Below are 72,089 nucleotides of genomic sequence, written 5' to 3'. Positions count from 1 at the left end.
CCTTACAGCTCAGTACGGTGAGAAAATGATGAATGTTTTCTATTTCAACAACAATCTTACTTTTCTGGCAAAAAACCCAGAAAACATTTATTCAACTGGGGGGTATTTCATAAACGTCGCTAAAGGAAAATCCAGGCTTATTTTTGATAAGTCTCCCGTTTCGTGAGACTTAAGCAAGAAAATAAGCCTAGATTTTCCTTTAGCGACGTTGATGTGATACCCCCCTTCCCGTTAAAGGCTCCAGGCGTACCTGTGCAGGTGTGTCCGTCTCCTTGATTGGCTGTCCGTCGAACCTGAACCGGATCCGTGTCATGGTCAATCCCTGCGGACACAGACAGACACGCGATTGGCTGTTTGAAACGGTTCGAAATGGTCCAGATAGCATGGATGGTACTGGTATCAGCTAGCTACCTTATCTGTACGTACATAGCTCATAACTGTACATAGCTCATAACTGTACATAGCTCATAGCTCTACTCTACTCTACCCTACTCTACTCTACTCATTGTTTACATTTTTCAATCAGATCGAAGAGATCAACAGCAGGATGTGTGTGTGTGTGGGGGGGGCGGGGGGGGGAAGCTCAACACTCGTTCACTCTGCCAATAAAACAATGTAGAGAACAAACCAGGCTTTGACAGGGGTGGAGCTTTGACAGGGGTGGGGGCTTTGACAGGGGTGGGGGGGGGGGCTTTGACAGGGGTGGGGGGGGGGCTTTGTCAGGGCAGCTGTGTCTCAGGAGGTAGAGCCGGAGTCTAATGATCTCAAGATCGGCAGTTCGAGCCCCGGCTGGCCACATGTCGAGGTGTCGTTGGGCAAGACACTGAACCCCAAATTGCTCCCAGTGAGCGGGCCGGCGCCTTGCATGGCAGCTTGCCGCCATTGGTGTGTGAATGTGTGTGTGAATGTGTGTGTGATTGGGTGAATGAGAGGCCGTTGTAAAGTGCTTTGGAATAAGGAGCTATAAGTCAGTCTATATTAGTCAGTCTGTTTAGGGGCGGGGCCAAGCTCAGATAACAGACCCTTTGTGCTGCAGAACACTAACCTGCTGTGTAAACCAGTTCTAACTGAGTCAGGCCAGGCTAGACCACACCCACCACATAACATAACATCACACCCTCACATCACCTGTCTGTCTCTTACAGTAACTCACCTGTCTGTCTCTCACAGTAACTCACCTGTCTGTCTCTCACAGTAACTCACCTGTCTGTCTCTCACAGTAACTCACCTGTCTGTCTCTTACAGTAACTCACCTGTCTGTCTCTCACAGTAACTCACCTGTCTGTCTCTCACAGTAACTCACCTGTCTGTCTCTCACAGTAACTCACCTGTCTGTCTCTCACAGTAACTCACCTGTCTGTCTCTCACAGTAACTCACCTGTCTGTCTCTCACAGTAACTCACCTGTCTGTCTCTCACAGTAATTCACCTGTCTGTCTCTCACAGTAACTCACCTGTCTGTCTCTCACAGTAACTCACCTGTCTGTCTCTCACAGTAACTCACCTGTCTCTAATAGTAGACTGGGTTCAGACTCATCTGTCTTTCACAGTAACAGACTCACCTGTCTTTCACAGTAACAGACTCATCTGTCTTTCACAGTAACAGACTCACCTGTCTTTCACAGTAACAGTCTCACCTGTCTTTCACAGTAACAGACTCATCTGTCTTTCACAGTAGACTAGGTTCAGACTCATCTGTCTTTCACAGTAACAGACTCATCAGTCTTTCACAGTAGACTAGGTTCAGACTCATCTGTCTTTCACAGTAACAGACTCATCAGTCTTTCACAGTAACAGACTCACCTGTCTTTCACGGTAGACTGGGTTCAGACTCACCTGTCTTTCACAGTAACAGACTCACCTGTCTTTCACAGTAACAGACTCACCTGTCTTTCACAGTAGGCCTTCATCAGCTTGCTGAGCGGCGTGTGTCTCTTGATCTTGAAACGGACCACAGACCCGTCCTGTCCCGCCACCTTCAGGTTGATGTGGTCGTTGTTCTTCATCTTCACTCCCTCCTGGGGAACACAGACGTGGGGGGGGGGGGGGGGGGGGTAGGGTTACCAAGTCTGTCAGAGACACCCGCTTTTCCCCTTTACTGTGTCCCCTATGACCTCTACTGCCCCCCTTGTACTGTCTCTCTGTTCTCCAGTGTCTATATCAGGGTTTCCGTTCGAAAAAATTGGTGCCGGTCAAAGTGTCCGGAAAGATTTCAATGTGTCGGACAAACGGGAGAAATTACGGTCATCATATTCAAATATAATATAGGTGTTTGTCGCGGTGATTAGCTGTTGTGTAGCCTATATATGCCATTTAATGTCTATTTCTCATCCGATATGATTAGATGCAAACTATATAATAATATAGGCTTTCATGATTCGCATGCGCTACTGTCACCTAGCTCCTCTGTAATTTTTGCAGCTGTAATGTGTGAGAGCAGATCACCAAAAATCAGATAAAAATTGTATAAGTCTTGCTTGGCAATTGCAGCAACAGACTGCAACTGTTAGCAAAGAGACCATAGGGAATTATGATCAGGGGTGCCCAACGTTTTTACACTTCAGATCTACTTTTACATGTTTCAACATCACAAGATCTACCAGTCCCAAGTCCCAGTCTCTGTCCCATGATAAGTTGCATAAAGCTACTGTTCTACGGAATTTAAAATAAATAAATAAAATGTGAGGGGCGGCTGTGGCTCAGGAGGTAGAGCGGGTCGTCCAATGACCGCAGGGTCGGTGGTTCGAATCCCGGCTCCTCCTGTCCACATGTTGAAGTGTCCTTGGGCAAGACACTGAACCCCAAATTGCTCCCAGTGAGCAGGCTAGCACCTTGCATGGCAGTTGCTGCCATTGGTGTGTGAATGTGTGTGTGAATGAGAGGCCATAGTAAAGCGCTTTGGATATAAGCGCTCTATAAGTGCAGTCCATTTAGCACCCCACCGACCGTACCCCACGATCGACTGGTTGGGCACCACTGCTCTACATAGCCTATACTCTAAAGATATGCACAAATGATAGATGTCAAAATAATCCAAGAGATTTACTTTCCCCTGCAGTGAATCTTTGAGCGACTGGGCCTGCTTCTCCAGCATCCTCTTTCCTGAGAACACACACACACACACACACACACACACACACACACACACACACACACACAGTTTTACTTGTGTTGGTTACTGGGGAAGTATTTGTTATTATTCAGGAGTACCTGAAGCCCAGGTATCAGTATCGGTAGTGAGATAAATCATTCAGAGCATGAGCATTTCCACAGGAATGTTATTATGTTTAATCGACCCCCCCCTGGTCGATTAAACATCCGTCTATCGAAAACTTGTGTGTGTGTGTGGGGGGGGGGGGGGGCACATTAGAAATCTTGCTTCGATTTTAGATTGTTTTCCTCAAAAGTCCTAGGACCGGCCCTGGTTAGGAGCCCTTTTAGCATCTAAACAGATATTAAGCCAAACATGAGTCAGTCAGGGGTGACAAGGAGTAACAGAGGTTTGGGTTACCATACCATGCAGCTTTTTTAGTTCAGTCACTAAACTGCTCAAACTTGGGTTCGACGTTGCCATCTGCAAAAGACCAGTTAACCCTGTAACTAGTCAATACAGTATTACTCCATTTAGTTTATCCTAGCCTGCAGCTACAACATAATATTTTTGTACAAATACAAACCTACCTACCTCCTGAAGTTCTTATGATATCCTCGATGTTGAAAGATGAACCTGTAAACAATGTTTCAAATAAATGTGAAAGACCCAAACTCTCACACAATAAACTGTAACCTGCAAACGTGCTAGCGAGTTAATGTTTGCTAACTAGAGTTAGGTTTGTTAACTACAGTTAGATAGATTCAGCTGGCTAGTTACTTTGTCAAATGTCAAACTCAATCATGACTAACCAAGAGATAGGCTAATGTTTCAGTTTCGACCACGAAGGTAAAGTAAAGAATAGGTCGTTGTCGTTGGTGGTTTGTGGCGGTTTGAGAGAGAGGAGCGCCTGGGCGAGCTTCAGCTACTGACTAAACGGCCGTTCACAGCGCGCGCCTCACTACGAAGCAGAAGCGAGCAGCACCGACCTCGGGACTAGGCAACCATGGCACAGCTATGGCAAGCCGTTTTAACATTTATTAGCTACAATCAGGGCTGGACTGGCCATCTGGCATACCGGGCATTTGCCGGGCATTACCGGTGGGCCGCGGTAGTTTTGGGCCGAGCCGGCCGGCATTTTTTTTCACAACAAGGTTTAAATGACGCTAGCAAAGGAAAAACGCACCTTATTCTGCTTCTTTTCGATGAACAACTCACCTACACGACGTCTAGTTGGAACACAGAAACGTTTTTGATTCAATTACAATTAACTCATTGACTGCCAAAGACGCCATTTGGCGTCTTATAAAATAGTAAAGTTGACTGCCAAAGACGCCATTTTTTTTTTCCGGGGATGGCTTTATTGACATCTTATACACCTGGTGTGTGAATTTCAGACTTGGGTGTAATGTATTTCTGTCCCAGATGGGGGCAGCAGTTCGATTTAGCTCAGCTATAAAACGCTGGACACGGAACTGGCTTTTTGTGGGTTGTAGTAATGGCGAAACGGGTAGCGAAGACAGCGAGAGGTTCAGGAGACAAGCATTATAAGCAGTTGACACTGGCACAGAGCTTGTCTGGCAGTGGATCTGCAAGGAGTGTGGTGCCGATCAGGTCAACTGCAAGCAGATCTGGTGTAGGAGATGCGCCAAACGTGGCGCGGAGCAACGCGCGGCCATCGGAGCCAAACAGTTCTTCAAACAGTTCAGAATCGGAGGACGACGTAGAACCAGACCCCGACTCGTCGGACGAGTGGTTGCCATCCGGATCGGCTAGCAGCAGGGGATCCTCTCCAGATCAGCGCAGATCCACGATCCAAGACAAAAGTGTGAAAAGCAAAGGTAAAAATGTGTTGAATGAATGAATTAATGAATGAATGAATGAATGGTCTTTATTGTCATTGCTACAGTACAGGTATACTGTTGCATGTGTTGCTGTGTGTGTGAGGTGTGTGTTGTCCGTGTTGTATGCAGATGTGTGTGCTTTGGACTGCTCATGTGCTTTATGTAAAGCACTATGGGTCTACATTTATGTGCTACACAAATACATTTGCCTTGCCTCAGGTCAGAGAGGCTATGTTTCACCTGTGCTGACTTGTGTTTACTAGGAGTCGCGTGTGTGTGCGTGTGTGTGTGCGTGCGCGTGTGTGTGCGTGCGATGTCTACCTGTGTTGATGTCTACCTCTGTGTTGATGTCTACCTGTGTGTTTGAAGTCTACCTCTGTGTGTTGATGTGTGTGTTGATGACCTGTGTGTGACCTGTGTGTGTTGATGTCTACCTGTGTGTTTGAAGTCTACCTCTGTGTGTTGATGTCTACCTGTGTGTTTGAAGTCTACCTCTCTGTGTTGATGTCTACCTGTGTGTGTTGTGCTGAAACTATAACCATCACTAGAGCAGTATAACACCCAGGACTTGTTATTGAATCCTAATAGACAGTCAGTACCCCACCCTGCTCTGCTGATGTCTTTATATGAGACTGCTGTATCAACCCCCCCCCACTCCACTCAACTTCCCAGTAACAGCGTCCAGACAGACCCTCTTTACACCGGATGTAAATGTATATATAATACACATATATATTTCTATATATTTCATATATAGAAATATCATTACACTACACTACACTATTACACTACACTATTACTATTACACTATTACACTACATCATTACAAAGCAATAAAACATGCCTTTTGTATATATATTTTGTATAAAATGGTATATATTTCAATATTTTACAGTCCCTGAATCGAGCAGAGGACGTGCCTCAACCAGAGGGTGTGCTGCAAGGAGACGGCTGTCTTCAGAGAAAGCTGCTGGTTGGGGTGACGGTGACTGGCAACCCACAAAGGTTCCATTCACGGCAACCCCTGGACCCCAGAATGCTACTGCAGAGCTGGAATCTGACCTGCCGGTTGATTTCCTGGAGCTGCTTATTCCTGATGAGCTGCTGCAGCACATTGCAGATCAAACCAACCTGTATGCCCAGCAGTTTTTACAGGCACATCCCGACACATCCCGACACTCCAGAGGGAGGTCATGGAAACCGGTGACAGTCCCAGAACTGAAACGATTCTTTGGACTCACTTTCATCACCGGTTACATAAAAAAGCCAAAACTAGAAATGTATTGGAGTGTGGATCAACAGGACGCCACTCCATACTTCAATAAAACCATGTCCAGGAACAGGTTCCAGCTCATCTGGAAGTTCCTCCACTACAACAATAATGCATCACAGGACGCCACAGATAAAATGTATAAAGTGCGTCCTGTTTTAGATCATGTTGTAGCCAAATTCAAAGAGCTGTATCAGCCCTTTGAAAGTATCTGCATTGATGAAGGAATGATGCAGTGGCGTGGCCGCCTATCATTCAAAGTGTATAACCCTCAGAAGCCGTTGAAGTATGGAATTAAATCCTACATACTGTGTGACTCTTATCCTGGGTATTGTTTTAACACGAAGCCTTATGTTGGCCAGCATAACACACTCCCAGACACAGTGTTCTCCCTCCTTGACCGTCTCACAGGACACGGATACACACTGTACATGGACAACTTCTACAACTCTGTTCAACTGTGTGAGCAGTTGATCAAAGCCAACACCAACGTCTGCGGAACACTGCGAAAAAACAGGGGGGAACCGCAGATCATAAGGGAGCCGACAAAGGCCGACTTGGGTGTGGAGGGGAGGCTGGTGCGGCACAATGGCAGGGTGCTGGTTATGGCATGGCAGGACAAGCGTCTGGTGAGGATGGTGACAACCTGCCACCATGACAGCATGCAGAGGGTGGAGGTGTGGCAGAAGGGGAAGAAGGAGAAGGTGGGTCAGCTCAAACCGCAGTGTGTTGTGGCATACAATGCCTGCATGAATGGGGTGGACAAACTTGACCAGAACATTGCATACTACCCATTCATACGGAAAACACTCAACTGGTCAAAGAAGTTTGTGGCATACTTATTTCAGCTTTGTGTGTTCAATGCATATGTGCTGTACAAGGCCAGGAACCCGGGGAAGTGCAAAACACACTTGGAGTTCATGAGGAGGGTGGCGAGGTCGTGGACTGAAAAAACCTATGTAGCGGAGGAGGAGGAGGAGGAGGAGGAGGAGGAGGAGAGAGGAGGAGGAGGGGGAGGAAGAGGAGGAGAGAGGAGGAGGGGGAGGAGGGGGAGAGAGGAGGGGGGGGGGGGAGGAGGAGGAGGAGGAGGAGGAGGAGGAAGAGGAGGTCCGACAAACCAGGGCAGCAAGACAGAGAGACCCAGACAGCAGGCTGGATGGCCGGATGGCCAGGCATGAGTTGGAACGCTTAAGGCCCACCAGCAATAACACACAGCCAGCAAGAAAATGTAGGGTCTGCATTCGAAGGGGTAAAAGGAGAGAGACCAGAATGTGGTGCAGGTCCTGCCATGTACCCCTGCACTCAGGAGAGTGCTTCAAAGCCTACCACACAGAAAAAAAATATTATTGAGTGATGATGATTCTAAATGTTCTAAATCTGTGAATAAATGTAGTTATTTTGTCATCAAAAACCTTTTTTCCTGTGTTGTTTTTATTGTTTCATAGAAGTAAACAACTTTTCAGATGTTTGAGGTGTCACTAAAACTAAAATATGTGGACGTCAGTCACCGTTTTGCTTGAATTTGCTTCTCTGCAGAAAAAGCTAGTTTTCTCTGTTTATTGGTCAAAATCAGGTGTTTTTGCTGAAACCACCCTATGTTCTACGGCCGATTTCTAAACACTGTTGGGAATTTGTATTAAAATAACTAGAAGTGATAAATCATGTACTATGTGCTCATTTAAATAATATGTGAATGCGGTCAGTTGAGAACAATAGGAAGGTCACGCAAAGCCAAAAGAGAGGTTCTGTTTTTGAGCGACAAGAAGAAATACAAGCTCCTGACTAAAAGAACGTTTTATGATTCAAATTGCCTGTAAATTACTTATTTTTACCTATGTGCTAACAACCATTTTACACCTGCTGTTATAATATTCGATTTTTCTGTACTTTCATAACTAATGATTAATGATAAGTCTATTCTTCTAACTTGTAAATCAAATCCTAATATTACTGTGTAACTTCAATAGTTGTGTTTTCACAAGACATTCTGATAACAAGACATTCTGATAAGGACACTGACACAATGCTCTGCTCATACAAGTACGGATATCACCATGACAACGGGAGGCCAGCAGGACACACTGCTGATAACACACAGTACACTCTCGCGCACCCACACAGAGAGAAGTTGAAGGCCATGCTAACGAGCAGCTGCAACGGATTTTGTACGGACAATTGGAAAACTACTAGATAGGGGGGGGGGAGGCACCACCCAGCCCCAAATGTTAAATCAAATGTATAAAGGACTATGTACGGAGGGCAGAGGGACTCTGGTTTGGTGGAGCTCCTGCAGTTAACTTGTTGACGGCTAGCTGAGACGGGCCTGCAGAGGTGAAACTAGATGAGACCACTTTTCCATGGAAATGAACTATTATTGCTTGCTGATGTGCTTGAATAAATATTATCTTAATGAACAGTTCAGTAGTGGGGCCTAATATTTGATTGGATCATATCATCTTAAGAAGTGATATCAAGGACGTCTCGTTGAGATTAAACGAACTCGCTTGTAAGTGACGACTCAATTAAATCGATTCTGGAGAAGTTGATCGCCTTACAAAATTGGTGACCCCGACGTGATCTTCAACGGGATGCAAGGAGGAGTGGGCGAGGCTGGGTTCGGACTGAGCACTTCCACGGTACCAAGACAAAAGAGGTGAGCAGAGCCATTTAATGAAATCTGCTTAGGTAGACAATAGTATTCTAGGTGGAAGTGCTGGGCCTGAATCGTGTGTCAAACCCATTCTGATCTGTGTCTGTGAAGATCCGTCAAAAGTAAGGATAATCATTAATTAAATTGACATTCTATACATTATTGAACACCACTGTCTGATATTTAAGCACATCTTGTATTAACGTGTAATAGACCCGCCGAGGTCTAAAGAAGGGACAGTAGCTAAGTCCTGGAAATAAAAAGGGGTAACCAGCCCCCAGGATAGACCCGCCGAGGTCTAAGGTAAGGAAAGACACGACAGTCCTGGATATTAAGAGGTAACCAGCCCCCAGGATAGACCCGCCGAGGTCTAAAGAAAGGACGGTGTCCCGAAGGTTGAAATACCTTGCAAACCAAGTGAGAAGTGAGGTCATTGCGAGTAGGGTAGCGTCTACGGCAGGACTGCAGTCCGGTAGAGGTCCTATATTAGCGTGCCTCCTCTCACAGCGGGCGCTAAAACAATTGTGACGTTAGGATTATAAGGTTCTATCATCATTTTAGTCAAAATTGAGTTTTTTGCATAATCTGATCCATTAAGTGGTTTATTAATGTGTGGTGGTATTTTTAAAATGTTGACATTTTGAGTGGGTAATTCATAAAATACAAAGGTTCCATCTCACAAAACATAATGGAATGTAAAAACGTTGACGCTCAGTGTCTCTGAACTACCCTAAACGGAGATAGAACCTTATAATTCTAAACTCATGCAAAGGTGTTACGTAATATTGTATGTAAATCATAGTTGGAATTGTTATTATTATTGTAATTATTACTATTAAAAGGGATAGTTGAGGGAGGCGCCCTGGAGCAACTGGGGGGTGTTCCATCGGCGTCACTGGGGGAGAGTCCGGGTTTGGTCTGACGGGTCTCGCGAGAGTTCCTAAAAATATCCAGGCATATTCTGGGTCTCGCGGGAGTTGTCGGAGGTGGGCCGGGTTTTTTCCTTTGGCGGCGTTGATGGGGTGCTCCCCTGGTGCTGAGTGCTCCCTGGCTTGATATCGCTCAAATATCACTTGCAAACGTTGTAAAATAATGTTATGCCTCGATTGAGGAGAAAAAGAAAAAGAAAAAAAGTGTTGTGGAGCGAGTGTGTCACACCATTTGAGCGCGGACAAGAGAAGGAGAAGTGGCTCCGCTAGAAGGAGTGTCTCTATTGACGCACGGTGATCGCCGTATGTAATAGTAGTATTTTGGGGGCAATAATAAGATTGGTGGACCCCTTATGGTTTGGAGATGGTTAAGAATTTCATCTCAGACTGTGATGTGTGTAACAAACACAACCCGTTAAAACAGTACTTAAATGTACACATATCCGATGCCTCCCTGTCCATTCCAAGTGATTATTGACTTCACGGACATGGGAGTGATTGATAGATTTTCAAGGTGGCCTGAAGCATATCCGTGTAAACGGGAGGATGCTGCAGTCTGTAATAAAGTGCCTCTTAAAGGAATTCATAACACGGTTTAGTTTCCCTAATCTATTAAAAGAAAGCTTGCCGACATGATACAGAGACAGAGGGAGGTGGCTTCGACCTCCTCTCCATGAAAATGAATATGTCAAAACTCTAACTAATCTCAATCGAGTTTTCTCTTCACAGGAACTGAATGCTGCGGAGAGAGCAGACAACGGCGCAAAACAGACTCCTATTTTAGACCCAGGCGACGTGGTGGACAAGACCGTGGGAGGTATATTGACCACCTCACACGCTGTCACAGTCGAAGGTAAACCGGGTACAGAATGGCCTCTCCTGTCACACTGTACCAAAGCAGACCCACCACATGTATAACATTTTCAAATTCCTGGCGACTCTGTCAGCATGCACTTAGCCTCAAATAATGTGGAAAGTAACACAACAAGTGTATTAATCCATGATATTAGCGATCACCTGCCTGTCTTTTCATTTTATGAATGTAATTATAGAAAGAAGAGGGAGGAAATAACATACAAGAGAATAAGAATTGAGGAATCCATATCTGCTTTTAGAAATGAGTTATTAAAATGGAATTAGAAGAGTATATATGAAGAATCAGATGTGGACAAAGCGTATGGGTTATTCCTAGAAACATTTAAAGTTCTATATGAAGAAGAAAAAAACGGCCCATGCACTAAAACAACGTGGCAGGGGTTAAATATAAGAAATACAAAAAACAAACGAATTAGTATTATGAGAATATGTAAGAAAGATTATTATACCAGATTATTAGATGAGAATAAAAAATAATGTTAAAGAAACAAAGTAGAACATTTTACAGACAATGACGGGAAAATTAGCCTTATAAATTAGGTGGTGGATGGATTTAAGAAAAAAAAAAAAAACATATATATATATATATACAGTATATATAAGTATATATATGTTGTTGATATGGGGCCAAAACTAGTTAAAGAAAGAAACGGCACTGGAAAGAGATTTGCTGAGGAGGACTGTGGAGAGAGAATCACTGACTCAATATCGATGGGAACTATAGGAAAAAATAAAAATATTTTACTGATATACTGATATGGTAAACAAATGTATGAACAAACCTTCAACAGATAAACACCTCTTCACCAATTACAGACCGGTATCCTTATTATAACAGTTAGAATTAGGGTTAGGGTTAGAGAAACTATATGATGAAAGACTGGCCAATTTCATTGAAAAACATCAACTACTAATGGATAGTCAGTATGGTTTTAGAACAGCTAGATCTACTGCCATGGCATTAATGGAGCTAGTAGAAGCAAATAACAACTTGTACAGAGAGAAAGAAATATGCATTGGGCATATTCATTGACCTTAAAAAAGCATTCGACACAATAGATCATGAGATTCTACTTAAAAAAAAAAAAAAAAAAAAAAATGGACAGGTATGGTGTCAGAGGGGTCGCACTTGAATGGCTTAAAAGCTATATTAGTAATAGACAGCAATTTGTTCAAATAGGCCAGAACAAATCAAGGTGCTTAAATATTACCTGTGGTGTCCCACAGGGGTCGAATAGGTTGTCTTGGCAGATGACAGAAATATGTTATGTTATGGGGAAGATCTGCAGCAGCTTTTAAAGGTGGCAAAGAAGGAATTGTACAAATTAAAATGCTGGGTTGAGACAAACAAGCTATCATTAAATCTGAATAAAACCAAATTCATGCTATTTGGAAATTGCAATATAAATACAGAACTCCATCTGGAAATTGAAAATGTCTAAATCAATAGAGTATATGAAATCAAGTTTTTGGGTGTCTTAAATAGACCACAAACTCTGCTGGAAACAAAGTGAAAATATCTGTGCACAAAGATTGCGAAAAGTTTGGGAGTTCTGGGTAAAATTAAATACATCTTAAATCAGAAATCACTATACACTCTATATTGTATACTCATTGTACCCTATCTGTCATATTGTGTTGAAGTTTGGGGAAATACATATGAAACCAACCTATAAAAGATATGCACATTGCAAAAAAGAGCTATAAGAATTGTACTTCATGCCAATTATAAAATAAAATAAAAAGTCAAACTCTGAAATGTTGAGATTTGGGTAAATTCAGAGCTGCACGATTCATGTTTAAAGTAACACAACATAAGGTCCCTGGCAACTTAAAAAAATGGTTTTGTTCATGAGCAGAGATGGGGGTTGTAGTCTAGGAGGGAAATTGAATGTAGAACAGCCTGTTGTCCGTGCAGCGCTCAGGGGCAGGTGCATCTCAGTTTGTGGGGTGTCCATTTTGAATGGCCTTGATGTAACAATGAAAACAAGTAATACTATTGAGTGGTTTGGAGGGATATAGGTTGGAGGAGCTTGAGAATGATGTGAACTGGTATTTTTGTGGATATTTGGTTCCTGGTTAGCTATAGTGGATAGCCATATTATTATAGATATTGATAGATAATCTATTGCGTAATGGTATGATATTGTGGGGAAGGGGCAGGACCAGGTGGGTTTTGTTTCTTTCTGTCTTTTATCGAACAGGGCAATTGCCGACTGTTGCTTCCATGTCGAGGAAGATATATTTTATTTCAATTTATATCTTATTTTATTTGTATTTTTTATTTATTTTTGGGGGTTTGTTTTTGTTGTTTTTTGTTGTTGAAGATTTGTGTGTTTTTGTGGTTGAAATGTTCGAGATAAATGGAGAAGCAAATCAAATCAAATTAAAATGTTTGGTACAACTGGGTTATAGCCACAATTATTTATACAATTAATTAATTAATTATTAAATTAACTGGGTTAACTACACAATATCCACCATTTCTAATGTGACATGTTTAGTCTGCTTGAAACCACCTAGAGAGAGTACACTGTTTCCCTCCCCCTACAAGCCTGATGATTGTTCAAATTCTCCAGTAGAGATGGGACGAGGGGGAGAACATGCTGCCCCGGTATGAATAGAACTAAAGGCCCCATGATATATGAGGGACATCACCCTTTACACTTAGAAAAAGCCTACGACTGCCTTCACAGGACGGGAAAGGGGGGCGACGTGGGACGCCTTAATGCTACGCACTTCTGCAATATGTTCATGAGTGCATGGTCAAGACAGGGAAACATTTGTGAACAGGACTTTACTTGCGCATGTTGGCGGGGGGGGTTCAAGGATACCAAACAAGGGCTGTGTTTATGCCTCTGTTTTTATACTTGTTAATCATCTTATTTTTGTGATTTTTTTAGTCCTTTTGGTGTGCTGCACATTTTCATTTCCTTTTCGGCGGTGTTCCATGGGTAGGCTCCTTTAACACTAGAACAGCCGTGAGGTGTTAAACAGCACCAGTGAGTACAAAAAAAATTCTACCTTTGCACTCGATCACATTTCAGGACCCTCCTTTCATGACTTTTCCTAGATATGTGCGTTCTACCACCCAGCATTTTTACATTTTCAAAATCGAGTTAGTATAAAGCGTTTTAGCAGTATTTCTGTGTGTGTCTGTGTATTTGTGGCTGCCATCTTTTTCTCCAAGCCTGCAATTCTCTTTTATATCAGCAGAGGTAGCAAGGGGGCACACACTGTGCTCAAATTCAGGCTTCAGTGCTGAATGAGACACAGTGCATAAGACTGATATTTGTGTTTATATATAGGCTACAATAACAATCAAAATAAGATATGTATATGTGCAGACAGTTATGAAAATGATAAACTGTACAGTATGTCTCCCAATCAATGTTCGTTCAGACAATACAACCAAAGGCGTAAAAATACTGATGTTCTCATAATGTAATTATATATATAGCTAAATTAGACTGTAGACTGCTATGGAGGTATATTGAAACCAATATATAGATTATATATATAGATTATATATACAACCTGATTGGATTAAATAAGATTCTGTTGTGATTGTGTTGACATTGTTGTGATTGCAAAATAAATCTTGGTTATGTAATGTGTAAAGAACATGATGACACGAATGCCTATTATGATGAAATGCAAAAGGGACAATCTGTCTATGAATCTTGGTTCAATCAAGGTTGTACATAGATATACGCAGATTCATATTTGGATAGTTGATTTTGGCACCATTGTATAGTAGCCAATTGCAGAGAGTATACATTATTTTGTTTGTTTACTGCACATTATAAATGAAATGATGTGTATTAATTATTTTTGTTGGTTTGAATCCTCACTGTGTTCATGTGTCTGCTGATGTTATGGCCGGCGTGAAGTTCACGACAAATAAACAGACTGTGTGAAGCTCATAACTATGATAACACAATATTGCAATATTTATTACTATTCTTTTTTAATAATGATAATCAACTTTCATTCATTAGTAAAGCTCCCGCAGTCTCAATCAATCTCCTCTCCATATATAGCATTTAATCTGTTCCATAGTTCGTTCTCAGCTGACTCAAGCTTCATATCAGATTGCTCTAATAATTTCCCCACTTCTCTGCTTATAGGAACTTTATGCATTTTAGAGAAACATGCAGAGCATGTATTTGACAAAGAAACGTGTAGGCTAAGAACTAGTTTCTAAAGTGAGTTACAATCACTTGATGGTTGATACACGGGGGAGGGTAATCTTATTGATCGTTTCCCATTAGCAAACAATAGCTGCCAATTCATGAGCGAGCCAAGCGGGTTTCAAAGCTGCCAAGCGGGTTTCAAAGCTGCCAAGCAGGTTTCAACGCTTACAAGCTTACAGCAGTCGATTGTCTGCTGATGTTACGGGCACGGCCGGCGTGAAGTTCACGACAAATAAACAGACGTTATCACTGTGAAGCTCATAACTATGATAACACAATATTGCAATATTTATTACTATTATTTTTGTATAATAATAATCAACCATCATTCGTTAGTAATGAAAACTCCCGCAGTTCCGATCAATCTCCTCTCCACTTTACACATTACATAACCAAGATCTCTTTTGACATCACAACAATGTCAACACAATCACAACAGAATCTTATTTTATCCAACCAGGTTTTATATTTTGATTATGACATCATGTCTTTCAACATTGTCACACTTTTCATTACACACATTAGCGGATTTATCATTCTGTACTCTTTCTCTCCTTTCTTTCATGTATTTTCTTTTCTTTTTCTCAATTAGTAGTCTCCTAATCTCGCTACAGTTTGAGCGAGACTGTAACTGTCATTGTTTGAATGAATGAATGAATGAATGGTCTTTATTTGTCATTGATATAGTACAGGTACCAAACAACGAAATTTGGGAGGGGGGGCTCCCCTGGTGCTAGGAAACTAGGTGCTAGGAACTGGTGCTATAACTGTGTTCATGTTATAATGTTTAGTGAACGAACAATTGTTGGGTGTTTGCCACAAATCGGAATTATCTTGCCGTGAAATGTACATCAAATAACATGATGTCGGCGATCTACTAGAACTGCGGGACGACTGCAATGTAGGCTACCATATATATCTGCCATATCATACCGTTTTATTTTGAAAAATATGATGGTAAATAAATACATGTGGGACCGATGTATGATATGGCAGAGGTGTGGTGTGTATCAGTCTGTCTCGTTCCAGCGAGTCAACTCGTGTTGACTCAATAAGACATGCGCTTGATGGGGGGAGGGTTGATGGCTCTCGATCGTTTCCGATCAATGAACAAAGACATCGGGTTCCCCCGCAGTCACAGTGCTACATGAAAATATCTAGCCACACACCACATAGCATACCTCCGCCCTATATGTATTTATCATCATATTTCTCAATATAAAACGGAGGTACGATATATGGCAGATATATGTATGGTATATTATGGCAGTTTCTGGCGCCAGTCCCGTTCTGTTGTTCAAAGAATATAATATAAAACGCATCACTGCACTGCTGTCTGTCCTGTGTTGTTTTGTTTGCATTGCATTTTAGCACAGTGCGCCGATTAGATAGAAGATGTTCTACAGAGGGTGATGTAACCCCTCCCTCCCCTCCCTTCCCCCACCCCTCCCCTGCTGTTGTGTCTCGATACCTGGTCAACACAGCTTGGGATTCCAAGGAAATTACTTGGAACTATGTGTGAAAGGGACAACATTGCAATATATATTACAGTTATTTTTTAATAATGATAATCAACTTTCATTCGTTAGTAATGAAAACTCCCGCAGTCTCGTTACATACATGCATACGTTATTATATATATAAATAAAGCCTTGAACTGGCCAAGCATAAAGGCTGAAGATGGAAAGTCACTACAGGCCTATGCACTGTATTTGAGAGGATGCAACAATGCCATGCAAGACTTGCACTATCTGGAAGAGCTTGATAGCCCATCAAACCTCAGGCTTATTGTTTCTAAGTTGCCCTACAAGTATAGGGATAAATGGAGGTCTATTGCCTGCAATATACTTGAGATTAGTCATGGCAGGGCTAAATTCAAAGACCTTGTTGGCTTCATTGGAAAAACAAGCCACAATTGGGAGGTGTGGGGGATGGAAATCCTTTGTTTGGCTGATCTGCGACTATCAAGAACCATTCAACCATTATATCAAGTGAATGGAACTGACTTTAGAAACGAGTTATTCTGGTTTATTTGCGAGGACCACAGGAAAGGCCAAGGATTTCCACTTACACATGTGTGAGGAAAAGTAACAGCGTTTTGTTACAGAACTGTTCGCAAATGTTCCATTTGTTCATTTGCTTTATTGAGGTGACTCTGCGAAATGACAATAACTAAACAAGTCCTGACAACAAAAATATATGTATAATATTGTATATAATGTTTTTTCTGTATATCACTGTAGACCACAGTCTCACTCACATATACACAACACAACACTGTTGTGTATAATACAGTTTTCTCAGTCGCTTTGGTGCATTTCTCACATCACTATTAACATTTGCACAACAGTCGTCAGTGGCATCAAAATGAAAAGTCCTGACACCATTGTTTATGAACAAGATAGTCAAATGGCTTTGTCATGTTTTCATTATGACAGTTCACTCTGTAAGTGTTTTCCAATGCAAAAAAATTAGATATTGAAAGTGAAACCGCAGGGTGCGTTCGTAAATTCGCTATGAGAGCGCCGGAGCGCACACCGGGTTCAACGTCATAAAGGGACCAGGTAATTTGATTGGACAAGAGGCATTCCATGGGTGCTAACCAGATTTCCAGGGCGAATTTACGAACGCATGCTAGCGAATTCGACGACGAAAATCGTCAGAGGAGATATACGGGTTATTTTGATAAACTGGACACATTTTTGGAATATATATTGGTACTTTCTCACCTGAAAACATATTAAAACTTCATAAAATGACATGGTAACACTTGTAAAGGCAAAATTACAGCATTTTTTTTTTTGAAAAAAAATGGACGATTCAAATCGCCTTCTGCTTGCCGGTGCGAAATGCATTCTGGGAAAAGGCGTCGGAGCCTGGCAGACGGCCTTGTGTGACATCGCCCTCCAGCGATCTTTGTGCGTCAGTACACTCTTCTCTATGTTAAACTATCATAGTGCTGAATCACACCTCATCGCGATTGAATAAGGTCGCGATCCGCGGCGGTCGTAGTGTTAACTGTTATACATCTTTGTTTTGCATTTGTTTTAATCTTTGTTTTCATAAATATACATATTCCTCTGAGTTCGTAATTAGTCTGTCTAACTTGGAACAGTCTCTGGATAAAGTCTGGAAGCATCTTATATATTTATTTTTTTTACTTTGTAGAATTACTTGTGCCATTTTGAAGTCCACCAATTCTTTAAATTTGAGATCATAGGGATTTATGAATAATTTGTTAGTTGGGTCTTGATAGGCAGCTCTGTTTATTTACGGTAATAGCATTCTACTTACTATTTTACTCCCAATTTCATTGGTAAAAATGTTATCTATTAAAGTAGCACTGTTACTTGTTATTCTAGTCGGTTTTAAGATTGTAGGAAATATACATATACTGTTCATTGTGTCCATGATGTCTGTAACATTTTTTTGTGTGTTCATTTGGGTTCAACAAATCTATATTTAAGTCCCCTCATACAAAGACCGTCTTTCTGTCATTTAGTTTATCATACATATCAACCATCATATCTTTGAATGTGTCAAGACAGGATCCTGGAGTTCTATATACACAACTTATTATTATGGTCTTCGATTTCTCCATATTTTATTTCTACTGTGACACAATCCATAATGTTTTCTATTGTTATTGACATATTTTTTTTTACTATTTTACAGTCAAAGTCATTATTTACATACAAGGCAACTCCTACTCCTTTCTTGCTTGTTCTGTTGGAGGTAAATAGTTCATAGTCCTCATGTTCCACATCAGCTTCTTTTTCTTTACTGAGCCATGTCTCCGATACAGCAATGATGCTGAACTTGGTGAACTGTCTCAAATAGTCCTTAGTTTTCTTAAAGTTTCTATAAAGACTTCTACTGTTGAAGTGTATTGTTGATAAAATACCATCCAATATTATATTACTTTTGAAGTGTTCCTCTGTGTAGTGTGTCACAGTTGCAGACGGTTATTATTGTTGTAGAAGTGGTTCGATGTTATTATTGTTGTAGAGGTGGTCGATGTTGTTCTCAATGTCATACATGTTGTCCTCTGTAAAGTCAAAAGTTTTCAAAGTTCAACTCTTCATAGTTTTTAGGTGCAGCTGGATTATAATTCACACAGTCCAGTGATCCCATTTCTCCAAACTCATCATCATTTATATCGTTTAGTGGAAATGAATAATCCTTGTCCATTCCCATTTTTACAGTCATTGTCTGTTCAAGTATTTCCACTCAGATTTGAGTCAATTGTCTGTTCAGGTATTTCACAGTCATTATTTGTTCTCTCACCATAATCCCTTTGGAGGTTTCAGGAGATCCATTGGGCCTAATCATCACTTTACAGATTCTTGTCCAAATGCCTTGCAATTTGTTTTGCTTCCTTAGAATGCGTGACTGCCAGGCAATTTCAGTAAACCTGTAGCAGACATGTTTGGAAAGGTGGGGGCTCACCCCATAGATATCTGCTTTTAGATTAGAGGCACCGCTGAAGGGACACTCAAAAGCCGACACAGACGAAGAAAAAGGAAATTATGCTGCAGATGCAGCCGCTAAATCAGGAGGGGGTGGCTGTGATGCAGGAGGTAGAGCCGCCCTCTAATGATCGCAAGGTTGGCAGATCGGCGGTTCGAGCTCCGGCAGGCCACATGTCAGAGTGTCCTTGGGCAAGACACTGAACCCCGAATTGCTCCCAGGGCCGGCGCCTTGTATGGCAGCTTGCCACCATTGGTGTGTGAATGTGTGTGTTGGTGAATGAGAAGCCATTGAAGCGCTTTGGATAAAGGCGGTATGTAAGCGCAGTCCATTGATATGTCCCCAGAGAACATCAGCTGGTCTCAATCCAGCTAGACAAACCTAAATGCTCTGTACAGACTATAGATGACATACAGGGGGCCGCCTCCCCCCAAGAAAGGTCAGTGTGGGTAACAAGGGGGGTGACGCAAAGCTGGTCCTCTGAAAAGGGCTACGGGTTGTGGAGAGCGCATGACGGAAGAATAGTGGCCCGTGCAGGTCTAATGAATGTTATGGGTGCTGAGGCACATGGTCCCACTCGTGGGTCGGTGCGAGACACTTGGCCGCTGATAATGAGAAATTTGGTAGATGGTGATGAGGATGTTTACAAGAGGTGTATGCAAACGCTTGAGTTAGCACTGTTATTGGTGACTGTTTTGTTAAATGAAAAAATCTGGCTATGTCTATGCTCACTGCCCTCCTCATCTCTGCCACATTGTTGATCCTGTTTGATCCTGTTTGGCTATCCCTTGCATTAGAGGCCTGACCCAGCGACTGATTACTGCGGCCCTAACCAAGGTTGATGTTGGTACACAGAGACAATTACAAATGCTTATTGCTGAACAGCAGCAGTCACTGTTGGAGGGTGAGGAGATCATGGATCATGATACAGGAGTTGAAGATCTGTTGTAATTATGGAGGTTTGTGAAGGAATGGTGTAAATAAAGGCATTTGCGGTCTACGACCCATCTCACCATTTCTGGCTACAAATTCTCTGTAATGGTCATAATTTTGTTTAATGACCAAAGGGGGGATTTGTTGGGAATTTGTATTAAAATAACTAGAAGTGATAAATCATGTACTATGTGCTCATTTAAATAATATGTGAATGCGGTCAGTTGAGAACAATAGGAAGGTCACGCAAAGCCAAAAGAGAGGTTCTGTTTTTGAGCGACAAGAAGAAATACAAGCTCCTGACTAAAAGAACGTTTTATGATTCAAATTGCCTGTAAATTACTTATTTTTACCTATGTGCTAACAACCATTTTACACCTGCTGTTATAATATTCGATTTTTCTGTACTTTCATAACTAATGATTAATGATAAGTCTATTCTTCTAACTTGTAAATCAAATCCTAATATTACTGTGTAACTTCAATAGTTGTGTTTTCACAAGACATTCTGATAACAAGACATTCTGATAAGGACACTGACACAATGCTCTGCTCATACAAGTACGGATATCACCATGACAACGGGAGGCCAGCAGGACACACTGCTGATAACACACAGTACACTCTCGCGCACCCACACAGAGAGAAGTTGAAGGCCATGCTAACGAGCAGCTGCAACGGATTTTGTACGGACAATTGGAAAACTACTAGATAGGGGGGGGGGAGGCACCACCCAGCCCCAAATGTTAAATCAAATGTATAAAGGACTATGTACGGAGGGCAGAGGGACTCTGGTTTGGTGGAGCTCCTGCAGTTAACTTGTTGACGGCTAGCTGAGACGGGCCTGCAGAGGTGAAACTAGATGAGACCACTTTTCCATGGAAATGAACTATTATTGCTTGCTGATGTGCTTGAATAAATATTATCTTAATGAACAGTTCAGTAGTGGTGCCTAATATTTGATTGGATCATATCATCTTAAGAAGTGATATCAAGGACGTCTCGTTGAGATTAAACGAACTCGCTTGTAAGTGACGACTCAATTAAATCGATTCTGGAGAAGTTGATCGCCTTACAACACTCAAAGAGGCTAGAAACAAACTTTCTTTTTCTGATGAAAGAAGAGAGTCTAAAGTCTTGGTAGATATGTTCAATGTTTATGTAGTCAATATTTGGTGGGTCTTCAAAGTTCAGCGAAAATGCCCCAAAAGTCTGGCAGTATGGAGCTCTCCGCTCTGAACATGGCTGGCAGTCAAAGAGTTTTAGTTACCGTAGTTGCAGCTGATCGTTGTAAAGACACAGGAGTAGTTTGGTAGCGGCCGTTATCTTCGAGAGCGCCCGCGTGACTGACACTAATGTCCAATCATCTTCTTCTTTTCAATTTGAATGGCGGTTTGCGACCAACTTGAGGCGCATTACCGCCACCTACCGGACTGTGTTTGGTAATGTAAAATGTAATGTAAATGAGTGGGAGTGAGCAGGGTTGCCAGATGGGAAGGTTGGAAGGGGACGGCAGGTTAATGCAGGGTTGCCAGATGAGATTGACAATTTTCCAGCCTAACCACAGTCTAAAATACGGAAGAGTATTAGGGCCACCAACACGAGTTATTTATTTTTTTCCGAAAGGGGGGGGGGGGGTTATATTCTGAGTTTAAAGTCAGAATTTCTGAGATTAAAGTCAGAATTTCTGAGAAAAAAGTCAGAATTTCTGAGTTAAAAAGTCAGAATTTCTGAGTTAAAAAGTCTGAATTTCTGAGATTAAAAATCTGAATTTCTGAGATTAAAGTCAGAATTTCTGAGATAAAAAGTCAGAATTTCTGAGATTAAAGTCAGAATGGAATGTTGGAGGATAGGAGGATAGGAGGATATGAGGATGGGAGGATAGGAGGATGGGAGGATAGGAGGATAGGAGGATGGGAGGATGGGAGGATAGGAGGATGGGAGGATGGGAGGATAGGAGGATAGAAGGATAGGATAAATAAGATTGCAAACAAAATATATTCAAGTAAATGCTGAGTTCAAATGAAAAACGATGTATGAATGCTTTTGTGGTGAGTAATAGTCAAATAAAAGTAATCTGGTGTGAGATGTGTTGGCCACATGTATTTACCAGTCATACCCAGGGCTTGGCCTTATGAGTAACAATAACATGGAGAAGTACAGCTCGATGGAAATTCTTAATATTACATGGTTTGCCCTGTGGGATGTGAACTTCATGATTACTTTCAAAGGCGTTAGACTTATTGAGAATAAGAGTAGCCATTCTGCTCTGCTCTGCGAGAGATGGAGGAAGAAGAAGGCTCTCCCTTGGCTGCTGCTGATGATCTACAGCTCTGCTTGTGACTGTTCTTCACCTGAATCCAGCTGAAGGTGTGGTGGTTCACAGGCCCTGCCTCTGCACCACATGACCTGCTATTGGGAGCTGTCAGACAAGCAGAGGAGAGAAGCATTGATGATGATTCCCTCCTCAGACTCTTATCTTCATGGAATAGACATTAGTGCTTTACAAATGTAAACATTGTGTATGCAATCATGTGAGAGTGTGTGTGTGTGTGTGTTTGCCTGTGTGTGTCCATGCCTTTCTCCATGTCTCACCTTTACACAGGACCTTCAGAGTCCACTTGCAGACAGGGTTAGGAGTCTAACCCCTATGATAGATGGGGCCTCAGACAGTGTAGTGAGGAGAGATTGGTGGTTGTCTGAAAATATAGACCACACAGAGGCAGACGTTAAGACATTAGAAGGTTCAGCTGGAATGTTATTGACTTGGCATTATTATTATTATTATTATTATTATTATTATTATTATTATTGTTATTGACTTGGCATATTGAGCCTACATAAGGTTAATACGGTTTCTAGCTATCATTGTTAATCATTGCGTCCAAGCCATGGTGCTTGTTAAAGCTAAATTAATCCACACCAAAACACCCAAAGTAACGTTAACACCTCTATTATGAATACATATAACACTATAGCGTATAATCTAACGTATTTATTCATAAGGAAGTAGTTTACATAGCAGAAATAAAGCTAAATTAATCCACACCAAAACACCCAAAGTAACGTTAACACCTCTATTATGAATACATATAACACTATAGCGTATAATCTAACGTATTTATTCATAAGGAAGTAGTTTACATAGCAGAAATAAAGCTAAATTAATCCACACCAAAACACCCAAAGTAACGTTAACACCTCTATTATGAATACATATAACACTATAGCGTATAATCTAACGTATTTATTCATAAGGAAGTAGTTTACATAGCAGAAATAAAGCTAAATTAATCCACACCAAAACACCCAAAGTAACGTTAACACCTCTATTATGAATACATATAACACTATAGCGTATAATCTAACGTATTTATTCATAAGGAAGTAGTTTACATAGCAGAAATAAAGCTAAATTAATCCACACCAAAACACCCAAAGTAACGTTAACACCTCGAACAAACCCCCTCCTTGTCAACGCCCACCTACGTCACTGACAAGTCAATCCGTTTTCGTTTTCGAAAGGAAAATCGAAATGACAAAACATACACGTGATCATCTCTGTTCTTGTTTATGTTCTGGAAATAGAAAATCAACTGCTGTTATACTCACGCCGTCTTCGTTTTCAAAAGGAATATCGAGCTGATAAGTCAATCCGTTTTCGTTTTCAAAAGGAATATCGAACTGACAATATTTACACGGACCGAGGGGGTGGCAAGGTTAGGGGAGATGGTTAGGGGTAGGGAAGGTTGTATGCATGTATGGGAGAACAGGTAGGTTTTGAGTTGGGATTTAAAAGGGGGAGAGTGAGGGTGAGTGGCTATATTGTGGATATTTTGTGAATGGAATTGATCCCCAACCTTAGTGTGCAGCCTTGTTACCTCTGCAAGGAGTCTGGACAGCTGTGCAACTGTCTGAGGGAGGACCCCTGCATGGTTACCATGGGGACAGCCAACCCAGAGAGCTTGTGTGGAGCGGTCCCTTCGCTGCGGTCTCTCCCCTGCCCTGCACCGAGGTGCTTCATTTGCCTGTTATCTTCAATTTGATTTCCTATATTTGATTTCAGAGGTTCATTTTTAAAACATCTCTCCAAAGAGCTAACATGGGTGTTAGCGATAACAAATGTGCCTTATACTGGTAACTGTGAGAGCAGTCTTGAATGACTGGTCTTTATTCCCCCATACCGAGAGGATCGAAATGTCTTGAGACAAACAAGCAAAAAATGGCAATTGAATTCAAAGACATAGGTCACTTAAATTCAACCAGAGACCTAAAGAATAAGAAATCTCACAGTGTGTGAGATGCAGCTGTTAATGTAACTGAGTTTTAAGAGTGGTAAGAGTGTGTTGTTTTGCGACATGGTGTCTGTTTGTCTCCACCTGATTTGAGGTCTCATCCTGAGGATGAGAGAGAATACAGCACCAGACAGAGACATGTCACCCTCACTTTCATACCAGACCACTAGGAACATACTAAACATTCAAATGCTGGCATTAGCTTCCGCAAGAGTTCCGCAAGATCGAAATTGGCCCAATCCAGCCATTCACACAGAGCTTAAAAGGTAGTAGTCACTGCAGTGTCATGACCAACCAATAACAGAAGCCAAGATCTTTAGACATGAATATACATTATGTCAATAGAACAGATAACGTGTTATATACTGTATGTTAACCTTTATGTCACAAGGATGAATACAAAATTAAAGGGCACTTTTCCAGATTTCGATGGGGGTCCCGGTATTAATGGAACGGTTACCGTAGCTGGCTTGTTTTCAGTCCCTGCGGTTGTTATGGTCGTTGTCTTTTGAATGGCCGACGTTGATGGGACCACTACCGCTACCACTACCTCACTTGGTCTGTGGGACCTGGCCATTGATGGACCTCTGATCTCCTGGGGATTCCCTCCAATCCACTGCCCTACCTTCCCAGTGAGGAGCTGGGTCCTGGAAAGGCCAGATGTTATACTGGCTGGTGTCTCCATGGTTGGGGCAGCTGACTGTAGTGTATAAGGCCCCCTTCCATCCAAACCTACACAGTGACCAGACAAAACAGAATTACCCTCAACAGATATTGAAAACGTTCTCCTTCTCCAGTCTCTTTATCTTGATATCAAATTCAAAGTCAAGCCACTATGGACAAAATCATTGATATTTGTCCACTTCACAATCATTGCCCTTGTTCCAAACACATCAAAAACCTCTACTCAGGTAGTTCAGTCAGTTCACCGTTCTCATATCAGTCATTGAATACTGAATTATGGCTGAACCTTATTGAAGTGTTGCGATTCACACAATTCTGTTCTTAAGTGTTCTGTCTCTGGCTGCGTTAGTAGATTCGCTCTGAGAGCGCCGGAGCGCACACTGGGTTCAATGTCATAACCCATAGTCTTGATACTATGGACTACACACTACACTAACACAGCTGTTCATCCCTGTCTAATGTGATCACTCTACCTTTGCACTACTGATGTTTACATTACTACCTTTGTACTACTGTATATTGCACATTGCCTCCTGGCATAGCTTTTTTATACTCTGCACATTAGATACTATATATAAACTACCTAACTGTACATAGCTCATAACTGTATATACCTCTAACTATACTGATGTTTACAATACTACCTCTGCACATACTGTATATTACATAGTTACCTATCACCACATCTTATTCTATTTATATCATGTTCTTATATCACTATTTGCACTTCTGGTTGGATGCTAAACTGCATTTCGTTGTATTGTACTTGTACTCTGCGATGACAATAAAGTTGAATCTAATCTAATCTAAAATAAAGGGACCAAGTAATTTGATTCGACAAGAGGCATTCCATGAGTGCTGATCAGATTTCCAGAGCGAATTTACGAACGCAGCCTCTGTCTCTCCTTTACCCCTTGCATCCTTCTCAAAACTCTATGGAGGAGAAGGTCAAAGGGCAGGAACCTTCGATGTTGTCCAACACTTTTTGAGAAAGAATTGAGGAGAGAATCGACCGCAGGTATGGTATGTGGGTAAACTACCCCTTTAAGTAGCCCCTAGACAGACAGGCAGGAAGTAGGCTTATCTGGATCTGGGAAGCGGCCCTGATTGTTTCAGAGCAAGCTACTTAGTACTGGACCTTTGGACAGTCCCTCTAGGGTCCTCTGCATCTTTGCAACCTCCTTTTCCAACTTCTCTAGAAGCCTGGACTGGCTTGCCAGTTGTCTCTCTGTGGCCCCCTGCTGGTTGGAGTGCAGACTGCAGGTGGAGCAGATGGGGCAACAATCATTTCTTCGAGAGAAGATCTGCTCCAGTGTGCGAGCCAGGTGATCTACTTTGGCCTCTAGTACAGGCTGGTCTACAGTAGAGGTGGCTGGCGGAGACTTCATTGAACCCATAACGAATGACGACCGGGAGTCAACAGGCCTTCTCAAACAGGAGGAAGAGGCGGCGCTGACAAGCAGTCAACAAAGTGTTTCTGGCCTCTAGATGAGAGAAATGTAAGAAAAGTCACTATAGGCCACAAGACAAGCTCAGACACAACTGGTCAGATAGTTACAGATCCTCCCAAGTAACATAATACACTACTAGGTCAACTGTCCTCTCCTCTCCCATTATGTTCAGACTTACCTACCTGGTAGATCAAGGAAAGCTTGCAGAAAGCCCAGTAGGTACAATTAGGTTGTCCTGTCCATGAGTGAACGGAGTTGTGTGGATGAGACGGTCCGGTTGGTCCTACCCAGAGAGAAGCTGCCGTGTGCTAGTTGGTTGACTTCTTTATCTCTATAACAGTTCCAGCTTCGGATCCAGAAATAGGCATGTGGGTGGGGGTGCTGGTGAATAGTAGCAGATAACTGAGGCATGCATGGCAGGGCAGACAGAGACGTCAAGAGCAGGATTCACATGCAAACTTTGACACAGAAAAAAAGATACTGAAAACACACTCCAGGCTCAATTTATTTGCCAAGCTTTTTTGTCACCTTTTATTTGAGCACACAACAATGTTTGATATTAGCTTGATTTAGTAGTCACTGCTGGCATGGGACAACTTTGTACTAACTAGTTAAATCTGCCTTTGGTTTAAGTCATTCAATTGTGTGAATTGACATGTATTTAATGAATTGGAGGTCTATAAAGTATGGCTCTGCTGAAGAACACTGATCTCAGCCCCCTGCCTAAACAAAGGCTTCAAAAAGGAGGAAAAAGGTGATCTTCCAGCCACTTACCAGACCTCACTACTCCTAAGGAATAAGGAAATGCAGGGAGGCGCATCACATAGCAACTTGATGTCAGACATGCAATGACTGGCTGAGGTGCTGAATGTCAGTCTGGAGAATTTGAAATGTATTAGAGGTCAACACGTTTTCTTTTAAGTAATTTTTCTGAGTGGGGCAGTCCCACTCGTATAAATATATATATTTCTCATTTTATTGGACAGATACAGTGAAGACAGACAGGAAACAGACAGGAAATAAGGAGATGGGCGAGAGGGCATGTCAGCAGAGCATGGGCCGAATTCGAAACCATGCCGACATGGGCATGTGTGCACTGTAGACCGCGGTGCAAGACCACTGGACACGTCATCTCATTTTAACTGCCAGAAAGCATGTCCACTGCTTGCTACATTGCAGCATTAACATCTTGTATGAAACAGTACGACAAAGTCTAGGGCTGCAACTCAAAATCATTTTTGTAGTTATTTTTATTCAGCTTATAAAACACTTTCATACAGTAAAAACATACATGAAGTTGCCGCTACTTTCTAAAAACAAAACATGACTTAGTTAAATAAGTGAAATGAAAAGTAGACAAATGTACAGGGCATAAAACAGTCTGCAGTCAAGACTAGATAGAAACCCAAGAAAATAACCCCCCAAAATTAAGTAGTTAAAAATATAAACAATTAAACATCCATCTCCCAGCCATCACATTCGGAAGCGGTCTGAGAAGTTGGGAGTCAGGGGCATGGTGAGCGAGACCTCACTCTTCTTCAGAACCACTGGCTTATAGTGCCGGACTGGCTGGGCCTTGTGGACCTGTAGGGAGAGATTGAAAGTCTGGTTTCAAAACATCCTGTGCTTTCCTACGAATAGAAATAGTCCAAACAAAACGCAATATGGGGATCTCGGAACCTGTTCAATTTCAAGTGCATCCTAAATTAACTTTAAAAAAGATTCAGCCAGCATCAATGAGAATAGTCTGCCCTCAAATGCAATGCTTCCATAATTCCTGCATTATGCATCGGTCCTTCCCAAAAGCAAACCAAGTCATTATCACGACATTGACGTAAGTCTCAAACTAACTGAAAACAAGTCGGAGCACCATCTCTTCCCAGTGACATCACCTGTTCTTGGCGCAGCAGTGCGGTCTCCTCGTTCTGCCGCTGCTCCGTCTCCCTGCGCCTCGCCTCATCCATGCAAGCACACAGCGCCTCCCTCTCACACAACCATTGCTCAAACTCCTGACGCTCCTTGGCCCTCCTCTCCGTGGACAACTGGAAGCCCTCTAGAACTGTGGAATTGTTAATGTCTTCTGAAGAGCCAAACGGAGGAGGGGTTTCCAAAGATAGGTGGGGGGGTAGCAGTGAGGGGAAAATGAAACATGAAAGGTGCGGTTAGGTGTGAGAAGCAGGGTTAACCAAACAAATCTGTGTAAAGTAGGCAACCCTGGTCCATCAGGAGTTTTCTGGCATGTTTTGGCTCCACACTTGCATACTGAAACATTCTGCGCTTGAGGTGGCTTATGATCCAAGAGGCAGCTGTGATAGACATTTATACAGCTGCGGACAGGATCCCTGTTCTACTATGCATTTCAACCAGAAGGTTCTGGAAGGAAGAGGCCCTTGTTTGGAGGGACTGTTGAGCCCCTGCAAGTGAAGGAGGGAACCATGGCTGAAGGGTGGGGAGAATGTAGGCATGTCTGACCAGGGTTGTCTAACACTGCCACCGTGTGAAAAGCAGAGGAGCTCAGGCTGTGGACACAGAGGTGGGTGTTCATGCTTACCAAGGGCCGAGCGTCTCGTCTTCCTGGGGAGGAAAGGCTCCTTGTGTGTGACCGTGTTGGGCCGGGCTTTAAAGGAAGCAGCCTCGGCCTGACGCTTCTGCTCCTCCTTCATCTAGAGGGAAGCAGCATTAGTGCGTTTCATTCAATTCAACTTTATTCACCATGTGCAGTGCACTAGGAACATGGTATTTACATACGACAACACAACAATACTCAAGACAATTTATACAGTACTAATATGAGTGAATAAATATATTGTACAACTTAGTGCAAAAACATGTAAAGTGCAATGATCAGGAGTTATTGAGGAGGGCTATGGCTTTGGGGAAGAAACTGTTCAAGTGGCGTGATGTTTTTGACCTGATGGCCCTGTACTGCTGTCCAGAAGGGAGTCATTCAAACAAGCTGTGAGCTGGATGTGAGGGGTGAGCCACAATTTTGCATACTCAGGGCACTAATACAGAAGGGGAGAAGCTTCTGGGTCAAGTCATTATTTGACTAATATAAAATAGCTGCTGTACAGTTTCAAGTCCTCTTATACTGATAAGTATAATATTACACTGCATTTGGTTCTGGTTTCGCTATTTGGTCTCCCACATGAAAAGTTTAAACCAAACTGAATAGGCAGAGACCTTCAGGTTGAAAACTCATTTAAATGGAGATCTACTTTCTTACCTTGAGCTCCATGCGGTCATTCTTGACCGCCCCCCTCTCGTCCGCCATCAGCCTGAAGGGCTCAGGCTTGGTGGGCTCCGCCACCTTCTTCTCAGGCAGTACCACCTCAGAGAAGTCTGGCAGGGGCTGGGCCTTGAACGTCGGCACCTGGGAGGATCCAGAGGAACATCATGACACTGTCTAAAGCCTGGTACACACAAAGATAATCTGGCCCATTTTCAGGCATGAAAACAGGTCGGGGTGAAAAAGGTGAGAAGGATATGAGACCCGGATCCTGCTAGGGCAGTCGGAGACTGAGAGCCAAAAAAGATTATTGGGGTACCAGAAAGAGACACATCATACATGCGGGCTCACAAAAGCTCTCCCTCTCTCACACACACTCCAATAGGCTACGAGACCAGTGGCGTCATTTCAGCAAAAGCCACGATATGGCATGGTACCGAATGGGGGGGTAGAGGTGGATATTTTCCTCCAAATCAGTTATGCAAGTCAATTTTAGTGAGTTGTTTCTGTACAAAAACGAAAATATTAATGTATAATTAAGTGCAAATAAAGTAACAAACATACACATATGTTGTATAAGAAACTAGACTGACAACTTCTCATGAAATGCACAACAGTGCAGCTTTAATATAAGCTAGTACAGTGTTTCCCAAACTGTGGGGCGTGGGGGGTACTGCAGGGGGGGCGCGGAAAAAAAATAAAAAAAAGAATATATACCGTATTTTTTAAAAAAGTCGCGCTTTTTTTCATAGTTTGGCTGGTCCTGCGACTTATATATCAATATATATAATTTCATACTGACTGACATGAACCAAGGAGTAAACATTACCGTCTACAGCCGACAGAGGGCGCTCTGGGCTTGTGACAACTATATGCTCCTCCTATACCCCTGAAGAAGTTATCTAAAACATTAGCTTGTTGAAGCTAAGCAAACGGTAGCTTGGTGAACTTGCTTACTGGTAACTTGCTTGTTGGACTCGCTGGCTTGTTATTGTGACCCGTGCGCTCCTAGTCAAGGGATTACTGGTCCCTGAATGCAATTGATTTTCCACAAGGAAAAGCTGGTTCGGGGGAACCTGCCTGCCCAGACGGAACTTTTGCCGCAGGTTACATCAGAGACGCCTGGGACAACTGGCGTCTCGTTTGCTTGGCAGTCATGTCGATTGAGGACGTGGAAGATGTTTTCATTTTTGGATTTATGATAGTTGGACACATTGGACTCGGTTTGAGTGCTGCCATGATCTATCGGAAAATTAAAAAGATGGGAGCAGTGATTAGAGATCTGCGCGAACTGCCCCTCTTGATCAAAGAACTGGGGAGAGTGGCTGGAATGCAGGGCGCTGCGCTTACGGATCTGAACCATAGGGTTCTGGATCTGGATCGCAAGGTGGGCAATCTTGCTGCTCCCCGAATTGGCGAATGACAGGAGACCCCAAATTTTCGAGAGGTTTGATTCTATGGAATGCTGTTTTTCCTCACAGTGAACCCATTCACCTGATTATGGCTCAAAAGCTCCCCCATGCCCTGAAGCCTCCATGCAGCGTGCCAACCCACCCCCCCCCCCCCCCCCCCCCCCCCCCCTCTGGTGAACTTTGTGCCGCCTTCTGGGGCAGTGCTCAAGGCCGTTGTCCATGGCGACACTGATTGCTGCTCTACGAAGACGGGTCGGACTGACCCAGAACATCCTCCCTCCCCCCACCCATACCTACCCCCCCCTCCCCCCGCACATGCCACCCCACCACCCCCCCCCTCCCTTCTCTACAGTATTCTGTGGACATATATGGCGCCGCACATGGCAGCTATGGTTTTACAGTTTGTTGTGTTCTGTCTGCACTGCTGTCTGTCCTGTGTTGTTTTGTTTGCATTGCATTTAGAAATGCTCTTACTGTAACGCCAAATCAAATTCCTATATGTGTATGCTTAATGTGTATGCATAAATGGCAATAAACGTTATCTCATCTCATCTCATCTCATTACGGTTAACAGGAGGCCGGGGGTGAAAAGGAGGAAGTGGAGCACCAGTTTTAGAAGTCCGAAATTCGGTGTGCACGCCGAGTAGCAGCCACAACACGGCGCATTGTTTGTTCAGTGTGTTCGGGGGCTATCTATCTCATTAGCCATGTCACTGTTTCCTTGGAGCTAATAACCTAGCACGTAGCACACAGCACCTGATCTGCTAACTGAGAACAGCCTTTTATTACAACTGTGTAATAAACTTGAACTTTTTTATAAGACGCTCTCAGTGCCTCTTTGTTGAGGGGAACCTGGAATTACTGGAGGTTACATTATGTTCATTTAGCCTATTCAGCCTCCCAGGTATGTTCTTTATGCTATTGTGTAGTTGAATAAACTTGCCTTTCCAGATTAAATGTCTGTTCTTGGTCTTGGATTTTGTGAAATATATTTCTAAATAAATGCGACTTAGTCCAGTGCGACTTATATATGTTTTTTCCTCTTAATGTCGCATTTTTTGACTGATGCGACTTATAGTCCGGAAAATACGGTGTATATATATACACGCGATCCATGTGCACCCAAGCTCAACACATATATACCATATATCATACTTCCGTTATATATCGAAAAATACATATAAAACGGAGGTATGATATATATGGCAGTCTCACGCGCCTGTCACGTCTCCAGTACATTAGAACTTCGCATCCTTTGATACATATGGCGGGATGTAAGGATCTTGTAACTTCGCAAACAATGGCAAAATTGAAATAGTTTACTCTATGTTCAACTGCCGCGGCGAAGTTACAGATCCTTACATCCCGCCATATGCATCAAAGGATGCGAAGTTCTAATGTACTGGAGACGTGACAGGCGCGTGAGACTGCCATATATGTGCCGTTTTATATGTATTTATCATCATATTTATATCATCAAGGATCTTGACGGGATGTAAGGATCTTGTAACTTCGCAAACAATGGCAGAATTGAAATACTTTACTCTGTTCAACTGCCGCAGCGTTGCCTTTAATATACAAATATTGTATGACCCTCAGCCTGCTCACACGGCGCGGCTCCACGGTTCTTTGGTGGAAAGGCATTTTTAAAACACGAAAATCATCTGTCACTACCTTTTCCAGTTGAACATAGAGTAAACTATTTACATTTTGCCATTGTTTGCGAAGTTACAAGATCCTTATATGTATCAAATGATGCAAAGTTCTAATGTAGCTACTGGAGACGTGACAGGCGCCTGAGACTGCCATATATCATACCTCAGTTTTATATGTATTCATCATCCTATTTTTCGGGCATTTAGCTCATTAAACGGCGAAAATCACTGGCGGACCAGGGTTGCGATTCCATTTAATTTACAGGGAACTATGTGTGAAAGGGGCTAACAGCTTGCAAAATAGGCTGACAACGCTAACGTTAGTAGTTATCTGTACTGTATCTGTACTTAGTAATGTTAGTACCAAATGTTAGTACCAAAGTTAGCCATCTATCGTTAGCTAGCAATTTGTATTTTGTTAATGTTACATTCTTATCTCAGTATTTGCGACTTCAGTCCTTGCTTTCTCTCAGCATACAAAAACAGCGGCTGACGTTCTGTCACCAATTTCTTCACCAAGGAGTTTCACGCGCACATTACAGTTTCAGCCCTTCACGCCTGCGCACCTGTTCGCTACGTTGCTTCGCTTTTCTGTAGCCCTGGTAGGGCCATCAACGGCCCATCAAAATGTTATCGTTCGAACGTTCAACGTGCGCTCCAGACTAATGGGCCGCTCCCCCCCCCCCCCCCCCCAAAAAAAAAAAAAACTCATCGGAACTATATGATTCAGGGAAGTCACCTATTTTGGATTCAAAATGGCTAATTTCGACGAAAGGTGAGCGATTATCATGCCTGCATTTTGGTCCCATTTCCCCCCTTCCAACCAAGGACAGCAAACGGCCGATTATCGGATGGCTCTAAAGATTATCCTACAAGATTATCCTGTGGTGTAAGGTGTGTTAAGAGTCCATTTCTCCCGACAATCTGCTCAGAAAATTATCAGGGCCGACGATTGTTAAATATTCTATAAAGATTAAACGTGTTTTAGATTTAGAAAATCTTTGTGTACCAGGCTTGAGGCAGGTGTGGCTCTATGTTTCCAGGAGGAGTCTGGTGTGTGTGTGTACACATGGGGTTGGGAACAGGCAAGGACCATTGCTGTCATTTAGTAATCTCTGGTGCAATACTTGCCTGGTAGGTAGGGAAGGCATATTCTGATACTGTTCACTATTCATCCTGTAGTTCTATTGCTACTTCTGTATTCTACCAACCTTCATTATTTGTCAAGGCTTAGCATGAGCACCGAAGGTGCAGTACACTATTGGCAGGCCATTGGTGTAATATGCCATTTAGCTACACAAAGCAGTGAGCGCATACATTTCAGTATATGGTCCCAGTGGGAACCTTTGTCCAAGTCAGCACTGTCTTGAGCCCAGTCATCAGTTTCAAACATTTCCCCTCACTTTATTCAGGGTTAGGGTTTACAACTGGTTCAGGTGATGTGTTGGGCGGACGACGTACCTCTTCATTTCGCAGGTCATCCATTCTCTTGTCTTTCAACACCTTCCTCTCCCTCTCCCGCTCATCGAAGGAGAAGGGGCATACCTCCACCTGGTTCTTCTCCTGGAGCCTGGGCTGGAATGGCACGCCATAGAGGGGAGCAGCGTGGGCTTTCATTGGGGTGAACACCTTCACCTGCAACCAGAGTTTGGGGTCAGATTCACTCACAACGTCAAATCAAATCTGTAGGGACTCATCCCTAAAAAAGGTCAGTCCGAAAAAAACAAGAAATTAGAGCATGCCCATTTTGAAACAGCTCAACCCAGAAGGTGTGGGCCGTGGAGGTCCACACGAGACCACTGTTGAGGTCTGAAAACGCCAGAGAAACTAGTTTGGAAGTGAAACATCACTTTGTCTGCCCTCACCTCCTCCACCTTTCTCTCGATCCGTACCCTCTTCTTCAGGGCAAAGGCAGGGGATTCTGGGACTGTGGGATTCGCCAGCTTCTTCTCTGGGACACCCTGTCAACAAGTGTGGGGAAGAGACCATTAACGTAAGCATCCCAGCGTTATGGACCATCTTCAGAGTGGCGTACGGTTGCAGAACCACGTCAGCCAGACAAATGACCTGACAGTGAGGAGTCAGCTCTATTTAAAGCATGTCGATCTACAACAACTGACTTTTTGAAGGCATTCGATCGTGGGTCATGTGCCAACGTCAGGCCTGGCTAGCAGCACTCACCACCACCTCATCCAGGATGCGGAGGGGCACCGGGCGGGAGTGGAAGGTGAACTGCTCCTCGGGCTCCTCAGGCTTCTTGTTGGCCTGCCGCGCCTGAGCTCTCTTCTCCATCTGCAGGTAGAAGCCCTCAGGCTGGGTGGGCTCCTTCACCGCCGGCTTCTTGGGGTTCAGCGCCGCCTCCAAGATCTTCCTATTCAACTCGAGGGCTTTGAACTTGAACCTGGGGAGAACCACACAGGTTAGAGCACCCCAAGGACTGCCAAATCAGGACTGTCACAATCTGTAACATTGACATTTTGGTCTACCAGCCAAGGTGTCTGGTGAATGAGAATTCTGGCCGATTTTTCTTTTAACCAATATTAAAAAGGCAAAGGTCACAATGAATACATTAGCACGACTTCTGACACATTGAAAATGATTGCCTGCACAGAACAAACCTCCTGTAGGCTTTAAGTATAAATATTTTCCCCTGGATGTTATGTTGTGATCTTGTGCTCCATTTGGTGGGTGTTAATTGTTTACCCTTTCTCCATGGCTGGTTCACAACTAGACATCTGAACACATCTGTGTTCAAATCTACATTCACTGACCTGAAGTGCATAACAACTATGCACCCGTTTTCCCCCGACAGGGCTAATAAAACGACGACAACCAAGATCGAAAGACAGAAACGTGAGAAAACTGGGAGGCAGACCAGATGAAGCTAAAAGTGAACCAAACTACACGTACTGTTGCTGCTTCTGCAGCTCCTCATCCTCCAGCTCAGCGCTGCTCTTCACCAGGGTGGACCGGGCCCTCTGCCGGGTCATCAGCTGAGGCGTGTGAGGGATGGTGTTCCTCAGCTGCTCCAATTTCACCGGAGACGGGCCTGGATAGAGGGGAAGGTGAGGTACCGTATTTCAGTTGGAGTGTCAAAAGATCTGTGTTGCCTAGGAATCCCCAGCCATGATCGGGGACACAGAATTGATGATTGAAGAAGCAAAATCAGAACACGTACCCTTATCCTGACTCTGCTGGCTGCGCAGGTGATAGCGGTCTGGGGTGCGTCTGTGGAACTGCTCGATCTGCTGGGCGTAGGGGACGTAGGCAGCCTCGTCCGCCCTCCGCTTGCCACCAGTCGACAGGTTGAAAGGCTTTGGCACGGTGGTGCCCTTTGACACCTTCATCTGAGAGAGAAAAGTAGATCAATTCAGATAGGGGGGGACAACAATTACCCAAGAGGATGGCAATAAACTAGTATAGTCCAAAATGTGGATCTCCACCGGCCACGCTGCAGTAATAAGCGACCAGTTAACTTTTTTAAGAATGAAAAAGCAGCGAGAGACAGGACCGATGGCAATCCAACAGCCTTCATTTGATTGAGAACGGTGTTTCCAATACACCGCGACATGAAGTCATGATTTGAATCATTGCAATTTTGTGTTTCAACTGCAATGCCAATGCCTATTTGAACCTGTACCCAAGAACTTCACTCCTTGTATCCGTATATTGATGTAATAAAAGCAATTCTGATTCTGATTTAGGGCTAGTATGGGCATAGCCCAAGAGCAGTTGTGGCAGGTGTCTAAAATATGGAGGTTGAGGTTCTACCGGAGAGATGGGGTGTTTGCGGAGCTGGGCGTTGAAGTCCATGGGCTTGTGGACGTCAACAGCAGGGCCTGCCTTCACTCGGCCGTCCGTACTGAAGTGGAACTCCTTTGGGACCGTGGTGGAGAGAACCAACTTCTTAGGGAGCTGGCCTGATGACACAAGTTGGAATATCTCTTTACAAAACAGACAAGACAGTTGCAACACTCAACTTTAATACCCAAATCTGAATTGAAACCCTAGACATTTGAGGTGATCTCAGGGATTGGATAGGCATAAGCAATGCATTAGTAGTCAAGAAAAAAAACCTGTACCACCACGCTGCCTACATCCACCCAATCCCAGGGGTTGATGGGGGGGGGCACGGGGGAGATGTCAGGGCTACTCACTGCCTGCCATAGCAGCCTTGTAGCTGGCCTCGTTCCTCCTTCTCTGGTCCGCTACTTCCTTGTGAAGGCTCATGCGCTCCAACTCCTGTTGCTCAGAGCTCTTTTGCCTGGGGTAGACATAAGTCATTATAGAAACTTTTTAAAGGCCGTTGAGGTTTGCTGCACAGGCCAGCCCAAACATGGCCCCAATATTGTTTAAATTACATTTTTATATTTCACATTCTAACCAGCGGTAAATAAGTGGACCGTTTCAGTCCACGTCAGGGTTTTAACAGAGTTTACTATTCATTAGAAAAATCACTCAACTCTTTGGCTAGCTGTCATAATGCTACCTCCCGTCTCCATTTCTATGTTCTCTCTGGTTTGTGACTCATAACGCATTATGTACAACATTTCTAAAAAGAAATCAAACCAGTCCATGGCCGCCTCTCTGCACGACTCACTTGGTGTTGTTAGCTGCTGCTGCTGCTGCCCGGGCCTTGACTGCCTCCAGACGCCCGCTGGTACGGGCGCCACTCCTGCGGCCGCCACTCCTGCGTCTGACCAGCTGAGACGAGGAGGCGCTCCTGGGAAAACAAGCACAACAAGGGTCAGGTTACTGTATTCTACCCCCGCAAAAAAAATAATAACTTGATTAGAAGCATCTCTATTCAAAGCTGATTGCATACTCCTAAAAAAAGAAAAGGTGCCACAAAATTGTACCGGTATGAGAGAATACAGTGATAAGACCATGTGTCCATTTCAAAAGTTCTGATGGCCATTCCAAGTCAGTGCATTATTGATAAAAAAACAATCCCTTGAAAAGAACGTTTGCCACCACCGTGAAAGATAAGACACTGCAGATTTACCTGGACAGACGGACAGCTGTTTTTACAATGGATGGTTTAATGCTGTAGTTTAAAGAGTAACACAGTCAATAATAATAATAATAATAACTTTAATTTATATAGCGCTTCTCAAAAACCCAAGGACGCTGTACTGTGTCTGGCTCAAGAGGGTCCAAGTCTGCCATGACAACAGCAAACATGCACATCCTATAGTCTCAGGTGTTGGACAGAAGCAAATGTAAAGAGGATTGTCCTCCACTCTGATATAATACACCCACTGGGATCTTCACCAGGGGGAGCAAATAATATTCCCCTTTTCTGCCATGACAACATCCAAGAGTATGTCAGTTTAGAAACCAAGCCACACGTTCTGGTGATGATCCCAGATAACGGTGGCTGAGGGCAGGAGAGAGCCAGACACTGAGGAGGACAGGAGAGAGCCAGACACTGAAAACTGTACTGACCTTCTTTGCTTCTTGGAAGGTGGTGCGTTCTCGACGGTGGCATTCTTTTCAGGTTGTGGCACTCCTTTCATTTTGCGCTTCGACACCCTTTAGTGGAGAACATTTAATTTGTGTGTAACAGAGGTGTAATACAAAAACTGAGGTGACCAAAGCTTTGGGGGGAGGGAGAGTTCAAAAGGAGCCATTTGTTTATTCTTGTCCATTACATCTGAAAAACAATTGTATTTATTTCACAATTGTGGGGCTCCAAAAATGAAACAGTTTAGCAATAGCATTAGTCTAACAATTGTATGTACAATAGGCACATTGCCTACATCCCATATTCTGGAAATGTGGCTTGTGGAACATCAGGAGGGTGCGATTAACTCCAGGTTAGATCCAGGTTTAAATCCGATCCGGGCGCTAATTTCAGCTTGCATTCGGTTCCATCAATAAGGCTCAAATAATTCGCTGCAATCCTGTTGAGTAATTCTGGTCACGAGCAGACTTACAGGCTGGTTTAGGTAATGCGTGCGTCAAAAATGTCTCACAGGGGGAAACTACATCCCGAACGATAGTTCCTCAAGTGTCTTTTAGGAAATATTAGTTCCCACTTTTTACGAGATAGTTTGACCGATAGATAGATAATTTGATATTTTGAAAGTGTGATCGATCGATAGATATTTTGAAAGTGTGAGATATAAAACAATAAATAATAATAATTGGTATGTCTATCAACTTGCATTGGCGTCATCACAGCGGTGTGTTTGTCCATGGGCTTGTGGACGTCAACAGCAGGGCCTGCCTTCACTCGGCCGTCCGTACTGAAGTGGAACTCCTTTGGGACCGTGGTGGAGAGAACCAACTTCTTAGGGAGCTGGCCTGATGACACAAGTTGGAATATCTCTTTACAAAACAGACAAGACTGTTGCAACACTCAACTTTAATACCCAAATCTGAATTGAAACCCTAGACATTTGAGGTGATCTCAGGGATTGGATAGGCATAAGCAATGCATTAGTAGTCAAGAAAAAAAAACTGTACCACCACGCTGCCTACATCCACCCAATCCCAGGGGTTGATGGGGGGGGGCACGGGGGAGATGTCAGGGCTACTCACTGCCTGCCATAGCAGCCTTGTAGCTGGCCTCGGTCCTCCTTCTCTGGTCCGCTACTTCCTTGTGAAGGCTCATGCGCTCCAACTCCTGTTGCTCAGAGCTCTTTTGCCTGGGGTAGACATAAGTCATTATAGAAACTTTTTAAAGGCCGTTGAGGTTTGCTGCACAGGCCAGCCCAAACATGGCCCCAATATTGTTTAAATTACATTTTTATATTTCACATTCTAACCAGCGGTAAATAAGTGGACCGTTTCAGTCCACGTCAGGGTTTTAACAGAGTTTACTATTCATTAGAAAAATCACTCAACTCTTTGGCTAGCTGTCATAATGCTACCTCCCGTCTCCATTTCTATGTTCTCTCTGGTTTGTGACTCATAACGCATTATGTACAACATTTCTAAAAAGAAATCAAACCAGTCCATGGCCGCCTCTCTGCACGACTCACTTGGTGTTGTTAGCTGCTGCTGCCCGGGCCTTGACTGCCTCCAGACGCCCGCTGGTACGGGCGCCACTCCTGCGGCCGCCACTCCTGCGTCTGACCAGCTGAGACGAGGAGGCGCTCCTGGGAAAACAAGCACAACAAGGGTCAGGTTACTGTATTCTACCCCCGCAAAAAAATAAATAACTTGATTAGAAGCATCTCTATTCAAAGCTGATTGCATACTCCTAAAAAAAGAAAAGGTGCCACAAAATTGTACCGGTATGAGAGAACACAGTGATAAGACCATGTGTCCATTTCAAAAGTTCTGATGGCCATTCCAAGTCAGTGCATTATTGATAAAAAAACAATCCCTTGAAAAGAACGTTTGCCACCACCGTGAAAGATAAGACACTGCAGATTTACCTGGACAGACGGACAGCTGTTTTTACAATGGATGGTTTAATGCTGTAAAGAGTAACACAGTCAATAATAATAATAATAATAATAACTTTAATTTATATAGCGCTTCTCAAAAACCCAAGGACGCTGTACTGTGTCTGGCTCAAGAGGGTCCAAGTCTGCCATGACAACAGCAAACATGCACATCCTATAGTCTCAGGCGTTGGACAGAAGCAAATGTAAAGAGGATTGTCCTCCACTCTGATATAATACACCCACTGGGATCTTCACCAGGGGGAGCAAATAATATTCCCCTTTTCTGCCATGACAACATCCAAGAGTATGTCGGTTTAGAAACCAAGCCACACGTTCTGGTGATGATCCCAGATAACGGTGGCTGAGGGCAGGAGAGAGCCAGACACTGAGGAGGACAGGAGAGAGCCAGACACTGAAAACTGTACTGACCTTCTTTGCTTCTTGGAAGGTGGTGCGTTCTCGACGGTGGCATTCTTTTCAGGTTGTGGCACTCCTTTCACTTTGCGCTTCGACACCCTTTAGTGGAGAACATTTAATTTGTGTGTAACAGAGGTGTAATACAAAAACGGAGGTGACCAAAGCTTTGGGGGGAGGGAGAGTTCAAAAGGAGCCATTTGTTTATTCTTGTCCATTCCATCTGAAAAACAATTGTATTTATTTCACAATTGTGGGGCTCCAAAAATGAAACAGTTTAGCAATAGCATTAGTCTAACAATTGTATGTACAATAGGCACATTGCCTACATCCCATATTCTGGAAATGTGGCTTGTGGAACATCAGGAGGGTGCGATTAACTCCAGGTTAGATCCAGGTTTAAATCCGATCCGGGCGCTAATTTCAGCTTGCATTCGGTTCCATCAATAAGGCTCAAATAATTCGCTGCAATCCTTTTGAGTAATTCTGGTCACGAGCAGACTTACAGGCTGGTTTAGGTAATGCGTGCGTCAAAAATGTCTCACAGGCGGAAACTACATCCCGAACGATAGTTCCTCAAGTGTCTTTTAGGAAATATTAGTTCCCACTTTTTACGAGATAGTTTGACCGATAGATAGATAATTTGATATTTTGAAAGTGTGATCGATCGATAGATATTTTGAAAGTGTGAGATATAAAACAATAAATAATAATAATTGGTATGTCTATCAACTTGCATTGGCGTCATCACAGCGGTGTGTTTGTCCATGGGCTTGTGGACGTCAACAGCAGGGCCTGCCTTCACTCGGCCGTCCGTACTGAAGTGGAACTCCTTTGGGACCGTGGTGGAGAGAACCAACTTCTTAGGGAGCTGGCCTGATGACACAAGTTGGAATATCTCTTTACAAAACAGACAAGACAGTTGCAACACTCAACTTTAATACCCAAATCTGAATTGAAACCCTAGACATTTGAGGTGATCTCAGGGATTGGATAGGCATAAGCAATGCATTAGTAGTCAAGAAAAAAAACCTGTACCACCACGCTGCCTACATCCACCCAATCCCAGGGGTTGATGGGGGGGGGCACGGGGGAGATGTCAGGGCTACTCACTGCTAGGGGTGTAACGGATCACGGAAATTCCGTGATCCGTTCGGATCGCCCTCCACGGTTCGGAACGCGTGTGTACCGCGGATCAATTGCAAAAAAAATAAAAATTTCTTTTTAAACCTTTATTTTACCAGGAAGTCACATTGAGATTAAAACCTCTTTTACAAGAGAGACCTGGCCAAGACAGGGTCAAAATAGTAGCTTAAAAAACAGTTCAGATAACAAGACAGGACATAAGACAGTGGCAACAATACAATAGACAAACAATGGTAGGGGTATTTACAAGGTGATTAAAACATTGAGAAGTCTAACCAAAGCAGGTACAGCGAGCGGTGACCACATCCTTTAATCTACGCTTGAAGATACTTATGGAAATAAGGGCCTCTAATTTAAAAGTAGTCTGTAGGTCATTCCAAGACCAAGGGCCATAATAAGACAAGCTTGCCCTTCCAACATTGTTCATGATAAGTGGCACCTTGTATTGTAGCCATCTACAAGACCTGAGACCCGAGCCACTCGGTATAGGGATGAACTTCAGGCCCAGATAATTCGGTAAGAAGCCAGAGATGATTTTAAACACAAGAGTGTACCAGTGTTGGAGCCTTCTGACAGAAAGAGATGGCCATCCAACCAGACTATACAGTGTACAGTGATGGGTCCTGAAGGCACTATTGGTGATGTATCTTAGAACTAGTGTTGTTCCGATACCGATACTAGTATCGGCATGGCCACCGATACGCACCAAAATGCTGGTATCGGTATCGGCGAGTACTTTACAAAAACGTAAGTTTTTTTTTTTTTTTTTTTACTTAAGTTTTACAAAAACTTTACGAGTTTTACAAAGGTTTTGAGCAGTGCCAGACTAAGTGTTAGCAATAATTTTACATCGAGGTTATTATGCGGCTCAAAAAACATGTTTTTTTGTTTTGTTTTTTCAAACGCCGTGGTATCGGATCGGTACTCGGTATCGGCAAGTACTGCACGGTCAGGTATCGGTATCGGTATCGGGATCAAAAAATGGTATCGGAACAACACTACTTAGAACCGAATGATACAGGGGGTCTAGCTTGGATAAAGTGGACAGAGAAGCAAACCTATATACTGTATCACTGTTAACAAGTAATAATATTACTTAATATCTTACTTAATATCTCTTGTAAATCACAATGTAGGGTTGCCATGAAAAGATAGACGCGACAGTTGCGGGCTTTGTTTTACTCTAAAGCGCAATGATAGGTTGATAATGCGAAAGAAAAAGAATCCGTTGTTTGCTCACTACACGTGAAGCTGGGAATCCACAACAACAAGGCTGCGTTCGTAAATCCGCTCTGGAATCTGATCAGCGTTCAAGGAACGCCTCTTGTCCAATCAAATTACTTGGTCCCTTTATGACGTCGGACCCAGTGTGCGCTCCGGCGCTCTCAAAGCGAATTTACGAACGCGGCCCAAGTGTATCATGTTACGTTGTTCGGCGGAGAAGAACTCGAAATGCCTCCCTCGTCATTTAAATCCCATGTATGGGAGCACTTTGGCTTCTCTGTCAACTATGACGGGAGGCACGAAAAAGGTAGCTCGACAACTTCTGATAATGTAGGCATTTTTTTCATACCATGTTCAAAATAAGGGTTCACTTTATTATTTTGTTAAAAGTGGCATAAAACATGTTTATTCATCTGCTTTAAAGAGCCCAGTGATTCACTGCTGCAACCAGGCGCCTCCTCCCCCTCTCCTATCATTTAAATTGAGTGTATTTCAGTATAATTATGTAATGTTTGAGTGTAGAATATGTTATATATATATTATATATATGTATGTATATATATATATATATATATATATATATATATATATATATATATATTACCAGTTTTGACATCTTGAATGTTGTTGGTTTTTGTCACATAGTAAAAGTGGTGTTTTTACAGAATTCAAGGAAAAAGCAGTTTTTATAAAAACAAAAATGTTTTGTGTTGATCCGAAAAATGATCCGATCCGTGACTCAAAAACCGTGACACGATCCGATCCGTGAGTTAGGTGATCCGTTACACCCCTACTCACTGCCTGCCATAGCAGCCTTGTAGCTGGCCTCGTTCCTCCTTCTCTGGTCCGCTACTTCCTTGTGAAGGCTCTTCATGCGCTCCAACTCCTGTTGCTCAGAGCTCTTTTGCCTGGGGTAGACATAAGTCATTATAGAAACTTTTTAAAGGCCGTTGAGGTTTGCTGCACAGGCCAGCCCAAACATGGCCCCAATATTGTTTAAATTACATTTTTATATTTCACATTCTAACCAGCGGTAAATAAGTGGACCGTTTCAGTCCACGTCAGGGTTTTAACAGAGTTTACTATTCATTAGAAAAATCACTCAACTCTTTGGCTAGCTGTCATAATGCTACCTCCCGTCTCCATTTCTATGTTCTCTCTGGTTTGTGACTCATAACGCATTATGTACAACATTTCTAAAAAGAAATCAAACCAGTCCATGGCCGCCTCTCTGCACGACTCACTTGGTGTTGTTAGCTGCTGCTGCTGCTGCCCGGGCCTTGACTGCCTCCAGACGCCCGCTGGTACGGGCGCCACTCCTGCGGCCGCCACTCCTGCGTTTGACCAGCTGAGACGAGGAGGCGCTCCTGGGAAAACAAGCACAACAAGGGTCAGGTTACTGTATTCTACCCCCGCAAAAAAAAAAAAAACTTGATTAGAAGCATCTCTATTCAAAGCTGATTGCATACTCCTAAAAAAAGAAAAGGTGCCACAAAATTGTACCGGTATGAGAGAATACAGTGATAAGACCATGTGTCCATTTCAAAAGTTCTGATGGCCATTCCAAGTTAGTGCATTATTGATAAAAAAAACAATCCCTTGAAAAGAACGTTTGCCACCACCGTGAAAGATAAGACACTGCAGATTTACCTGGACAGACAATGGATGGTTTAATGCTGTAATGAGTAACACAGTCAATAATAATAATAATAATAACTTTAATTTATATAGCGCTTCTCAAAAACCCAAGGACACTGTACTGTGTCTGGCTCAAGAGGGTCCAAGTCTGCCATGACAACAGCAAACATGCACATCCTATAGTCTCAGGCGTTGGACAGAAGCAAATGTAAAGAGGATTGTCCTCCACTCTGATATAATACACCCACTGGGATCTTCACCAGGGGGAGCAAATAATATTCCCCTTTTCTGCCATGACAACATCCAAGAGTATGTCGGTTTAGAAACCAAGCCACACGTTCTGGTGATGATCCCAGATAACGGTGGCTGAGGGCAGGAGAGAGCCAGACACTGAGGAGGACAGGAGAGAGCCAGACACTGAGGAGGACAGGAGGGAGACAGACACTGAAAACTGTACTGACCTTCTTTGCTTCTTGGAAGGTGGTGCGTTCTCGACGGTGGCATTCTTTTCAGGTTGTGGCACTCCTTTAATTTTGGGCTTCGACACCCTTTAGTGGAGAACATTTAATTTGTGTGTAACAGAGGTGTAATACAAAAACTGAGGTGACCAAAGCTTTGGGGGGAGGGAGAGTTCAAAAGGAGCCATTTGTTTATTCTTGTCCATTACATCTGAAAAACAATTGTATTTATTTCACAATTGTGGGGCTCCAAAAATGAAACAGTTTAGCAATAGCATTAGTCTAACAATTGTATGTACAATAGGCACATTGCCTACATCCCATATTCTGGAAATGTGGCTTGTGGAACATCAGGAGGGTGCGATTAACTCCAGGTTAGATCCAGGTTTAAATCCGATCCGGGCGCTAATTTCAGCTTGCATTCGGTTCCATCAATAAGGCTCAAATAATTCGCTGCTTGGTTGCTATGCAACCAATCCTTTTGAGTAATTCTGGTCACGAGCAGACTTACAGGCTGGTTTAGGTAATGCGTGCGTAAAAAATGTCTCACAGGCGGAAACTACATCCCGAACGATAGTTCCTCAAGTGTCTTTTAGGAAATATTAGTTCCCACTTTTTACGAGATAGTTTGACCGATAGATAGATAATTTGATATTTTGAAAGTGTGATCGATCGATAGATATTTTGAAAGTGTGAGATATAAAACAATAAATAATAATAATTGGTATGTCTATCAACTTGCATTGGCGTCATCACAGCGGTGTGTTTGGCGCAGGGGTTATGGCAGCCAGCGAGAAGTCCGAAGGTTGCTGGTTTGAGACTTGATTTAATTTAATGTTTTTATTTAATTTTTTACATTTAACCGAAGCTCTGTCCAAATATCGGCAGCAGGTCAAATGCCCCACTCGGGGGGAGAGGACGTTAGACCACTGCTACTGTACCATCAAGAACGCCTACCACGCTGTCTCCCGAGCTGCGCTGGGCAAATCTGACCACGACATTGTCCATCTGATCCCATCCTACAGGCAGAGACTAAAAGTGTCAAAACCTGTAGTTAAGTCGTTCAGAACATGGGACAGCGAGGCTAAGGAGAAAACCAGCGCCTGGTTAGAGCGGGCTGGCTGTGACGAGGGCTATGTGGAGTGGGCGGGGGCTGAGGCCGGTAACGACTTGGATGCGTACACTGACACTGTGACGTCATTCGTCAGCTACTGCGAGGAGGTGTGTGTTCCAACTCGGACCAGGGTCAGTTATAATAATGACAAACCCTGGTTCACAGCCCAGCTCAGAAGGCTGAGGTTGGAGAAGGAGGATGCCTGGCAGAGGGGTGACAAGAACAGGTTTAGAGATGCCAGGTACAAGTTCGAGGCAGCTGTTAAGCAAGCAAAACATCGCTACTCTGACAAACTGCAACAACAATTCTCAGATGGCAACGCTGCCTCTGTCTGGAAGGGTCTAAAACAAATTACCAACTATAAACCAAAACCCCCTCAGACCACAGAAAGCACTCTCCTTACAAATGAACTGAACAAGTTTTACTGCAGATTCGAACTACAGTCTGCCCCCTCTACTACTGTCCCCCCTCCCCCCCTCTCCCCAACCTCGTCTCCTCCTCCCTTCTCTCCCCTGAGCCCCACCCCCTCTGCCCGCACACACCTCTCTGTCTCAGAGAGAGAGGTGAACCGCCTGTTCAAGAGACAGAACCCCCGGAAGGCGGCCGGTCCGGATGCTGTCTCACCCTCCATGTTGAAGTTCTGCGCTGACCAGCTGTCCCCTGTGTTCAGCAACATCTTCAACTCCTCCCTGGAGTGCTGTCAGGTACCAGCCTGCTTCAAGACCTCCACCATTATCCCTGTCCCCAAAAAGTCGAGGATCACAGGCCTGAATGACTACAGACCCGTTGCCCTGACCTCTGTAGTCATGAAGGTCTTTGAACGCCTCGTCCTTGCCCACCTAAAGTCCATCACAGACCCTCTCCTAGACCCCCTGCAGTTCGCGTATAGAGCCAACAGGTCCGTGGAGGACGCGGTCAATATGGCCCTACACCATGTCCTAGAACATCTGGACACGGCCGGGACCTACGCCAGAATCCTGTTCGTTGACTTCAGTTCGGCATTCAACACCATCTTGCCACCCATACTGGAGTGTGGGCTCTCTGCACTGCAGGTGCCTGACTACACCTGCAGGTGGATCACAAACTTTCTGTCCAACAGGACCCAGCTGGTGAAGCTCGGGAAGTCCATCTCTGAGCTGAGGACCATCAGCACCGGTTCCCCGCAGGGCTGCGTCCTGTCTCCCCTCCTGTTTTCCCTCTACACTAGTGGTCACCAACCCGTCGATCGCGATCGACTGGTAGATCTTTGAGACTTTCCCTGTAGATCTTTGATTGATAAAAATTAAAAAAATAAAAATAAAAATAAATTTTTTTATTTTTTATTTTTATTTTTTATAAATACACAAAGAGCCTATGTTTTGCACGCGCCTCTCTCTCTCTCTCTCTCTCTCTCTCTCTAGCAAACTGTTGTGTCGCAAATGCTGCATGAAAGTGACCAATCAGATAAGAGAATAGTACTGCTACGTGACTCGTAAAAAAAACATTTGTCAAAATGGTTTTCCAGGATTCTGCAACAAAGGTGGATTTCTTAACTCTTTTGCACTTAAAGGAGAAAACGAGGGGTGTGGATATTTACAATGAGTTAAAAAAATAATGTCGGTGAAAATGACATACCCATTCATAAACTAGTGGCGATTACTACTGACGGGGCCCCAGCAATGCGCGGTGCGCGCAATGGATTTATTGGACTGTGTCGTAATGACCCTGATTTTCCCTCCTTCGTCAATTATCACTGTGTGATCCATCAGCAGGCCTAGGCTGGTAAGGTGTTGGACTTTTCCCATGTAATGACACTGGTGGTGAAACTAGTCAACACGATTCGAGCGAAAGCGCTTCAGCACCGCTTATTCAAAGCGTTATTGGACGAGCTCGACGCTGCTTACGGAGACCTGCTTCTCCATGCTGATGTGCGGTGGTTGAGTCGCGGCAAAGTGCTGCAGCGATTTGTCGACTTGCTGCCCGAGATCAAGACGTTCCTGTCGACAAGGCAAGTGGTAGTAAATATTTTCAAAGGCAAAGGACTTAAATTGGTGTGGAAAGTCAGATCTTTACCTTTTCTTTTTACTGTTTCCCCCTGCTTTTATATTCATTCTATGCATGTATATGTTTTTATATATGTTTTTATTCACTTTATGTTCTTATTCCTGTTGTAAAGCACTTTGAGCTGCATTTCTTGTATGAAAGGTGCTATATAAATAAAGCTTTACTTACTTAGGCCTACTTACTTACAAGGAACGAGGAGCACAAGGAACTGGCAGACGATGCGTGGCTACTGGACCTGGGGTTCCTGACACACATAACCGCAAAACTGAACGCACTCAACTACGAGCTGCAGGGAAAAGACCGACACCTTCCCCACATGATAAGCACAGTAAATGGGTTCAAGGCCAAGCTCGGTGTTTGGACCACACACACCTAAAGAATGGGAGGCTGACACACTTTCCCAACCTGGAGAAAATGGCACAGGCCTTGGAAGACAATGATGCTTTTCACCCTGAGCAGTACTGTGCTCCCCTGGACAAACTGGCAACAGAGTTCAATCGGCGTTTTGGTGAGTTAGATGTCATGGGAGATATTGCTGCATTTGTCTCAAACCCATTTGTGCCCATTGATATAGAGCAGGTAGCAGCCAAATTCCAGCAAGTATTTACTTTGCCAAGTGGAGTTGACATGGAGATGGTTGATTTACAAAATGACAGAGCTGAAAGCCAGGTCAAGGGACAGTGACTTTTGGGGACTTGTCAGCAGAGAGAAGTTTCCTCTTCTCACTGCATGTGCACTAAGAGTGAGTGCCTACTTTGGATCCACATATCTCTGTGAAATGTCATTTTCACAGATGAAAATAATCAAATCAAAGTACAGGAGCCGCCTTACTGACAGACACCTCACAGACTGTCTCAGACTGGCAGTCAGTAGCTATGAGCCAAACTACAAAGCACTTGTAGACAGTATCCAGTCACAACCATCACACTGACTTGAGTGAGTAACATGACTGTTTCGATGTGAAAAGTAATGCTGCATAAGATGACTGCACTTAGCACTGACTGAGACACAAGTACACATTACAGTTCTACTTTATAAAATGCTATACTTGTAAATATGTTTGTCAATGTTAATAATATGAGAAAGTACACATCAGTTTTACTTTTGTTTTGATGTGAAAAGTGATGCTGCATAAGATGACTTAGCACTGACTGAGAAAGTACACATTACAGTTCTACTTTATAAAATGCTAATTGTAAATATGTTTGTCAATGTTAATAAGTAAGAATAATAATTAAGTCAGTCAAGTGTCAAAATGTCAAGAATGTCAGCTAACGTTACTATGAACAAAATGATTTTATCATACATTCCTCCATTCCATGCCTTTATTTTTTTGTGTTGTAATGAAATGACATAATCAAACTTTGAATTGAATTTCAGTTATGTACAATTCTTAAAGCAAGACAGCTGCCTGATATGCTTGATACAGTCTTTTTTGTTGTTGTTGCATCAATTTTAATGTTGGACCAATGCATTGCATCTAATTAAAATACAGGCAAATAAACGTCATTAAGTTTAAAGTAATATCTTGGCTGTCTTTTTCTCTCAACGCTTTAATAGGTAGATCTTGCCTTCACCAAGGCCGAGGTCAGGGATCTTGGGCTTAAAAAGGTTGGTGACCACTGCTCTACACCAACTGCTGTACCTCCAGCCACCAGTCGGTCAAGCTCCTCAAGTTCGCGGACGATACCACCCTGGTAGGGCTCATCTCCAGGGGGGATGAATCTGCTTACAGGAGCGAGATTGACTTGGTGGTCTCCTGGTGCACCCGGAACAACCTTGAGCTAAATGCTCTTAAGACAGTGGAGCTGATAGTGGACTTCAGGAGGAACCCACCCCCTCCCTCTCCAATCATACTGGGAGGCACTCCAGTCACCACAGTGGAGTCATGCCGCTTCCTTGGGGTGACAGTCTCTCGGGACTTGAAGTGGGGGCCCCACATCGACGCCCTCACAAAAAAGGCCCAGAAGAGACTGTTTTTCCTGAGGCAGCTCAGGAAATTCCACCTTCCTAAGACCACGCTGGTGAACTTCTACACGGCCATCATTGAGTCCATCGTCACCTCCGCCATCATCATCTGGTTCCCCGCTGCAGCGGGTGATACGCTCGGCGGAGAGGGTGATTGGCTGCCCTTTGCCCCACCTTGAGGCCCTGTTTAAAAGTAGGGCTTTGGGGAGGGCCAGGAAGATCATGGCTGACCCCGCACACCCAGGACACGGTCTCTTCGCCCCGCTCCCCTCAGGCAGGAGGGTGCGGTCCCTAAATACTGTGAAGGCCCGTCATACAAACAGCTTTTTCCCCACAGCCATCCGGCTCCTAAATGCCGCTGCCCCCCCCCCCCCCCCCCAACCCTGACCTGACCCCTATCTATCTACCCTCCCTCCACCCCCACCCAGAGAGCTTTGGACTGTCTGGATATGAACACTTGAACACTTGATCTCTGCACTTTATATTTATATTAATTATGACTCTTGCACTTTGATGTTGGTTTGCACTGTCTTGTCCTGTCTTGCACCTGTCCTGCTGTAAACCGTGCTCCATGGTACCAAACCAAATTCCTAACATGTTTACATGTCATGGCAATAAAAGACTCTGATTCTGATTCTGATTCTTCATGCAAATCGATTTAAACAATATATATATACTGTATATCTTATCTGTCTGTTAATCATCTATCCATCAGTAATCATAAGAAAAAATAATCTATGCCAAATCCAGGGTCCAGTTAGAAGAACATAATTTACTACTCAGAAAGGCTTCAAACACCATTGTAATCGTGTTAGTTCTTGTAAATTAGCCTGCACCATCATTTTATAGCCTACATACTTTTTTAGATGAGATTTTAGATTAGATTCAGACAACAAAATGCAGTAAAAAGTGTGTCAGAAGAGGGATTTGAACCACCGTCTTAAAATGACGAATAAATACTATGGCAGCGGTCAATACCCTATGCCAGTGTTTCCCAAACTGTGGGGGTACTGCAGGGGGGGCGCAGAAATAATATGGGAGGGAAAAAAAAACATATGTTCCTTTTCAACCCATAATAAAATATAAAACTATAGTTGGATATATGTGTCTTGTTATTATTAGAAGAGAAAATTTAATGTTTTTACAACTTTATACAATTAATTATATCAATCTAGGTGGGGACCGGGTTAGGGGGGGCTCGAAAATATTTCCAATTACCCAAGGGGGGCCTGATTGAAAAAGTTTGGGAACCGCTGCCCTATGCCATGTGCCATGGCATGGTGACGGTACGACTGCATGTAGCCTGCTGCTAATATCACCACAGTAGTAAATATTAATTTATTAAAATATAAACGTATAACAATATCATCTCCCCCCAACTACAGTTTTTTCCAATCAATCAGAAATGGAAAAAAGGGGGGAGGAACAGCTACCATAGCTTCAAATAACCTAAACTGCAGGAGCATATCCTTTGATATATTCTCCTCCTTTGAATATCATGCCACAGTTATGGCATGCCAACCACCTATTCTTACGGTAACTGTATACAGGCCGCCGAAACCAGCCCCTACCTTCCTACCTGACTTCTCTGAGTTCCTATCCATTATCCATCCCAACTATGATAGGATTATTATCACTGGTGATTTTAACTTTCATGTTGATAATGAGGCTGACTTGAGGGCTAGGGAATTTATTGACCTCTTGGAATCTATGGATTTTGTCCAACATGTCAATGAACCCACTCACAATCATGGCCATACCCTTGATCTTGTGATTACAAAGGGTCTTGAGGTCTCAATATCAGGTATCAGCGACCTGGCCCTCTCTGACCATTTCTGTATTTTCTTTACCATTGTAACACGTAAAGCTGAAAGCAATGCTGAACGTGTTGTTAAAAAACGTTATCTTACCCCTGCAGTGGCTGAACATTTCAAAGCTTTAATGAACAGTAATCACACAACTCCCACGTTATGTGAAAACGACTTAGTAATTACCTTTAACAATAAAGTAAAAATGGCCCTAGACTCCCTGGCACCTACCAAACTAAAAAAGGTTGGAGCCAAGAGGAGAGCACCATGGCGAAACAGTGAAATAAATCTCCTAAAGAGAACATGTAGGAAAGCTGAGCGCAGATGGAGAAAGAGCAAATTACAGATTGATCAGAATATTTTTAAAGAACATCTATCTGCCTTTAACTTGGCAATGCGAAATGCTAGAAAAAATCACTTCTCAAAGATAATATCTACAAACAAGAATAACCCCAGGGTCTTGTTCTCGACAATTGATTGCCTTGTAAACCCTGCTCCTAGAACTCTAGACGGCGCAGCCTCTGTCACCAAATGCGAGGAATTTGCAGCCCACTTCAGGGATAAGATAACAAATATTAGAATGTGTATTACTCAGGAAAGACTAGGTTTGTGTAGCACCACAGATCCGCCACCACAGAACATGACTATGAGCATGTTCACCATGATTAGTACGGAAACATTAGGTAAAATTGTGTCACAGCTTAAACCGTCTACGTGTCCTCTTGACCCTATTCCTACCACCTTTTTTAAGGACATTTTTGAATCTGTGTCTGATGACATACTAGGCATTGTAAATCACTCCCTACTTAAAGGGATATTTCCAGCGGCGCTTAAAACTGCCCTGGTTAGACCCACCCTGAAGAAAAGTAACCTAGATCCTTCTGATCCCAAAAAAACTGTAGACCAATATCCAATCTCACTTTTCTAAGCAACATTTTAGAAAAGGCAGCGTATAGACAGCTTCATGAATTCTTAGTCCTAAATAATAGGTATGACCCACTTCAGTCAGGTTTCCGATCATACCACAGCACAGAAACCGCTTTGCTTAAGGTAACTAATGACCTTAGGATAAATGCAGACTCGAAAAAACTCTCGATTCTTGTACTCTTAGACTTAAGTGCAGCCTTTGATACGGTAGACCACTCCATACTTATTGAGAGACTTGAAAACTGGGTTAGCCTCTCAGGTCCGGTCTTAAACTGGTTCAGGACTTACCTGGCTGACTGAGACTACTTTGTAGCCCTTGGTGACCATAAGTCAAAAAATTATAGCACAACCTGTGGAGTTCCCCAGGGGTCCATTTTAGGACCGTTGCTTTTTAGCCTATACATGCTACCCCTCAGTTCTGTTATCAAGAAGCATAGCGTTAACTACCACAGCTATGCTGACGACACTCAGCTTTATATCTCAGTAACTCCCAACGACTACAAGATGATCGACCACCTGATAGACTGTATTGCCGATATTAATATTTGGATGACACAAAACTTTCTCCAACTCAATCAAGAAAAAACAGAGGTATTGATCATTGGCGAGAAAACTGGGAGAGAGAAATTATCTGCACACTTGAAAACACTAGCTCTTAACACAAAGTGTCAGGCCAGGAATCTTGGTGTCATAATTGACCCAGATCTAAATTTTGAAACTCATATTAATAACACTATTAAAACATCCTTCTACCATCTAAGAAACATCACTAAGGTACAATCATTTCTCTCCCAGGCAGACACTGAAAAATTAATGCATGCGTTTGTTACTAGTAGGCTAGATTACTGTAATGCTCTCCTGACAGGTCTCCCCAAAACAATGATAAATAGACTACAAATGGTTCAAAATGCTGCTGCTCGTGTCCTTACTAGGACCAAACGGAGAGCGCACATCACACCTGTCTTGAGATCACTACACTGGCTCCCTGTCAGTCATAGAATAGACTTTAAGATCCTTTTACTAGTTTATAAATCACTTCACTGTGATGCACCCAATTACATGGTGGACATGCTCATAAGATACACACCAGCTAGACCCCTACGGTCTAGTGGCACGGAACTTTTAATAGTGCCAGAGGCTAGGACAAAGAGATTTGGAGGATCAGCTTTTAGCATATATGCTCCTAGATTGTGGAACACCCTACCTGAGGGCCTGAGGTTGTCTAAAACTCAGGACATTTTTAAGCGTGACCTCAAAACCTACTTATTCAATGTCGCCTTTTGATACTACGGGAGACATTGGACATTATAGAACTAGGATCACTAGGCCATTACACCATACTCGTGTTTTGAGATTTGTGTTGACAGGAAAATGGACCCGGGCGCTGATGAGGCACTGTCAGCTCCAAATAGCACCTAGAGCAGTACTGGAACCGGTACAAGGGTGTACCAGGACCACCATCAGGTTGTATTGCTGTCATCTTTATTGTCTCTATTGTGTTGTTGCATCATAACTGTGCTTAAGTTTCTCTTTTGGCAGGACCTGTGACCATACTGGATGCAGAACGATGCAAATACAACACTAAATTTATGGACAGTGTGTACGCCGATAATATGCAAGGAATTTTTCCTGGATACATGGTGTACAGGTTTTTGCCCTTGCTTGCTTGCTTGCTTTGTGCCGGTGGTCCTTGGCCTCCCCTGGGGGACCGCTGGGTACTGGTAAGCAAACTGGCTAGTAGTCGCTCTATTGGTAGAGGGCTGCAAGGGAATTTTTCCTGGCTACATAGTATACAGGTTTTTTACTTTTGCCTGCTCGCGGCTCTGTCAGTATTGATTGATTGATTGACTGATTGACTGAACATTTTCATTGTGTGAAGCGCATTGAGTTGCATCTTGTAAGAAATGCGCTATACAAATAAAATTTGATTTGATTTGAACAATAAGTGGGGCTAGTATGACCTACGCATTTAATCGGTCAGCAATTTCGTGCCAAACCATTTCCCTCGCCTTGTTAATTGCGGCAGTATTGCACTATTTTACATCTTCATAAAGATCAATAAGTAGGAGTGCTGCGCAAAAAGTAGGACCGCTGTGGAGTGTAGTATCTTCATTTCGACAGTTCGACTCTTTATGGGGCTCTTTATGTCTGCGTGCACACGCCCATAGAGGATTTCTAAGCCAGTGTTCTGTGAACACTGATGACACAAGGCTGATCCTCGAATCCCAGTCACGAGTTGCCTGAACGCGGCTCTTATTTTAATCGCTGATATACTATGAATGAATGGTCTTTATTGTCATTGATATAGTACAGGTACCATACAACGAAATTTGGGAGGGGGGGCTCCCCTGGTGCTAGGAAAAAAAACTAAAAACAAGAAGGGAAAAGAGCTGGTTCACATAAATAAAGGCTATGTACACTATCCACTATACTATACAAATAAAACACTGTGCTGTACTCTATGCTATACCTATTCTAACATTTCCTATCTCAGAACCTTACTAATCAACGTTCGTGGAATACCCCCGAGGTTAACTGGTAGAGCATCAACAAACTTTCAAACTAACAATCATGTCAGCAGAGCAAATGTTTAAGAAATGCAGTACACCGTCCTACCTCAGTGGTTGAGCAGGGGGTGCCCTGGCTGGCTTGGCGGCCACCTGAACTGGGCCACTGCTACCCCAAGTTACAATGTTTGTGGCGGGCACAGATGACGTGCTTGGGGCATCTGCTGTGGGAGACAAGACAATTTCACATCAAATGCAACACAAGACCACTCGACCCCTGGTGATAGAAAAGCTGATTAACCACTCAAAGAAGATGCTAACAAAAAACTACAGCAGCAAGTCTTCTGATGTGCAAATGCAGCATTGCCCCTGTGCTAAAAGGTCAATGGTAAAGCAACTAGTTGATGAGGACCTACCAGAGCTCGACACCACCACCAGGGGAGCAACAATCATCTGGGGCAAGCCTGATTTTGGGGCAGCTCCACCAAAGGACAGGCCATTTCTCAAAGGGGTGGCATGGTGCAAGGCTCCACCCTCGCCACATTGGTCTGCAGAAAGTGACGTTCAGCAATATAAAATGACCATACGTGTGACTAATCTCCAAAAGCATGCTTGACATGCAAAGTATGACGCTTGCCAAAATGGCTCACAAGCAAACGTCTTACCAAACCAATGGTCTGCATTGTCCGCCTCCTCAGTGTCCAAAGATTGGAAATCCAACACATGGGACGGTGCATCGAATTCATAGTGCTCATCCATCTCCCAACAGCTGAGGTCTTAACCTAACCTAAACATCACATCGTTGTCATTTTCAAAGACAAAAACAAGTAGCCTAACTGCTTGAGTGTTCTAGTGTTCTCGCCTGGCTGGTTTGTAGCTGAACCGCCTCGCCCTGCCACGGAACCATCAATAACATCCGTAACTCATTCAGTTCAAGTGTGTAGTGTATTTTCATGCTCTGTAACCATAGCCATGGCCCTCTAATACACACAATGGCCTTTTTACATGCATGTACAGAGGCTGTAATATCATCATGGGAAGATGTAATTGCATTAGGGCCCGAGCCAGCAAGACGCCCATAACATAAATTGCATTAGAATTGTATTAGACCATAGGGTGAATTGCATTATAATAAGACAATAACATCCTATTTACAGGACAGAAAATGACCTCACCTACTATGATCTCACTGGTATACTTTGTATCTGATCAAATTAAAATGACGTGGACTCTGTTTTGATTGGCTCAGCAACAGTGACAAGGGGGGGGTATAAAATCCTGTACACAGAGGGACTTCTTTCTCTTTTTCATTCATATCCATATCTTTGACTTTATATCCTGTGACCGATTCGGACCATCAGCTCCATTGAGGGGCCATGCTGTGTAACCTGCTTTTTTGAATAAACAAGTCTTAAATTTGCTCAAGAACTCTTCTTAATTTTTTAGCAGTAACAGATACCAATATATACGAAAAGTGTTACAGTTAGTACTAAGTCATTCGTAATAATGTGATTTAATGCATTTAAAACAATTTAGTTAACCAATTAGCCTACTTCATTCTGGAACCACATTATGCTACACAGCTAGTCTAGTTTAGTTGTTTAGGTCGCACACTACCACTGGTAGTACCGGACCGAGAACGCGCCTTCTTCAGACAACACTACGTTTATCCGAGAAGGGATAATGGTTTCCTTGGCATTAGTATCGAGTGACCGTGTAAGCAGGGCGACTAGTCAGCACAGTTATTATCTCATAGCAGAAGAAAACACATGAAGCAAGAACGCTAGCTACATGGCTAACTAACTTGACAAACCGCATACGGTAACGTTATCTTAGCTTCCATTAAAACGCTATTTGTAAACACTGACATAATAGTTAGCTACGGTATCCGTTCAAATGAAATATATTACCTTAACGTGTACCTATTTGGTACAATCTCAAAAAAATGTATCACGGGAAGCGCCGTTGGACTGCAGTGTGAACATCTGGGGGACTGGCGCAAGTGACCGTTTAAATTTCCTCTCGCTAACCGAGCAGTGAGACAAGGCTGCGGATTGGCTGAGAGAGGAAAACAACTCTCTCAGCCAATCCGCAGCCTTGTCTCACTGCTCGGTTAGCGATTGGCTTCTGTAGCTGATTTCAATGACGTAGTATCAAAAACACAAAATACTGTTCACAAATCCTGTCCAAACAAATTTTTTTTTTTTTTACATTATTTTGATAACTCTACTATCGCGGGTATATCATATCTCTGTCATTTCAAATAATACGACTTTTAGATATTATAGACATTGACTAAGAACTGTGATTAGGTTACAGTGTAAATAAGTTAAGTGTTGTTAAGTGTTGTTGTTGTTGTCATGTTTTCTGTGTGTAAATTCATTGTGTAATTAAAATGTGTTTGTATTAGGCTAATTGTTCTTGGATTCCTTATTCAATATGCTTTGTATTTATTTATTTTATCTAGTAAGGACTGTGGATTAAGGATTGTGAGATATGACTATGGTGGGCTAATAAACACACAAACAGATAGGCCTACTGGATATTTAGGTATTGAGAAAATCAGAAGGTACCACCAGGGTATTAAAATCCCATAGCTGAGAGACTGTTGGGCATATTCCAGAAACATATAGAAGAGTTTTAGTTTCATTCAAGTTACATTTCTTGTCTGTTAATTTCAATTGAAAGCGTACTTGTGAGCAGATTAATTAATTATGTCATTGCTTAAACAATATATATCATAAAAATCAAGTAATATTTGTACGTGAAAAAATGTCTTTTGATGCATTGGCTCGATTGTTTACATTTCAGTTGGTGCCCACTGTCTAAGCACACATGTCAGTAGCTTTAACAACCCATGAAATGATTTAAATCATGAATGAATTGAAGTCTATTGTCACCGGTCTTTAATCATCCTTAACAACTTCTGATATTCAGATACAATATGATAATAATAATCAACAACAACAATGATGATGATGATAATAATAATACAAATAAATTAGATGAAAACAAACATAAATCAAAGCCACAACACTGTCTGCATGCAGGGTACACTTCCAGCTTTTACACAATAGTTCAAAACAAAATCATCTATGATGGCTGGTTGGAGTGGATAGGCCACACCTTCTGCTACATTTTCTGGATCATGACCTGGAATTTACCTGTGATGAAATAAAGTAGAACAAGTCAAGGAAAATATGATTATCATCTTGCACTGTCAGGATATCACAGCTGTCATCACATACAACCAATAGACTTTTTTGAAAACGGGTCCCAGAGTGAACAAATCTGAAAACAGCACCCTTGGATTTCCGTCGTTACAAGTCATACACATCTTTCCTGAAACGATGACGCCATAGCCCCACCTCTCCCTTAACCCGCATGCGCTAACCCAGCCAACAACAACAACAACAACAACAACAACAACAACCATGCGCCTTACAGGGTTGTTGCGTTCGTGCTGCAGAAGCTATTGAGCTTGATTGGGCTTTTACAGCAAAATGTACTGCTCCTATACTACCACCGTCAGCAACAAATGGACATGGAGAACAGCTGTTCTTCAATATTGAATTATTATATTATTAAATGATATTAAATAATTCTTGTATTTTCCACCATTGTTCTTCTTCGTGTGATTGTTCATCGCACAAGTTTTGCACATGCTCCATTCTTCTTCTCTGTTTTTGGTGTAATTTGTGGCAGCGTTTCAGCATTTTCAGTGGTTTAGTTTGGACGCACATATTTCTTGAGACGACTTCGTGTTTAGCTAAGCTGTGTTTAGCTTTTTCAAAACGAAAAAGAAAAACACAGGTTCCGTCTCCGTGTGGATGTGGCCTTAGCATGTTCATTTGAAAACAGTGATCTAACTATGAACATAGCAAGTCTCATGACCCACAATACAACGTCAATGTTGTCTAATCAGGTTTGGGGTATTCAAGAGGTACATTTTTGGTAGATTGTCAAGTGGTTGAGTAATGGTAGACTAATGGTTTGAACCAGTCTGCCTCAAAACTAAAAGTTTACAAATGTAACCCTGGTTCTCTTAGGATGATGAGAGAGACCCCTCACTATGAGACACACACTCTTGCGTACCTTTCGGTGAAGACCCCTATTCAATCAAGCCAGGTACAGACCGTTGAGCCTTGCAGGTGATAACCACATCAGCAATTGGGCCATTTCAACCACTCACTCCACTCAACCACAAGCTCACTGCGAGAGGAGCAATGAGGTGAGGGGTGTACAAACTGGCACAACTGGCACAAACTGTCACACAGAAAAAAGACGTCCTTACAGGCAGGCATGACAGACACCTCGGCTGTCACAATGCTCTTCACTCCCAGGCTGGACAGCCCTCCTCTCACCAGGCCACAGGTTAGTGCCAAATACTGCAGGGACATAGATTTCCAGAATTATCGGTCAAAGACCATGGTTAGGGAAAGATTCAGAAACGTACAAAAGGAATTTTTGCAACACAGGTATGGATGTGAATATGCTTCCTCACCTTTGGGGCATGCTCCAAATACTGTTTACCAGCCGAGAGCTGAGTGAGTAACCGGAATTTGTTGTCCTGTAGCACATAAATACCCTGCAAACAAACCACAAATGACAATTAAGCTGAAGTATTTGGCAATATAGCATTTCCATGAGAGTTGCTTCATGAATGAAGGTCATTAGGAAGTGGAGTCTTACTTGGTGATTTGTTCTTAGGTTGTCAATTTGCTTTTTGAACACACAGGTCCAAAAGTCTTTGCATATGAATTTCATGATGTCCAACTCGTCTTTAAACCGTGCTGTGTCTTTGGTGAACCTACAGAAGAAGGATATCATCTGTCACCTAACTCTGAGTGCAAGAGCTAAGTTCTAAGTGCCATGGCTGGGAGTTAGCCCGTATGGGCTATATACACAATGGTTTGAGTGTAATTTAGAGAAGCAGGTGTACAGATTTCTATTAGTCCTTGACCGACTCGAAATCCCATATTTTCCAGTTTGGTAATACATCTTCCATTTTCCTAAGGGGGTAGGAGGGTGAGTTGAATGATTGATTGATTGAATGATTCGCCTGAGATAGAGGACTACCGTTACAACATTTATGGTAGCCTACGGTTAACTGGGTCTATGCGTCTTTTTATTTCATATACATAATATACACATAAAAAGAAAGAATGAAAGAAAACCTTACCAATTCCCCATGTTCATCTGATGTGTAGATGTACTGTATCACTTCATTGTGTAAAAACTGAAAAAGAGCTTCGTCCGCCATCCTGGACGGTTCCAACCTTGTCAAATACCACTAATTAATAACGGTGACACCACCCTAATTAGACTATTTATACTTAGATAGTTGTATTGTAATAAGAGCTCGGTCTAGATTTAGGAACTGTTAACCTCCTCTAAAGATCAAGACAAAATGAACACAAAACCTGATCTTAATTGCCAGAATTATACTGCGCTCTAATGTGAATTCGTATACAATCACACAAGGCCTAGCTAAATATAATCGCCCATAAAATAAGCAGATATCAATATTTTGCTTTTTCAGGTTACAGAGACTACCGGGGTCCTTAAACATCAACAAACCGTTGCCCAAAAGTATGCCTGAATAGAAAGCCTTTCGATCGAATCAGGACAATGATACGCATCTTCCAATAGGCTACTATTTCCCTTTTGGCAGCTACATTTGACAACACTTCTGTTCAATCATAGAATTGCATGTGTTAAATGTCTCTTCAGGTGTTCACGTGTTCTACGTGGTAATAAGATATTGGCCGACTGCAACAATGTTGTAAAGACGGCTACGTCCGAATAGTTGTAATATGTCACCTCATCTGTCAGAGCGAGGAGGCGGGAAGCAAAGGAATCGAAGTCAATTGCAGTCGTCTCATTAGTCCTATGTGTGTGTTTTTTGTTGTTGTTGCAGTATTCTATATTTTTCTTAGGCGTCAAACTCTGTAGGATACAGACAAATACCGCAGAAAAGATTGTTGTCCAAAACTTAAACCTTCATTCTTTCATGACAATGAAAATAGACCAAACATATTTATTATGCATTCTAACCCTAATGAAAACGCCATATCATATGATGGTTTTGGGCATATTCTATCAACAGATTTCAGAGACCACTTGCTGCCTAATAATTATTTACAATCTGACAATTTATAAAGAGTTAATAACTTATCATTGACATTGCACAATGGCCAATAAATTGATATCTATTCTACTGGCACTGGCATCACTGCTTCATGGTCGTGGTGGGATTTGACATTTGTTTATTGGTCGAAATTAGTAATGAAACACACTGTGATTTGATTTGTTATGTTATGTTATGTTTCGTAATACCAGTAGGCTACCACACGCAGGATGAACCTTCGGAGGACCACTCCAGAACTGCGGGCAGGCTTCCAGAGGTGGCACAGCTCAGAAGCTCTAGCAAGGCGAGCAGTTTTGAGTTTGGCACCAAGAGGCAGAACTGTGGCTGGCCTGCTCTCCATAGACACCATCAGGGACACCTGAAACGTGGAAAATGTCTATTTTTAGTATAGAAGCTAAGATATGGTGTTATTAGATATTGCGTGTATTTGAGATTACTTGTTTCCCTTATAATTATTTGAGATATTCCTAAAACATTGCCTTTAAATGACTAAATAATTAAATTATGATTCTATAATGATTAAAGCACTTTGAGCTGCAACGTTTGCATGAAAAGTGCTATACAAATAAAAATAAAAATTCATATTATGATGATGATGATGATGATGATGATGTAAGGACTGACGTTTTAATGTTCTTGAATGCAACGTCATGATAACGAGCGTCTCGAATTCGGGAATATGTATATTCAAGTTCTATGGTAGCGCAATTAAAAAACAATTAAAAGGAGCCTATAAGTCGATCCACGCAACAATGGTGATCGACTGTGCGCACACGTTCCATCGCCACGTTCCATCGTTCTTAGATGATGAAACTTCGTTCCAGTATCTGTGAAAACGCAGCAACAATAAAGTTAGAATCCACAACTGTGCTTTCACTGACAACAGCAAAAACGCAGCTCTTCACAAAATGTCATACCATAAAAGACCCTTCATCAGTTCCTGTCTGCATCTATCTGAAATGGAATTGGAAATGAGAAAGGTGAGTAGGCCTAATTGTTTTTCTTTTCGTTAACTACTTTTTTCCCTGTGTGATTGTTTCCTCTTCTTTATTAGAACCAATCCCCCCCAGAACCATGCATCCAAATTAATGAATGTAATGCTTGAGAAAAGAATAAGGTAATTCACATATACTGTATTTGATAAACTATAAATAGACTGTCCACTTCTCAGGTATCACCTATAGCATTTAGACCAGAGGAGGAGTCCCTGGTCTCCAGCAACAACAGGCCAGCCACAGTTCTGCCTCTTGGTGCCAAACTCAAAGCTGCTCGCCTTGCTAGAGCTGCTGAGCTGTGGGAGTCCATCCTGGTTGAGGACCCCAGCAACCCTACTGCCCTCAGGATGCTCCTGAGAAGGCTTCATGGAGGATTCAGCTCCTCTCAGAAGGCTGTGTCCTGTCCCAAGCCGCCCCAGCAGGTGTCACAGTCTCCAGGCCTGTCCCAGAGTGCAGTGCGGCATGCGGAGGGCAGTGTCAGTCACGTGCAGGGTCGCCTTCCCTGCCCCCTGACAGAGGAGGAGGGCCTGAGGGACAGTCCTGTTACTCAGAGAGTGAGCCGACTCAAGAGGGACCCTCAATGGGTCCTCAGGATCCGTGCATTCAAAGACCCCAGCACGCTCCCACCACCGAAGAAGATAGGGAGGAAGATGTCTGCCAGTTCAGAAGAGACGTCGGGCAGCAGGGGGTGCAAGAGAGCAGCAAGCCAGCCTGAGATCAATACCTGCCTAGTCCTCCCACCCAGACAGTAGAGGAGATCGGAGCGTCACTGACACATTCTCTCTGTCTGTCTCTCTCTCTCTCTCTCTCACACACACACACACACACACACACACACACACACACACACACACACACACACATACAATAGTTAAACATAAAAATAAAATGATTTCACGCCCAACAATGACAATGTGTTTGTGTCCCTTTCACATCATGATCACACAACACTGACACTGGTTTCCATCCATGAATGTATACTTTAGAACACACACACACACACACACACACACTTATAGTATCACTATTATCTTTTGGATTTCTCAAGGAGACATGTCCCTAAACTTCATTCATCAACTATCTCTACATAAAGGAGACATAGTGAAGACAAGGAGGCCATGAACTGAAAAATAACAATAATATCATGACGACAGTAGGAAAAGACAATAATCTGGTTCTCTGTGTACAGCTCTGTTTTATTGGTCAGGGATCTAGCTACCATACAACTGTTCTCAAGACACAGGGGAGACTGTGAGGACAGCAGCACGTCTTGGCACATAGATTAACAAAAGAAAAGAAACGAAAACACCTGCCTCCTACTTACCAACCCCCCCCACCACTACACACAGATTAGCCTTTTGTTTTTGGTACATAACAAACATTTTACAACTCACTCATAAAATAAGATATTTTAGGAGATAAGATAGGAGTGTCCATGCTTCGTACCTGATTAGTTAGATCTTAGGTGTTAGGTACCTGATTAGTTAGATCTTAGGTGTTAGGTACCTGGTTAGTTAGATCTTTGCGTTGGAAGGCAGAGGTGAGTGTGTAACACAACTACAGTATGTCTTGAATGACAATGTCTGTACAAATATTATATTTACGCTTATTCTGGTACATCTATACATACATACATACTGTACATCTATATCAACTTTTTATATGCTGCAAAAAAAATGGAGGGAACATTTAATCATCACAGTATAACACCAAGTAAATTAAACTTCTGGGATATCGATCTGTCCAGTTAGGAAGCGTAGACGATTGTTAATCAATTTCACCTGCGTTGGTGGACAGGAGAGGAAACAGCAAGACAACCCTCCAAAAGGAAATGGTTTTGCAGGTGGTGGCCACAGATCATTTCTCTCTCCTTATCCTTCCTGGCAGATTTTTCTCTAGTTTTGCATTTTGCTAGTGCCCTTCACTACTGGTAGCATGAGGCGGTGAAGCTCCTCCAGGATAGCACATCCATATGTGCCATCGCAAGAAGGTTGGCTGTGTCTCCCAGCACAGTCTCAAGAGCGTAGAGGAGATACAGGGAGATGGGCCATTACACGAGGAGAGCTGGACAGGGCTGTAGAAGGGCAACAACCCAGCAGCAGGACCGGTATCTGCTCCTTTGTGTGAGGAGGAACAGGAGGAGCACTGCCAGAGTCCTACAAAATGACCTCCAGCGGGCTACTCATGTGCATGTTTCTGAACAAACTGTTAGAAACAGACACAATGAGGGTGGCATGAGGGCCCAACGTCCTCTAGTGGGACTTGTGCTCACAGCCAGGGTTCGAGTTATAAGCTGAACTCTGTGGGGGTCTCCAAAATAACAGTGCGAAATGTTCTCATGCACGCGCGAATCATGCCCACACAGCGATGGGACTTACAAGTTTTAATTAGCTATAGGCAGTAGAGGATTAAGGTGGTCAGTGGCCCTAGGCTACTCCTTTGTGTGAGGACCCCCCGCCCCCATACACAAGCCTCCCCCTCCCCAAAATATACAACTCACGAGCACCCTGCACACACACACCACTCATAATGCTTTACCATAAAACACATAGGGCCGGTTTCACAGACAAGGCTTAAGCCTAGTCCTGGACTAAATCACACTTTCAATGTAAAATCTCCATTGAAGATGTTTTTTAGTCCAGGACTAGGCTTAAGCCTTGTCTGTGAAACCGGCCCATAGGGTCGGTTTCACAGACAAGGCTTAAGCCTAATCCTAGACTAAAAAGCATCTTGAGTGGAGATTTTACATTGAAAGTGTTTTTTAGTCCAAGACTAGGCCTAAGCCTTGTCTGTGAAACCGGCCCTTAAACACTTTAATAACACAATAACACAACAGTGTTAATAATGCAAAGAATAAAAAAAGGTTCAGTGCATTCAGTTCTGTCTCTATTGCTCTCCTCTCCCGTTGTCTCTCTGTTACTGTCCTGTTGTCTGTCTCTCTGTTGCTGTCCTGTTGTCCGTCTCTCTGTTGCTCCCCTCAGCTCTAAATGACAGAAATGAATTAGCTAATTAGTTGGCATGTAAACATATAGTTAGGGTTGGGTACAGTTTGGGTTTTATTCGATACCGGTGACAAATCGATACTTTAAAAACGGTACCGGTACCGAAACATCATCCTCATCCTCCTCCTCAAATACCAACATATCCTGACGCCACAGCTGCAGGCTACTCATTTCACCACATCAACAGCCCCACATGAAACAACAGCTATAAAAGCGATAGTCACACATGTATCTCGGCCAATAATTGTGTTATTTTTGCTATACAGAAGGAGCGAAAAATATGTACACTAGGTTAGTAAAAAGTAAAAGCCACCTTACCTTTACGGAGACAAGATAGACCAAAGTGGTCTGTTTTCAGTAGGCTGCGGTCGCGGTCCTGGAACCCATGATGCTGACGTCCGATGTCCTTTCTTTATCCAAGATTGGATGAACGGGAGAGGGTCAAATTTGTCAGCAGGGCTAACGTTAGGTGTCATAGCAGGTTTCTTTGATAAAAACCCGAAATTTTCTAGGCTTGATGACCCGGTCGGCAGCAGTGGCCTTTTTTTGGGTGGCATGGTAGCTACTGTATGTATATACTCCTGTATAGCTAATGAATGAATGTTTGCTTCTCAATAATAGGCTAGGTGCACGATCTCCACTACTTCCTGAAAGGCACCTTGCATGAACATATCCTGTCTCACTCTATTGGTTTAATTGATTAATCAGCTGTGCACTGTGTGTTCCAACGGTTTACCGCACAGCTGATTAATCAACCTTTTGCTGTTGCTCAATATTCTACTGCGCCCCATGGTGTCTTGGTGGTGAAGTGCAGGCAGTCAAAGGCATACTGTCATTCACAGGAGATTAATGGTGCGCGTAGTTCTTTTGGAAAACGTGTTTATTTTACAATATTTATAATATAAATTAAATAATATTCATTACATTTACATTTTGATCAAATAATAGTTGTGGTAATGTATTATTAGCGACCCCCACAGATTTTTGATTTTACTGTCTTCAAGGGAGCTCAGACCATCTCTATGGGAGCTCAGCTCCCATTGGCTCCCACATAACTCGAACCCTGCTCACAGCCCAGCACCGTGCAGCTCGACTGGCATTTGCCAGAGAACACCAGAATCGGCAGGCTCACCATTGGCGCCCCGTTCTCTTCACAGATGAGAGCAGGTTCCCACTGAGCACATGTGACAGACGTGAAAGAGTCTGGTGACGCCGTGGTGCCTGCAACATCTTCCAGCATGGCCGGTTTGGTGTGTCAGTGAGGGTCTGGGGAGGCATATCCTTGAAGTGTTCCCTTCATTTCTTCAAGCAGTGTATTATGTCACATGTCCATTCTTGTGCTCACATGTGTCAAAAACACAGACACATAGCAAGCACACACTCACATACCCATGACATGCATGAATGCACACAGTTAGAAAAACATGACATACCAGTGTATTGATGGAACAGTAAGTCTTAACTCAGTGGATTGACAGACTGAAGACTGACAGATTGAAGACTAAGGTCTTCTATGCATCTTAATAACCAGAGGACATGAACATCACCCCCCTCTGAATTCACAGAGCAGTCCTCCTCTAGATTCCACAGCTTAAGGTAGAGTACATTTTACACTTTGTGAGCTTAGAATTATAAGGTTCTATCTCCGTTTAGGGCAGTTCAGAGATATTGAGCGTCAAAGTTTTTACATTCCATTATGTTTTGTGAGATGAAACCTTTGTATTTTATGAATTACTAACTAAAAAATGTCAACATTTTAAAAATAACACCACACAGGCATTAATAAACACCTAATGGATCAGATTATGTAAAAAACTAAATTTTGACCAAAATGGAGATAGAACCTTATAATTCTAACGTCACGACTTGCCAACAATATAAACGTATATCCATACACGACTTACTGTAGTAACAGTGACGCTACAGGAAGTCTTTCCTGTGTGGACCACAGATATAAATTATACCCATGAATTCATTTGAAAAGGTTAGCCTAGGAAGTCTCCTTTACACTGGCATGGATGCACATCTGATGCAGTTTAAATACATATCCCGAGGGATGAATGTTAAACAGAGCTATATGGCCTACGATTGGCCTATTTGCACTTACAACAATATTATCTCAAAACATCTGAGCAAATGAATCTACTTCTCAAGTGTATCTGTCATTGTTTGATATACAGCGTACAGTAAAACAATGACTGATTGAGACCTATGTCAAATGTACTTTCAAATGTAAAAAAAATACAACTTATTTTGAGTTGATTTGAACCCCAGAGAAATCAAAGATCTGGTCCTGGTGCTCATCAGATAATGGTGCGCTTTAAGTTACTGTTATGAGTTACTGTTATGGTCAATAAACATGTCAATTACAGTATAAAGCGATATTAATACAACCATTTAGTCAAACCTATAAATGCAATGTACTTCATGATTCATTCATTTCTCAAGGAGGAGAAACAGAACACTTTTAACAAAGACTGTTGCCTTTACATTGTTCTACTACTGCATTAAGTACTACTGCATAAATAATAGAAGTCAAATATTGACAGATATGTCTCCAGGATTAAGATAGTTCATATGCCACAGAGATACTGCTGCAAGCTATCATTGGGCCAATGTTGACTGGCTGGTGTCCAAAGATTGGACAAGAGTGATTTGTATTCAGTGTATTGAATATCATCAGAGGATCATCTAGATCTAGAGGATCATGACTGTAGGTGAGCTACTGAGACTCATCACATCTACTCACCACTGGTTGCTTGTTTTTACTGTATGAAAATTAAATTGCCTTCAATAAGTGGGATTGCAATCACAGTTTTTTTCAGTGTGTGACAAGGTCTCCTTGATGAAATGGGGGGAGAGAGAGAGAGAGACAGAGAGAGAGAGACAGAGAGAGAGAGAGAGAGAGAGAGTGAGAGAGTGAGAGAGAAAGCTCTATCCTTAATTTCCCTGGGAGGGATGTCCAAATAAATGTCCACACTACGGAGGTAAGGGTTTGTCTGTGTCCATTTGTGTATTTTTTTCATGGACAGAAATGTTCAGGTGGAGGAGTTGAACTTTCGACAGTCCGTTAGAAACGAGGAAGCGTTGTTGAGCTTCTAGGCTTGTTGAGTTGTTCGACATCACACCCCGAATTCCACCAATCACATCAACATAGCAGACTTTTTTGTCTGTTTTCTGACAGACTAGTGTGGCCGGGGGGGGGGGGCTTTAGAAATAAGCAATGTGCTGGTGCGTTCTAAGTGGTTGTGCCGGTGCAGATATAGGCAACATTATGTGTGAGTGTTTGAGAAACAACTTGAGCACAGTTGACAGGGGTCTTCTCTGTATAGAAAGGGGGGGGGTCGCTGCCCTCGGCTGCCCTGGCTGCAGCATCTTGTCTATCAATAGTTGCAGTTGTGGTCTGACTTGGACAGCTCTGCTCTAGGAGGCCTGGGGGTGTTGTGGGGTGTGTGTATGTGTGTGTGTGTGTGTGTGTGTGTGTGTGTGTGTGTGTGTGTGTGTGTGTGTGTGTGTGTAGGGGGGGGGGGTGTCTTAGAGCTGAGAGTCAGAGAGGTTTAGACCCCCGAGGCTATGGAGCTCCTCCGACGCAGAGTACTTATTATCCTGCCCCTGTCCTGCCGCCCCCTGGCGGAAGCCGGCAGAGATCTGGTCGAAGGTGCGTCCCTTGGTCTCAGGCACCTTGAAGTACGTGAAGACGAAGAAGCCCAGGAGCAGCACCGTGAAGATGATGAAGACGTAGGGCCCGCACAATTGCTAGAGAGAAGATTAAAAGCACAGAGCGGAGGAACGTCCATTAACAGTAGAACAGCCGTGCCTTTTTTACCTACTAAAAGAGCCGCCTCTTTACAATGCTAAAGCTGCTATTTACACACAACGACCACTAGTTGGCCACCTTGTAAATTAGCCTGCTTCCTACACAGAAAAACGGCAAAATAGCTTTATACTAGCTTATCCTGATGTGATTTTGAAAATGTAAGGATACTGGGTGGTAGAACGCACATGTCTAGGAAAAGTCATGAAAGGAGGGTCCTGAAATTTGATCGAGTGCAAAGATAACATTTGTCTTTACTCACAGGGGTCCAATGACCCCTCATGGCTGTTCTAATTGTGTTAAAAAGCTGTGGTGTCCGGACTGGACTTGTAAGTAATAATAGTCGATAGAGAACGTGGTCCATCAAACGCAGGTTTATTCTTTTCAGCATGAGTATAGCAGCAAACTACTCAACATAACTTCTCAGCATGAATCAGTATGGCAGCCCACTACCCAGCATACACTTCAACTTCCTCCTTAGTCTAACACGTGATTCCGTCTTAAAGGGCAGGACACAACATTTCCCCCTTTCTGGAAAAGAGTTACTTGTACTAACAACAAGGCAAGCAAAAAAATGAAATGGTAGATTCAGCATGTATAAACAAAACAATATCACATTACCCAATCAATATCACATAAGGAAACTTAAATATTATTAATCTAGGTAATGACAGTCTAATACAATAACAATAGACCAAATTAGTGCAAACAGTATAAGTGCAACAATCCCCATACAACAGGAATACAATTCAACAACTGTCAGTGACCCATTATTAGGCTATTCAAGAGACATAGTCCTTTAGCCATCCAGACCTCTGGATATTACGTCTAGGCCTGGGTGAATGATCAACCACAGGCTCTACAGTGTCTCCGTCTGTGGTTGCGGCAGTGTCTGGGAAAGCAGTGAGATGAGAGGCATTCCAAGTCTTTCCATCACTCAGAATGTATGTGCTGTCCCCCACCTTCTTGCTTATGGTGAGAGGATCACTGTACCTTCTGTGACCTTTCATCACATGCAGAGGATTCTTAACCCGCACTTTGTCCCCTTTTTGAAAAGCAGGAGGACGTGCACCACGTTTGGCATCAGTGTAGGCCTTCATCTTGCGCTGTCGTTCACTGACTCTGTGGCGAATGTTCATCGTCGCCGGAGTACACTCAGGAGCAGGAGGTAACAGAGTCAACTTGGTTCGCATGGGCCGACCGTGGAGCAGTTCAAAAGGAGATGAACCAGTAGTGGCATGAGGAGTGGCACGGTAGACCTGGAGAAAGTCTACCACAGCTGGTTTCCAAGGCTGATGTTGCTGAATGGCCAGCTGGATGGTTTGTTTCAGCACCCGATTGAACCTTTCTATGGCCCCATTAGCAGCCGGGTAGTAGAGAGAAGATCGGCTGTGTGAGATTTGTCTGTCTTTCAGGAAGGATGTGAATGATGCAGACGTAAACTGCACACCGTTGTCAGTGACAATGTTCAGCGGGTTCCCATGCCGGCTGAACACAGATGACATAAAGGCAAGCACAGTGTTAGTAGTGATGTCTCGGGTGAAGGCTACCTCAGGCCATTTACTAAAGTAGTCAGTCATTGTAACAGCGTATCTGCAGTCTGGAGCAGCTGTTTCGAATGGGCCGACTATATCCATGGCAACCTTTTGCCATGGCCCATCAGGAAGTGGTACAGGTTGCAGTGGACCTGGACGTGGCTTTGCTGTCTTGTCATTTGACTGGCACAAGTGGCAGGCACGGATAGCACTGAGCACCTGATCATCCATTTTAGGCCACCAGTACAGTTCACGAAGTCTCTGTTTGGTCCGCACCACTCCTTGGTGGGACTCGTGAGCAATGGAGATCAGTGCAGGGCGGAGAGCGTCAGGGACAAGCACTCTGGAGCCTCGAAATATGAAGCTGTCCTTCACAGACAGTTCATGGCGGAGTGGGTAGTATGGTAGCAAGACAGGGTCGAGACCTTTAGAGGAAGGAGGCCAACCACTTGAGATGATGACGCGGAGCATTGTGAGCTCGGGACATGAGGCACAGGCAGAGTCCAGGTCAGCAGCAGAGAGAGACTCACTAGTAGAGGTGAGAAGAGCAACGTACTCCGTGTCGTCGTCAGCCGGAGCAGATGCAGCAGGCAGAGGTAAGCGAGACATGCAGTCGGCAGGTGCGTTGTCAGAGCCTGGACGGTAGGTGACATCGTAGTTGTAGGACATGAGACGGGCAGACCATCTTGCAACACGTAGACCAGCGCGACCGACACCCTTTGTAGTCATCAGTGTCGTGAGCGCTTGGTGGTCCGTCTTCAGAGTGAAACGGCGTCCCCACAAGTAAGTGCGCCACCGCTCCACAGCCCAGACGCAGGCCAGGGCTTCCTTTTCCACAACAGCATATTTGCGCTCAGCCGCAGAGAGAGTTCGAGATGCAAACGCAACAGTTCTCTCAACGTTGTCAGGGCCCACTTGTGACATCACAGCACCCAACCCGTAGTCAGATGCATCGGTAGAT

The 72,089-nt window shown here is 43.2% G+C and overlaps 2 protein-coding genes and 1 pseudogene across 3 annotated transcripts in view; all 3 read right to left on the bottom strand.

Moving 5' to 3' along the window:
- Nucleotides 1-28,161: 28,161 nt before the first annotated feature.
- Nucleotides 28,162-56,390, bottom strand: LOC308164012 (targeting protein for Xklp2-B-like; the record flags this gene model as incomplete). Its single annotated transcript, XM_080538178.1, has 21 exons — nucleotides 28,162-28,272; nucleotides 28,581-28,768; nucleotides 29,240-29,351; nucleotides 29,915-30,061; nucleotides 34,446-34,619; nucleotides 34,850-34,945; nucleotides 35,166-35,385; nucleotides 35,895-36,033; nucleotides 36,163-36,331; nucleotides 36,756-36,904; nucleotides 37,142-37,248; nucleotides 37,585-37,707; nucleotides 39,155-39,293; nucleotides 39,531-39,637; nucleotides 39,974-40,090; nucleotides 40,814-40,900; nucleotides 41,536-41,674; nucleotides 43,967-44,076; nucleotides 44,413-44,535; nucleotides 55,741-55,855; nucleotides 56,297-56,390. The coding sequence occupies 21 exons, from the start codon at nucleotides 56,388-56,390 to the stop codon at nucleotides 28,162-28,164; spliced, it is 2,766 nt and encodes a 921-aa protein (XP_080394304.1).
- A 2,340-nt stretch (nucleotides 56,391-58,730) lies between these two features.
- On the bottom strand, nucleotides 58,731-60,894 carry LOC308163640 (trafficking protein particle complex subunit 6b-like; annotated as a pseudogene). The gene is made up of 6 exons: nucleotides 60,814-60,894; nucleotides 60,574-60,643; nucleotides 60,324-60,441; nucleotides 60,136-60,219; nucleotides 59,926-60,019; nucleotides 58,731-58,795 (listed from the first exon to the last, which is right to left on the bottom strand). The product of its transcript is annotated as a trafficking protein particle complex subunit 6b-like (transcript).
- An 8,419-nt stretch (nucleotides 60,895-69,313) lies between these two features.
- The window catches only part of LOC308164011 (solute carrier family 2, facilitated glucose transporter member 1-like), a gene marked incomplete at both ends in the record, with an annotated part of 18,796 nt that continues 16,020 nt past the window's right edge, over nucleotides 69,314-72,089 (bottom strand). The window contains one exon of the mRNA XM_080538177.1: nucleotides 69,314-69,535. Within this exon, the coding sequence (XP_080394303.1) occupies nucleotides 69,314-69,535 (222 nt within the window). The remainder of the gene's footprint in view (nucleotides 69,536-72,089) is intronic.

This window comes from Nansenia antarctica (genome assembly GCF_963989245.1).
Source record: "Nansenia antarctica genome assembly, chromosome: 8".
Taxonomy (NCBI): domain Eukaryota; kingdom Metazoa; phylum Chordata; class Actinopteri; order Argentiniformes; family Microstomatidae; genus Nansenia; species Nansenia antarctica.
This window is presented reverse-complemented; position numbering and strand designations above follow the sequence as displayed.